At 32.3% G+C, this 71,164-nt stretch overlaps 5 protein-coding genes across 6 annotated transcripts; 3 read left to right on the plus strand and 2 right to left on the minus strand.

Annotated features, from left to right (window-relative positions):
* Positions 1-2,869: 2,869 nt before the first annotated feature.
* On the minus strand, positions 2,870-20,950 carry LOC132742855 (isoaspartyl peptidase/L-asparaginase-like). Its single transcript, XM_060731345.1, has 8 exons — positions 20,844-20,950; positions 12,759-12,984; positions 11,044-11,186; positions 10,579-10,742; positions 5,519-5,637; positions 4,898-5,008; positions 4,228-4,478; positions 2,870-2,961 (listed from the first exon to the last, which is right to left on the minus strand). Exons 1-8 carry the CDS (start codon positions 20,877-20,879, stop codon positions 2,956-2,958), a joined length of 1,056 nt encoding a protein of 351 aa, XP_060587328.1. The 5' UTR covers positions 20,880-20,950; the 3' UTR covers positions 2,870-2,955.
* Positions 20,951-26,450: 5,500 nt separating this feature from the next.
* Positions 26,451-37,832, plus strand: LOC132742856 (asparagine--tRNA ligase, cytoplasmic-like). Its single transcript, XM_060731346.1, has 15 exons — positions 26,451-26,611; positions 28,719-28,798; positions 30,163-30,228; positions 30,797-30,889; positions 31,729-31,815; positions 32,380-32,529; positions 32,935-33,021; positions 33,410-33,553; positions 33,996-34,151; positions 35,054-35,175; positions 35,572-35,707; positions 36,115-36,228; positions 36,507-36,638; positions 37,186-37,317; positions 37,554-37,832. Exons 1-15 carry the CDS (start codon positions 26,602-26,604, stop codon positions 37,683-37,685), a joined length of 1,641 nt encoding a protein of 546 aa, XP_060587329.1. The 5' UTR covers positions 26,451-26,601; the 3' UTR covers positions 37,686-37,832.
* A 2,694-nt stretch (positions 37,833-40,526) lies between these two features.
* On the plus strand, positions 40,527-46,067 carry LOC132742857 (RNA-binding motif protein, X-linked 2-like). The gene is made up of 5 exons (XM_060731347.1): positions 40,527-40,612; positions 41,169-41,327; positions 41,883-42,012; positions 42,616-42,799; positions 43,912-46,067. Exons 1-5 carry the CDS (start codon positions 40,599-40,601, stop codon positions 44,586-44,588), a joined length of 1,164 nt encoding a protein of 387 aa, XP_060587330.1. The 5' UTR covers positions 40,527-40,598; the 3' UTR covers positions 44,589-46,067.
* Positions 46,068-49,117: 3,050 nt separating this feature from the next.
* Positions 49,118-64,080, minus strand: LOC132742858 (integral membrane protein GPR180-like). The gene is made up of 9 exons (XM_060731349.1): positions 63,783-64,080; positions 62,072-62,206; positions 61,054-61,260; positions 60,477-60,657; positions 59,640-59,689; positions 59,181-59,332; positions 56,851-57,042; positions 53,832-53,909; positions 49,118-51,236 (listed from the first exon to the last, which is right to left on the minus strand). Exons 1-9 carry the CDS (start codon positions 63,937-63,939, stop codon positions 51,081-51,083), a joined length of 1,308 nt encoding a protein of 435 aa, XP_060587332.1. The 5' UTR covers positions 63,940-64,080; the 3' UTR covers positions 49,118-51,080.
* A 2,143-nt stretch (positions 64,081-66,223) lies between these two features.
* Positions 66,224-68,462, plus strand: LOC132742859 (melanocortin receptor 4-like). Of its 2 annotated transcripts, none has more exons than XM_060731350.1 (3): positions 66,224-66,278; positions 66,720-66,831; positions 67,216-68,462. In XM_060731350.1, exon 3 carries the CDS (start codon positions 67,234-67,236, stop codon positions 68,296-68,298), a length of 1,065 nt encoding a protein of 354 aa, XP_060587333.1. In that variant the 5' UTR covers positions 66,224-66,278; positions 66,720-66,831; positions 67,216-67,233; the 3' UTR covers positions 68,299-68,462. The 2 variants fall into 2 exon arrangements, with proteins under 2 accessions (XP_060587333.1, XP_060587334.1); XM_060731351.1 differs by having other exon boundaries at positions 66,237-66,278; positions 66,624-66,831.
* Positions 68,463-71,164: the final 2,702 nt, after the last annotated feature.

A 71,164-nucleotide genomic window follows, 5' to 3' on the forward strand; every position in this document is an offset into this window, starting at 1 on the left:
TTTACGCCTGCTTTCAGATCCTCCTAAGAAATATGCAAGTTATTTTTATATATATTTACATCGCTATCTTAGTTTATAAATACAAATTTATTTTAGTTTGGTTGTTTTTGGAAGCTAAAGCTTACTGACACACTTTCAAATCCGTTCCTGGAACCAACAAGTAGCAAGCAATAAATGTAAAGTTTCATGCTTACGGAAACAACGACTAACGGGGTTTGAACATGCTAGTTCGACGCGTCAATATCTTGACATCGCCGCAAATCAAATGGTATTTTAAGAAAAACTGTTGTTTTCATCGGCAGAAACATTTTCATTTTTCATGTTGACCGTAATTAAAGGACTGTAAGGAAAAATAGATACCTTTTGATATAGTCAGTATCAAATAATAATAACACTTTGAAAAATGACAAGCCAGACAAGTCAATTTAGTTGAATAATTTTTTGTTAGGATTTTAAAAAGTCGGTTCACATCTCCATAGGATATTTACAAACTACAATGGACGTACAGAATCCAGACCCTTCGTCTTCGATAATTTGTGTACGGTGCTGGTAATCGACACTACCCAGTCCATGTGTACCATTCCAAGTACAAACTAGCAACCAGGACACCAAAAGACCTTTTGTAATCTATCCGCGGAACGAACTCATGTGAAATAAGACTAAGCTGTTGTGAACATAGTCTGAATCCTGCTTTTTCCTCCGTGGTTTCCAGAGACTTTAGACTTGAAACGTACAAGGCATTCAACACTATGTGTGTAAGTTATAGGAGTGAAAACTTTATCAAAGATGTGTATTTTTCACTATTAATTTATATGCAAATTGGCAATTGCTTGAACGAAACAACTGTATAGATATTTTTCATCTAAGAATTGACCATCATCGTAAAACGCCATAGACGGGACCTTTGTTTAATTTTTCAATCGAGCGACTCAAATAGTAATTTTAGTTGAAACCCCGATAGTGGCTATGTGGTTTTCGGACCAGTGCCGTATCGCCCTTTACGCCCTTAACCCTTTCGCTGCCAGAGGGTTATTGTTTTATTAATCACCTATTTGCCAGAGGGTTTTCTAAGAAATAACTATCTTATTAATTAATATAATTATTATTATTTGTTATTAGTATTATAATAATTATATATGTTTCTAAATCTGTGAGTATAATAATAATTAATGTCGATGGTATGATTTTCTTTATATTTATTATTATTTTTATTATTATTATTATTAATTTATTATTATTACTATTATTATTATAGAAACGGCTAAAGCCGTCCATATGGCAAATACGCCGAAAATAACAGGGACGGCTTAAGCCGTCCTAATGGCAGTGAAAGGGTTAAAGACTTAATAAATTAAAGACTTGACCGGAGCGGTGAGAAGAAAATTGTCTTTTGCAGTTCCATAAAATGTTAACATATTGTCTATCTTACACAGCTTAAAAGCTTCACAAAACGTTTACAGCATTACATACAAAATGAAAATATAAACGATGCTTTCTATTAAAAAGCAGGCAAAATAACATAAGAAGGAGCATACAGTGTTCAAGCCTTTCTTTATTTATTGGTCGATGTCTTTCATGTTTAGTAGATATTTATATTGCGGGTCATTTACATGGATTTTAAGGTCACAGGTGTGAAAACTAGATTATATTACACTTTTGCTTCAAATACACCCTTTATTTATTGACAAATGTATTTCATTTTTTTAAAGACTATACCTTGGTTGGTCCTCTCGTTTTGGTCTGAGTCACTTGTTTCAAGGCTAATGTATTGTGTTTATGTATATTTGATATATAGGCTAGTTGAATATTTTTCAACTTTGACAAATAGCCTCAACGAATTTACGAAATTCCTATTTACATTTTCTTTTCTAACAGGAATAAAAAAGTCATGACTCTGTCAAGTTATACAACTGTGTTCACCATTTAACTTGACTTAGTGAATGAGTAAACCTACTTTTTCTTATTTATTTTTAAGCAAATTGGTTAAGGCCCGAGATAGGTGTTAAATAAACTCAGATTATTGTTTATTTCTCTTTATTTTTTTTTCAGCAATTTAAGACATGGATTGAGTACACAAAAAAAAACAGAAATTCCATAAAGTAAATCAAGTAACATACTGTCTAAAAGTGTTTATTTTTGTACTTTATCATTCGAGTTATTCACAACACACGGCTCATTTCCAGTATACAAAAAAGAAAATGCTGTAAATACAATATGTGTAATCAAATCAAATGTCATGTTTTCCAGATTTCCTTTGAATTAAGTGAACAACTAACATTTCATTATTACATACATGTAAGTGAAATATTTTAACTACATCAATGTGTATTTGTAAAACACAGTTTAAAAAATGTGCATCATATGACCATGCTAACAACAGCTTTGAACATCGATAACACCATTTATTACAAAAAAAATACTACTGAACAAAATTGTGTTTCTTTTTTATTAAAACGTATTGTATTGTGTTGTGTTGTGTTGTGTTGTATTGTATTGTATTGTATCACATATCATATCATATAAATGACGATTTTCAGATAATAAATAATATAGAAATCACAGCATGCTATATCACAGAAAGAAGAAATAATATTACATTTGAATATCGTAAGAAAGAAAAAAATTAAATGATAAATTAATTGGTTGACATGTAAACAGTTTTAATACATTTGATGTATTTATTTACACTTTTTTTACACTTTTCAAAAAAAAAATGAATAAATTCTAACAAAAATGTTAAAAGCCTGGTTTAACCAGAGTTAACTATGCAGTATAATGGAGTGACTTGTGCAAACAAATGAAAAAGGGGAATAATTGAATAAAGCCATGAAGAGTTAGTTACACAATAAAAATCTAGTTACACATAAAATTGTCACAAAATATTGTTTATAACTATTTACTATCTTCTGATTATTCTCAGTACACACCCATCCGTCAATGTTTTACTGTAATTCACTAATCCTGAAATAATAAGAAAGTAATACCTTTAATTTTTAATTAGTCACTATAGATTTAAAGAAATAGAAAATAAGAACTTTTGATTGTTCTTGTAAAAATGTATGTATGTGAAAAAGGCCAATGCTTTATAAGAATGTCGCCTATATTTAACCAATTGTAAGTTTAACCAATTGTAAGTGCTGAGTGGGTAACAGCCAATTTCATTTAATAATACTCCAGTACTCGTAATTGTGCATAAAATAGACGAGTCTGTAAACAGACACATGTATACGGGCATAAAATAGATGAATCTGTAAACAGACAAATGTATACGGGCATAAAATAGACGAGTCTGTAAACAGACACATGTATACGGGCAATCCTTTCTAAAGCATTTGTGTAGGAAATAGTGGCATGCCTTTCATTTTACCATTTATTAAATTTTTAGAGATTTCAGAAAAAGACAAAACCCTTTACATGTTAAATAAGATTTGAATGAAAACAATAAGTCGACATTTTTCTGGATGCACCTCATTAATCGGTTCTAATAACTTTATTGCTAAATTCAAGATGTGTGCTTTGTGTTTTCCTTGAAGATAAACTATGCTCTTCCTTGAGTAAAATATTCTTATCACAGAAATTCGTTGAAATCTTTAAAATTCTTACTGAATATGTCTAATTTGAATAACAGAATGAATAAACTATGTATTGGTTATTGCGTTCCCTATTATAGGCCAAGTAAACTAGGTTTTTTCTTATAATAAAACTGCCAGTTTTTAGCGACACTATATATTCATACTGTGGGCTCCTATAGTGTGTAGAATATTTCAAACACAACATATCTACTTTGTGTGAAGTCAAAACATGTTTATCTTATATTTATAAACATACTGTGTAGCAATCATCAATAGTGTCTATTATCACTATTATATCTTCAATCATTTATCTACTGAAATAATCAAATATTTAAAAGCGACTACAGCCAGGTTAGTCTGAACATTTATGTCTAGATCGTTTATAATAGAAACTTGAATGTTATTTGAAACCACTATCGAATCCGGTCCCTGGAACTAACCAGTACTGATACCATTTGAGGAAACATTGCCGTTACACAAGTAGAGCTCGAACAAAAAATATCTAGGTTGGGGTCGGTTTATTTTTACTTTGTCTTGGCAATGTAAGCTTCAGAATTTCGTGTTTAAATCTTGTATTAGATACAGCAAACGTAAACAGGTAAAAATAATACTGTATAACAATTTTGAATTTGACACTGATAAATTTTTTAACAACCTTTGTTAGAGTTGTCTTATTCCCTTCAACCTTTATAGAGTATGCAACATTATCTCTGGGATTGACACCATTATGTAGCTTCCCATCTTTAGCCCAGGCCCACGCCATTTGTTCAGTTCTAAAAGAGAACACCGGAATACCATCCTTTCCAATGCCTATGATACCGGCCGAGAAATTATTCTTAGCTTTGGCAAGTTTCTTACTCATTGTGCCTAGAGCTTCATCTGCAGCGTCCTTTAGTGTCATGTCCTCTGTTCAAAAGATTTGGTCATTCAAAATGTATGTTTTTATTGCTAGCATTTATATGTCAAATTCTTAGATTTTATTTCACCTCCTATTTCTTAACTTTTGTATTAACTATTTCACTGCAGATATAAAAGAACTTTATTTCGATACCATATTTATAAAAGAAAATCTGTTTCTCTTTTTAACTGTAAGAGTTATGATGTTTTTTTTTTCAAATCTAATAATCAAACGACGTTACACCAAGACACTGCGCTTCCTTACTTAATACATTTTTTATAATTATTCTACGCAGTTGTAATATAAACCTCGCATAGCGGTCCTATACCGTTTACATAGGGCCATATCACCTGCTAAAGTCATTATGACTAGTTATACGCATAATTCAGAAGACTTCGAACAATAAAATTGTAAACAAATGTATTACTGTATTTCATTAATGAGATGATATCATGTGCTAACGCCACTCTCGTTATTGACTCCCCATGACCGGTGCAGGAGATACCAGCAACATTATTGTCAGCATAACCACCTATACCTGTAACCAGACGACAAATTGAGTAAAAATTATTTCAATAGTGTCTAATAGAACAGCTTATTCTATTCTTTTAGGTTCTTATTAAATTGTCAAGGGTTATTTTAGTGTTAATTGGTTCAATAATTTAGTATCCGCCCTTAAATGCCCAGCCCTTGGAGCTCTATCTATGTTTTTGCTTGGTGCCCTACTGGGCACATTCACAGGGGTTTGTGTAAATGAAGTTTTTGGAATGGGGGAGGGGCTGCGTTCTGTGAATGCCACTATGCCTTGTTGATTTTTATTCGCATACTTTAAATGCGTATGAGCATGTCTTGTGTAATTAATTGGAGAATGAATAAAGTTAAAGGTTATCTATTTCAATTATAATTCTAAAATTGAAATTAGTTTTTTAAAATAGATGCAGTTCTAAATAAACACAATAAAACAATAAATAAAGTCATTTGTATATCAGATGAATACTTATCTGTTGCATCCGATTAGTTTGCTTAAGTTCAAGCATTATGAACATACCAACTAACGGGCTATCTCCCACTCTGCCAGGCCTCTTGTTGGTTATTCCACCAGTTGACGTTCCAAATGCAATGTTACCATTATTGTCAATGGCTACGGCCCCAACAGTATCATGGCCCCTTTAAATAGTCATCATTTATTACATTGTCTGAATTAAGGCATATTTGTTTTTGCTTGGTACCAATAGTCCTGACAAATTTCAAAATTAAAATCATGAAGGGACAAAAACTCTGACAAAAATCAATGAACCGAAAAATGTTGATGAGATGCACAACTAGACATGGTAATGATCATTCACCTAAAATTATGATGAAATTACACCGGCAGTTTCTGAAGAGTAGTCCAGACAAACGTCTGTGTAGCTGGCAACACACAAAAAAACACTTTTTTTTATTCAAGGGCAATAACTCAGCCAAAAATCACTCAAGCGAAAAATTTGTGTTTTATGCACAAGGACTTGACCTACCACTTAATCCTGTAAAGTTTCATTGAAATAATGGTATATGAGGAGTAGTCCGGACAAATTTTATTATTTCAAGCTGAAATAACTAAGCTGAAAATCATTCAAGCCGAAAACCCGTGTAATATGCACAAGTGCTTGACCTACCAATCAATCCTGTAAAGTTTCATTGAAATTGCATAAGTGGTATAAGAGAAGTAGTCCGGACAAACTTTAAAAATTAAAAATAATTAAAGGGCCATAACTCTGACAAAATTCATTGAACCATAAAAGCCGATGATATATGCACAACTAGAACTAACTTGGTACAAATCATTCCTGTAAAGTTTGGATGAAATTGCACCAGTAGTTTTTGAGAAGTAGTCCGGACAAGCTTTTGTCTATCTAGCAACACACAGAAAAACCACCTTTTTATTAAAGGGCCATAACTCCGCCAAAAATTATTCAACCGGAAAACCCGTGCAATATGCACAAGGACTTGAGCTGCTACAGATCAATCTTGTAAAGTTTCTTTAAAATTGCATTAGTGGTATAAGAGGTGTAGTCCGGCAAACTTTAAAATAAAAATTATTAAAGGGCCATAACTCGGACAAAAATGATTGAACCAAAAAATGCTAACGATATGCACAACTAGACTTGGTACTGATCATTCCTGTAAAGTTTGAATAAAATTGCACCAGCAGTTTATGAGGAGTAGTCCGGACAAGTTTTGTGACGGACGGACAGACTGACAGACAGACGACGGAGAAGTGATCCCTATATGTGGCCACTACTCCGTAGAGGCGACACAAAAATGGAAACATAAAGGATGATAAGCAAATCAAACTTGAAAACGTTGCAGATATAGTTCGACTGAGTCTAATAATGAACGACAGTGGTAAATACGAGGCTGCCCTAAACATCCTGAACACCATTTAAAAATATTTAAAAAATCATTTGATTTTGAAACATCCTTCATTGTATTTAAAAGGCGATGATAATGGAAACTTCAATGTGATACTTTCATATTATTCAAAGCGGCGTATTGTCATCAATTAAAAGAATGTGTGTGTCCTACAGAAAAAGAATGGCCAGAAAAACAAAACAAAAATAAAATTTTGAGAGGGGATCAAAGAGTAATACGCCTGCATTTCACAGTCAATTGTCAGAAGATAAAACAAAGTATAAACAGTTATAAATGAGAAATACTGATCCAACGTAACGAGAGAAAAAAATGGAGTTGAAATAACATAAAACATAGTGCTGGGACAAAGAATAATCGGAAATCAAATATGCTGTTCTTTCTTTTCTCTTTATTTTGCCATTTCTACGCATATGAGAATACTCTTCTCTATCTGCATTTTTAGCTCGACTTTTCTATGAAAAGGGGAGCTATCCTACTCGCCCCGGCGTCGGCGTCGGCGTTGGCGTCACACCTTGGTTAAGTTTTTCGTACCACCCCACTTTATTTCAGAAGTATTACAAGTATGGCTTTGAAACTTACCATACTTGTTCACCATCATAACCTCCATCTACAGACAAGAGTACATAACTCTGTCAAGGTTTTTGACAGAATTATGGCCCTTTTTTGACTTAGAAAGTGTATTGAGCTTGGTTAAGTTTTTTGTACCACCTCACTTTATTTCAAAACCATTGGAGGTATTGCTTTGAAACTGACCATACTTGTTTACCATCACGACCTTCATCAACAGACAAGAGGACATAACTCTGTCAAGGTTTTTGACAGAATTATGCCCCTTTTTGACTTAGAAAATACATTGAATATGGGTAAAATCCACTTATTGCCTTAACCCTTTGAGATATTGCTTTGAAACTTTTAATGCTATTTCACATCATTACCCCCATCTGTACGCAAGAGAAGGTAACTCTGTCAGGGATTTGTTTTAAAAATTAAGGCCTTTTATCGACTTAGAATCTTGGTTAAGTTTTTTGTACCAGTCAACTTTTTGACTGAACTGGTTGAGATATTAAATTGAAAGTTGGAATACTTGTTTACCATCATGGTCCCAAACATGGGCAGGAGAAGGTAATTCTGTTAAGGATTTTATTTGAATTATGGCCCTTTTTGACTTAGAAACTCAGTTAAAATTTTCATTCTTGTCCACTTGTTGACCTAACCATTTGAGATATTACTTTGGAAGTTGGAGTTCTTATGTGCCATCATGAGACCTATCTGTAAGCAAGAGAAGATAACTCTGTGAAAATGTTTCTTGATTTGTACTTAGAAATTCCTAGTTAAAGTCTTGTGTGCCCTTAACTGTCAAAGTTTTGTTTTATAGGCAAGCACTAAAAAAGTCGAGCGCGCTGTCCTTCTGACAGCTCTTGTTAAATTAGAGAATTTACACTATATTAGAGTATATCTTTTTTAGCTGAATTGTGTCAAAGAAAAAGTCTATTATGATCATTGTGCATTGATGTCATCATCGTCATCTATCCAGCTGGCTTACGGAACGTCGGTGGTTCTACTCAGGTGCCCGTTCGTGCCTGAAATGCCACGACCAGCATGGATCCAGTCCAGCCTGCGCATCTGCGCTGTCTGATCAGGAGCAATGATGTTAGCTATCAGTTTTTAGCTCGACTTTTCTATGAAAAGGGGAGCTATCCTACTCGCCCCGGCGTCGGCGTCGGCGTCGGCGTTGGCGTCGGCGTTGGCGTCACACCTTGGTTAAGTTTTTCGTACCACCCCACTTTATTTCAGAAGTATTACAAGTATGGCTTTGAAACTTACCATACTTGTTCACCATCATAACCTCCATCTACAGACAAGAGTACATAACTCTGTCAAGGTTTTTGACAGAATTATGGCCCTTTTTTGACTTAGAAAGTGTATTGAGCTTGGTTAAGTTTTTTGTACCACCTCACTTTATTTCAAAACCATTGGAGGTATTGCTTTGAAACTGACCATACTTGTTTACCATCACGACCTTCATCAACAGACAAGAGGACATAACTCTGTCAAGGTTTTTGACAGAATTATGCCCCTTTTTGACTTAGAAAATACATTGAATATGGGTAAAATCCACTTATTGCCTTAACCCTTTGAGATATTGCTTTGAAACTTTTAATGCTATTTCACATCATTACCCCCATCTGTACGCAAGAGAAGGTAACTCTGTCAAGGATTTGTTTTAAAAATTAAGGCCTTTTATCGACTTAGAATCTTGGTTAAGTTTTTAGTACCAGTCCACTTTTGACTGAACTGTTTGAGATATTAATTTGAAAGTTGGAATACTTGTTTACAATCATGATTCCCAAACATGTCCAGGAGAAGGTAATTCTGTCAAAGATTTTATTTGAATTATGGCCCTTAACTGTCAATGTTTTGTATTATAGGCAAGCACTAAAAAACTTAAAAAATCTAAAAAAATTCATTCCTATCCACTTGTTCACTTTACCATAAATTATGTCATATAAACATTGCTGTAATATTCAAGGGTATCAAACAACTAGTTATTTTTCTCTTTTTGTACTTGAAATTAAAATCAGTAGTATATGCATATTTCACATTTTATCTCGCCTATTACTGCAAAAACTTTTTTTATTGGCAAGCAATAAAAAAGTCGAGCGCGCTGTCTTACGGACAGCTCTTGTTCTACTTGTAATAGGGTTTATAAGCGGACAGCATGGATCATGATGAGACTGCGCTGATGCGCAGGCTGGTCTGGATCCATGCTGGTCGCAAACATACTATGTTGGTTTTACCATAGCGCTGCTCAATATATAATACAAAAAATAGTAGTGTTTAAAAATCTAATCTGATATGGGTTAATCATTTGCTGACCAAAGGGAGGTAATGCAATATCAATTATTAGCTCGACTTTTCTATGAAAAGGGGAGCTATCCTACTCGCCCCGGCGTCGGCGTCGGCGTTGGCGTCACACCTTGGTTAAGTTTTTCGTACCACCCCACTTTATTTCAGAAGTATTACAAGTATGGCTTTGAAACTTACCATACTTGTTCACCATCAAAAACTTTTTTTATTGGCAAGCAATAAAAAAGTCGAGCGCGCTGTCTTACGGACAGCTCTTGTTAAATACTTGTCTAAGAGCATTTCAAAATTCACTAACAAGGGGCTTTAAAGGCTTCTTTACAAGAATTCATAACTGTATTTCCTGTTTATGCATACGTGATCAGGTTTCATGAACTTTAAAATTCAGATAACTAGTGTTTTTACAATCATGATCTTTTTTATCAACGGGGGAGTTACACTCAGATTTTGACAGCGAGTCAAATGATTAACTTAACAAATCTCAAGCTTACGGCGGTTGTTGACTTTCCATAACCGTTCATGAACAGGTTGAATCAAACCGAACATGCAACATTTTCAATTTTGTCGTTTTGGGCGTTCTTCAGAGATTCCGTTTTTATATAATTATTCAATTCGTTCTCATTCTTTGCAGGACATGCATAATTATATTTGTATTATAAATCAATCTATTCCAGAATTAATTTTTACATAATGCATGCCTTTAATAACCTTATAAATTCTTTAGTACATGGACACTGAAAATGCAATATGTAATAAAATTATCTATCTGATTTTCAACACAAAAAAAGTATCTGAATATTAAAATACATGTATATTAAACAATGAATATACCTGGTGCTAAAATCATTCTGTGCGGCTTTTCCGTAGGAGCCTTTGAACTTTTCCAATTTTCGTTTATTTTCTTCCGTGGTAAGTTCTTCTGTTGAAATACGTGGTATTTTTTCCTCGTCAGCAAACATATTCGCTCCTATTCCCACAAGAAGACAGTGATCTGTCTGTAAAGGGCAAAAAGAGAAGCAAATGTTTTAATAAAGGATGTGATTGTCGAAATAGAATTTTTAAAATTATTTTTGCATCATTAGCAGACGGAAAATGGTATCAGCATAATGTTAATAATTTTATGTCGTTTTAATATTATTTGTATTTTAAATAATGTTGTCATCATATTATTCCCTTTCAAGTATGTAAATTTATCATTTCAAGTCACTAAATACAAAGGAAAATACTATGTACTTCTTACTTCTGACTTTCTCATCTAATTTTCAATATTTGTACTTCTGAATTTATGTTACTCACGTTTTCCATTACTTTTCTTGCTAAGCCTATTGGATTTTTCACATTTTTCACAGCTGCAACAGCCCCTGATTCTAAGGTTCTTCCATCCATGATAACTGCGTCCATCTCAATATCACCTTCCGACGTCAGAGGAGAGCCAGTTCCTTTATAACATTATGATTCGTCAAATTGATTATATAATGTGACTTTTTTTAGCGTGTTTTGCCGTCTGTTTAATTATTTGCACTTATTTCTTTTTTTTAAAATAGCAATTTTGACAGACAATTATAATTGTATTTGCAGTTGTTTCAAAATAACCAGTTTTGTTCCCGAGTTATATTTAATTTGAGCATTTTGTAACACTGAGTTTGCATTCGTATTTATATACAGTGTAACTTCTGAAAACCGAACACCCACGGGACTTGTCAAAAAGTTCGGATTTCAGAGGTTTCCGGAATTCAGAGGTTTATGATAATGTGGACAAGACTTGTTGTTAATTGCATAAACTTACATATTGTCCGATGCTACTTGATTAATTATTACATCAAATGCAATACAATCCCTAAAGACGTTTGATGCATACATCCCAATTAATTGTCATTTAATCCGCTTATGAACACTTCAAATTAACTGACCGTCGTAAATTACTTTACTTAACCGCATCACTTCAAACATACCATTTCACAGTTTGTGATTTTAACGCGTGTCAAATTACACGATCACCGCTAATTAGTAAACAATCGACAGGGAGATTAAATCTTCCTGCAGGGTAAACATTCTCGACTTACAATGTATTTCACACCTTTGAATATTTCCGGTTTTTGGAGGTAAGATTGCATTGATTTGACTCTAATTTTACGACAATATCGTCCGGAATTCAGAATTTAGAAGTTCCTGAATTCAGAAGTATTATATTAATAGAAAAGAGAAGGGAAAAAATCGGTACCGAAAAAAATGTTCGGTTTTTAGAAGTTTCCTGATTTCAGAAGTTCCGGAATTCGGAAGTTACACTGTATATCATATTAGTTATTGTCTAATTTCAAATGCTAATAATTATAAATGTATCAAATGACATATTTTCTATTGATAGAGTTTTTGTTCATTATAAATAATTTTCCTTTGCTAATATTTCCATTAAAAAGATGGAATATATGAGATGGGATTTTTGTCTTTGAGTTTGTGCAAAGGATATTTGATTTTTCTATAAAAAAGATTTAATAAAATAAATATGAAAATATCAAATTAGGTCATTTCTTTACATTGATTCGTGTACAAAAACGAGGATAAAAGGAAGGTCAATATATTAAATTGATTATTTCAATCGCAAATGAATTCTGCATTCATCGATTATTTTACCAGCATTTATTAAAAAGACACGAAGACAAAGCAGAAGTCTGTTTAGAATATTTTCTTTTCTACAAAACAATTGCTGTTACAGCTTGATGATTAGAATAATTGGATATCGGAATGGCAAATCATCAACCACTTCTTTAATATGAAAACTAAAAAATATCAGCTAGCTTTAAGGCTCGAGATCTGTTATATTTGGAAATACTCGTGAAATAGTTGGGACCACAGCGCTATCATCATAGAATGCCAAACATCTGCGACAGGTATCTTGAATTTCCTTTAACATTTTGCGCCAAAGTATTTTGAAAAATAATAAGGAAAATGTTAGGAATTTGATTACTAAGACTTTATCTGTGAATGACTTCATTTAATATTTGCTTACGCACCTGCATCAAAAGTTGGATCATTCTCCAACTCACAAATAGCCGCTTCCACTGCTTCTAGCGCTGACTTATCTTTCAATAGAACTTCGTACCCTTTCATTGCAGCGTTTCTTGTGCCCGCTAATGCCATCTCCGCTTTCTTGCCAGGAAATCTAACTGCTCCACCGTGAACAATTATGGCTGGTTCCATACTTGTTCTGATCTCGTTTCCTTTTTTCTTCTTAGAGAACTTCAAAGACATAATCATTGATTTTACGTTGCAATCAAATATTATCGTTCATTTATGATCATTACATTTCATTCATCGAAGATAATAAAGATACCTATTTTTAAAGATACACTTTAAGAAGACCAATTTATTATTAAAAAATAAACATTCTCTCAAATTACAATACTTTAAACAATTTTTTAACAATTTTTGCATTAAATGATACATTCGTTGGTCCCAGGTGTTAGATTGCTTTGGCATATTCAAGGGCTAATAAATGTCTCTAAATTTCTATATCTTGTATGAATTAAAGCCATAATAATTTCTGTTTATTTTCGCGGTATAGCATTAATATTGTTGGTAATTTTGACAATTTGACACATTTTTTTCAATTGTTGAACACAACATATATTTTAACTCTCTGTAACCTAAGGCAATTTCGGAGAAACATATATTTTGCAATTAATTACAATTTCTTTTATCATAGTTTACCCAATCCATTCACTGAACAAAATTTCAAAACAATAGCTCATTAGCTGATATAAAAAGGTTATATAAAGCATCTCAAAGCACAGACAAATTACGTACATTAGAAATTGGAAAAAAAACATTGATTGTAGTATAATGCTTTCATTGCCATATATGTATAAATTCTTAATATCTTCAGTATCATATTCTTTCTAGATAAATGGTAACAAAACCGAAAAGCTAAAAAATTGTTGTCTCGATTTGATTGAGTAGTCTCCATGACAGATGATATATAATGGAAAGTCCCCTAAGTGGCTAAGGAATATCAAATCACAAACACTATAAATGCAATCGATGTGCTAGTGGGCGTACGCGGTAACTTGCACTTCCAAGTATTATCCATGAACAGGCTCATTGTAATCGTGGCTACAACATTTTGAATCTTGTCGTGTAGGGCTTTCTTTAGGGATTGTGTTTTTCTCATTATTTTGGGGCCAAAAATATAACAGTTCTTAGAAAAAGTACGAGGCAAAATATTACAGCAGCCCTATTTCAACAGCACTTTTTACATGCTGAGTATAATCTTGAAATTCGAGTTCCCTCGAGAGCTTTGAAAAACAATTTAAAAATACTAAAAACAAGATCAACAAGGAAAGGTGGTTTTCAATAAACGCATCCCCTACACGACAAAGCAACACAGGACCGTCAGCAAGGAGCCTAGCAGGACACAAAACAAAAACAAGACAGAGTGACAGGCAACCCATGGATGGGGTGTTAATTTTTAAATAATACATTAATGGAAACAAGAGTAACCAACAAGAAAATTAAAAATTAAAAATCAATTAAGAAGAAAGTGTTGGGTGCAAAATTAAAAGAACTAGGGGCAAGGATACGTACAGCAGACGAGAAAAAACAAGAAGGAACACAATAGCATGGATCAATAAACTAGACATACTCGTACATCAGAGGAACACAGAGGGTCGCATATTCAATTTCATTAAATTTATTGAGTATGCTCATGAGAGACAGATACTACAATTATTTCAAGAAGAATTCTATCAGATTTAACAGTCATTTTTATACGTTTCTAAATGTAAAAGCTCCGTCCTTTAAAATTATACAGATGTCTTGGAAATATGTTCCAATTATAGTCAGTTTTATCAAAGTACCGAGGAAAAATGGACAAAGTTTTTTGCACTGATAAATTTGTTTGTCTAGAGCTACGTATGTTCCCACACCTGATCAAAGATGACGCTATGCTTATCTTGCAATAATATATAATCTTGCGAGTTTGTCTATTTTTTGCTAAGTGCCCTGCTTAGCTGCTCCTTGTCGGCGGTAAATCAATGTCGCTCTTGATCTTTGTTTTCAGTTTTGTACTTTAGTACGATAGACAAAGTGTTGTGTTTATGGTAGGTACTATGTCAGACTGTTATAACAACAATAAATGTGTCGAAGTTTCTAAATCTGACTTGAATTAAAGCGACTGAAGATTTCAATTTGTGTCAGAAGTTTATAAGTTTTATTTGGTAAGTTTGACACTTTTATAACCGGTGTTGCTTTATTGTCAGATCAAAAACTTTTTTGCCGCTCAGGCTACTTCAGATCAAATACATTAAGGAGAATAAATATCATCATTCACCAATACTTGAGATCTTATGTCACACAATGATAAGAGAAGCTTCAAGTTTTGTGTATGTATGTCTTTAAATGAAAAATAATTAAATTACACAGAGTGCCCTGTATTGTTTCAAAGTTCAAATATATCTCATTTGCAATTACCCGGTATTTATGATTAACCAATTATTTTAGTATATTCACTTTTACAATCATCCCATACACATGTGTTTGAAAAGGTTTACATAACAGATCTTATTAATGAAAACTGTATTTATTCAAATATTAAACTAAAATAGACTGTCACATATTAATAATCGTTACCTTTTCACGGTCTTTAAAAGATTTTTAAAAGGCAATGTTTTCATAGGTAAGAATTCGGACCAATATGAACGAGATGAGTTATGAAAAATAAATTGTAATAAATTAATAAGTACATAATCTAATACAGAGTATATGAAAATAATATTAAATTCAATCTCCTCCTATGACCTTGAACTTTAACCAGTGGCCTTGGTCTTATACGCGACACATTGTCTTCTTAAAGTGGTGGTCATGTGTAACAGTTTGTAACAAAATGTTTACAAGTTTTTCAAAAATGCAAACACTCGCGTTCTCGCACGCACGTACTCACATCCACACGTGGAGAAAATTCTCTTACGAAAATAAGATAATAAAACTAAGAGTAATCCCTTTGCTGTGCCCTTGATCTAAGAATTACAGATAAGTCATGCACACGACACATTATTTACCTATGATGAGAGATACACGCTGTTCATTCCCCAGCTTGACCTTGACCTTTTGCTTAGGTGTGTATGTCTTGCAGGCGGCAATTTTTTTTAATTATGGTGGTAATGTGAAATAATTTCTCTTTGTAAATCCCTCATTGTGTACACCGGTCTTACTGACCTGTGTGAAACCACTCTAAGCATGATGGGAACGCACTACTTTTTACATGGCGGCTTGAACACAGAAGTGATAGAACAAAACGCATATGGGGCCAGTTGAAAAAATAAACTTCTTCCATACTCTGTTGGCATAATAACCGTTACATCGTTTTTACTCCAAACATGCACCAAACACTCCTTCTGACAATCCTTTATTGGTTTTACAAACCCAGTTTCGTTCAACACGCGTGATAGTATTTCGTCGATTGTAAGTTTAAATTAAAACCGAAAGTGAAAGTAGTTTTGAATATTTGAATAAATAGTAACACAGTGGAACTATCAATTGCACTTGCAATATTAAACTCTGGAAAACAGTGATCCTTTGAAAGCAATAAACGATTTAAATCACTTGAAAAGATATATTGTGATTTATAAAATAAAATTGTCATTTCTACGTGGACTTCTTTATGTCGGAATCATTTTTACCCTCATTTGGGGTGAGTAATGCGTCGTAAGACAAAATTACGTCGACATTTAGGAGACCGGTGTGTAAACAATGGAAATCCCTAGTACATTCATTTTTTGAATTTACAGACATACGCCCGCATGCACGCTCACAGACGCCTGGGACGGGGATAAAATGTATAATACTCTATGAGCATAAAAGAACAAAGAGAAACATGTTTCTGTGAATATGCACTGGCAAGACAGGAGCGAGTGCTTTTTAAATAGAATACTTTCAGCTTCAAGGGAAGCAATAAATCTGATAAATATCTGGAATCATAAATGTTTCAAGAATAATTTGATGAGAAAATGGGCATTTAAGAATGTAAAATTTGAAATTGACAGGCAATGAAAAGGGCATGAAATGCGTTTTCTACTGTATTTAAAATTTATATGGATTTAGATTGAATTATTTAATCGTCGAGATGACAATTCCACTACAATTGTTGTACACGTCGTATAAACGCCTTAGTAATTTGTTTTAGAACAGCAAGATTAGTATAAAATATTAATAAATGCAGGAAGTTTATTTGCAAAATTACGGTAAAAACCGTTACAATATTTAAATTTAAATATCGAGAAAATCTATCACTACAATGTACAAATATAGCAATTTTATTCAAGCAAACTTTATAGCAACTCAGACAAAAGCTGTTAATATGTGGATTGTACACTTAATAGATTATATTGTGATTAAAATAGTTACAAAATACATAGAACAAAAGAAATCTTATTTATTTCATGTCTAAAATCACTACCAAACCTACTAAAATTAGAAACAGAATATTTTTACGAATATATACGAATATTCATTCGTATATGAAATGTCATAGCCATTCTGTGTGAAATATCTTTCATAGACAATCATGAGGTTATAAAAACAACTTAATTTTACTGTTTTTTTAAATTTTGATATAACTATATCATCAGATATAGCTTTATACACTTTAAACGTTTATAAAAAAAAAACAATCTGATTTTGATATCATATTGCAATGTCAAGGATTTACTTCTTATAACATATTTCAATCAATCCTTACTTGGTTTTAAAATTAAAAAAAAATGGATAAAAACATTTTGCAATGTAAGTTCTAAGAATTACTGTACTTAGGGTTTTAATTTCCTTTTTTATTTTATATGGGCATACTAATGTTCAAAAAAAGATGGTTAATATGGTGACTGATTTCTGCCATTTCGTGTTTTGGTGTCTTCGCCCCGAAAGTCAAAAGGCGAAGCCTATTTGTCGATATTTCTACTTTCGCGTTTCGGGGCGAAGACACCAAAACACGAAACATTCTAGGCGAAATAACGAAACTTTAACACGCGAAGGGACGAAAATTTCATTGTTTAAGTTTTCGTTTCGGCGGGGCGAAATCTTTCGTGTCCGCGCCCTTTGTCGTGTCTTCGTGTCTTCGCCTCGAAATCCGAAGGTCGAAATAACGAAAATACGGCAGATGTTTGTGTTTGTCGTGATTTGGCCCCGAAACGCGAAAGTCGAAATAACGACAACGACATCGTTTCGGGTTTCGCCTTCCGGTAGAGGTGATACTAAACTGCTGATGAATTAGCTGACGATATAGAATATATAGGAAACTTCTGACCAGTAAAATAAAGGATTATCGAAAACTGCTGACCAGTTAAATAAATAAGGGAAAACATTGAAGGTGTCAAAATGTCGTTGCTGTTATTATAGGCGAGGTCGAGAGATACTCGATCAGATGGGTTTTTTTGTTTGTTTTTTTTTTTTTTAATTTTTCAAGATGGCAATATTACAAATGAAAAATGTTAATATTATCAATTTTAATTGATATATTTCTCAATTTCTATTGATAATAATATTTTATTTCAGTATGATAATGGCTTGTTTTCTTTGTGTTATATATTGATTGAAATTCATAATATGGTGAACTTTCATAAAAAGTATCATAATTTGTTTCAAATATGTATAAAACTATGCGTCTTAGTTAAAATATACTGTATACATATATTAATGCATATTTTAACAATTTATAATGATTATTTCGTATTGAGTGCAAATCTGAAATAAAATTGCATGAACAATAACAGGATTTTATCTTTTTCATCAATTGTGATTAGCCGGAAAATTAATTATATTATGGAATTATTGCACATTCTATTATTTTTTCTGTGTTCGCTATTCATTAGAAACTCTTACTGGAAAATAAATGAAAATTGCAAGTAGAACTTCGTCGTAATCTGTAAATTCGCACCTACAAAATACACAATATCGAGATCGGCATGCCCCAAGGTCATATATTAGTTTGAAGAAATTTCACACGTGTCATTCTTCATTTGTCTTTGAGTTGACAAAATAAACAGTCCAAAATATGTTATTAAATGCGGACCAGTAAGATATATAGAGCAAAAAATATTTTGCCCTGAAATTGTTATTCAATCTGCTGACCAGTTAAATATAAAGGGAAAATGCTGACCAGTTAGTTATATAAAGAAAAACCTATTTTGCCGTGAAATTGTTATTCATTTTATAATGTCTGCAAGTTTATTTTATAATGTCTGCAAGTTTGATATATTGTATAAAATCATGTCGACAATCCAATAAAGTAAACAAAGCTGACAAATTATATATTAATTCAAATTGATTTAAGCCGTAAATCTCTTCTTATTTTATATGGTACTCGTTCTGCGCATGCCTACCGGAAGACGAACCCCGAAACAAAGTCATTGTCGTTACTTCGGCTTTCGCGTTTCGGGGTGAAATCACGACAACACGAAAATCTGCAGTATTTTCGTTATTTCGACCTTCGCGTTTCGAGGCGAAGACACGAAGAAACGACAAACAAAGGGCGACGAAAGATTTCGCCCCGCCGACACGAAAACTTAAACAATGGAATTGTCGTCCCTTCGCGTGTTAAAGTTTCGTTATTTCGCCTAGAATGTTTTGTGTTATCGTGTCTTCGCCCCGAAAGGCGAAAGTTGGAATAACGACAAATAGGTATGTTTTCGTGTCTTCGCCTTTCGACTTTCGGGGCAAAGACACGAAAACACGAAATGGCAGAAATCAGCTGGCATAGTATTAAAGACCTGGCATTTCGAAATAAAACAAATGATTTGGGCGAGAGATATTTAAATTATAAGTGTAAATTGTTTTATAAAATTGTTTAACACTAAAAAGGTATTTTCAACCACAACTTCGATGTAAAATCGTAATGTGTTTTCTTTGCATGAACATGTTTGACTGGCTCTTGGTATCAAACGTTTAGAAATATGACTCACACACAGATATATATTTTACACTAATACTATTAAGTTTCATAACTTTATAAAAATTAAAACAGTCATGAAATAAATATCCGAAATTGTTGAAGAAATTTGAAAAAAAATACTGAAATGTTGAATTCTACTCAAGCTGGTGTTAGGGGGGCGTAACGTATGAGCATATTCAATCAAACCGAGTATGCAATATTTTCAATTTTACCGTTTTGGACATTTTTAGGAATTCCTTGTTTCATCTGAATGTAGTAATATAAAGTTACGTAAATAATGTTGCGCATTTGACATGTTTCACTTAAAAATCTCTCTTAACACATAGATAAAAATGATTGATTTATTCTTGCTTTCTACAAAATCAACATACTACATCGACATTCTATATTTGCCATGAAGCAAAATAAAAAAAGCGTAGATGTATATAATATAAGTCATTTGTTATCGTGTGTAATTAAGATTTGAGCCGTGCCATTACAAAACCAACATAATGGGTTTGCGACCAGCATGGATCCAGACCAGCCTGCGCATCCGCGCAGTCTGATCAGGATCCATGTTGTTCGCTTACCAACCCTATTACAAGTAGAATAACTGACAGCAAACAGCATGGATCCTGATCAGACTGCGCGGATGCGCAGGCTGGTCTGGATCCATGCTGGTCGCAAACGCACTATGTTGGTTTTGTCGTGACGCGGCTCAATTGTTTTCTTATTCAGAAATAAAAAAAAACTTGAAGTATATTCATTGACAAAAGAAAATAATACGTTACCATAAATGTTTTTTGTTGTTTCTCTTTCAATTTACAATGTTTACTTTTACTCTACAGACATTACTTTGTATATTCCAATGAAAATAATTTGATGTTTTACAAAAATAAATTGCAAAATTAATTAGTTCAAAGAATGTGTGTATTATTTTATTTTATTTGCCATAATGCTGATTTGCTTTTTGTATTGTAATGTTTTTTATTGCACATAAAATCAAATTAGATAGATTATGGTGCCTGTACTGAATAACAAATTTTGTTTTTGTGATTTTGCAAATTTACCTTTTATAATTATTATACTCTAAATGAACACCGTATCAATGCATTACGCAAAAATGATCAATTTATGAAAATTTAATATATTGCAAAACTAAAGAAATACAAATTCGTACCATATTAAAAGGGAAATATTCAAACATCCGATACATTGTCCGAATTGCAAATTGTGATATTTTTGTGTGTGTCAAACGATAGAGACACTACAAGTGGGATTTTTTTCTCAGTCAAAAATGAAATTGCAAGTACTAACATGTGTTCAACTATATTGAAATAAAAGAACATACTTATGGTGGCTGATTTGTGCCATTCGTGTTTTCGCCCCTCGACCCCGCCATTTGAACTTGCTTATTTTCGACTTTTCGCTTGGCGGGGTTGCGGGACGAAAACACGCTGATTAGCGGGGGCGCGCGGCGAAGTTTTATTTATTAAACTTCGCGCTAATTAGCGTGTTTTCGCTCTGCTCCCCCGCCATTTGAACTTGTTAATTTTCGACTTTTCGCTTGGCGGGGTCGCGGGACGAAGTTTTATTTATTAAAATTTGCCCCGCGCCCTCGCTAATTAGCGTGTCTTCGTCCCGCGACCCCCGCAGTTTTATTTCTTAAATCTCGCTCCGCACCCCCGCGGGACGAAGTTTTATTTATTAAACTTCGCCCCTCGCCCTCGCTTATTAGCAAATTTTCGCTCCGCTCCCTCGCCATTTTGACTTCATTTTCGACTTTTTGATTGGCGGGGTCGCGGGGCGCAAACACGAATGGCACAAATCAGCCACCATACATACTTGAATATTTTAGAAAAATAATTTTGCTTGAATTAAGAAAAAAATAAACGTTTAGTAGGCTTTAATTCTATATAACTAATTTCTTACTCAAACATATAACCTTAATTTTTTCGTGATTAAGGGATGATAATGATAAGATAAATTTGATGATGATGATGACAACGATGATGATGATTGTGAATATTATTATAACAAAAAGTATAGCGAATAATTTGAAGCAATGCACATTTTTATGGTCACAGGAGGCGAGGTCACCTTGTGAAGTCTTTCGAAGAATTATATTTATAGAATATTCTTTTCAAGGAATTGCTTTTGAATTATCTTATTTTTGGAAATCGATAATTTGGCTTTTTACCAGATTTGAGGTTATAAATATGTCAAGGTGAGAATCACATGAAGTAAATAACTTAATGTCTGGCTCATTTCTATGATTCTTGATTGAGAGAGATTTTTATAAATACAGAATATAATAAAGCTATAACTTAAAAAATTGGCTTGTTCATGTTCAGACTCAAACCGAGTCTGCAATTTTAGTGTAATTTTCTTGTAACTGATTTCAAAGAGATCACACATTTTTCCAGATTTTTGTATTTCAGGTTCCATAATAAAAAAAAGAAATACTCTTGGGTGTTATTGGTTTAAGCTTTTCTGAAATGTGTGAATATTAATAAAAAAAACATGTATTTAAATGTTTCCTAAATTTTAAAACATTATAAAACTGCTATTTATCGCAAACATGGCACTAACATAAATAACTTAAAGGAGCTCCATTAAGGTCCAAAAACCTTTTAGATTTGTTGCATAGATCAGTTGAGGCATTTAAAACAAAAAAAAGATATGCAAACTTTAAAGATAATTAACTAAGAAATAAATTAAAAACTGTATAATTATGCTATTTTTAGCCCGATTTATGTGAAAAGCGTTGCAATATTTGACCATTTTCCACATTTATAATTATTTTTTCTAAAATATAGGAGGAAGCGAATGAACACGTTATTGGTCTAGTACTTTATCAAATGAACAAATTATTTCTTGTCACATCATGTTACGAAAAACCTCAGTGGGGTCCCGAAAGCACCTTGTGACAATTTACGGTGTGGATATAATTCAAATACAGGCATGGTATAATGACGTTACAATCTTTTCAAAACCAAACTATTACCCATCATGTTTGACTATGTAATTAGCTATCGTAAATAAATAATTATAACCCTCCACATTTTTTCTCTCCTTTTGCAAAATTTGCAGCGACCTTTAATGTTATCAAATGTTACAACGCCCTTCAGTTCAAAGATACACATACTTAATAACCATAAATATGCTGAAATGAATGACAATTTATTAAACACTAAATGAATTTTGCTGAAATTCTAAACCCATGCCTGGTTATTGCATTTTTAATGAGATTCTAAATTTATGCCTGGTTTTTGCATTTATGCATTAGGTCGTAAGATTTTCCTTGACAGCCTTGTAAAATAAATTAAAAAGAAAAGAAAATTATCTCTACATTTATTTTAAAATCGATCATTAATACACGTGTTACTATATATAGTAACACAATTGCCTATGATTTCAACTGATTATGAGTGTCACGTGACCTATTATGAGTTTGCGGCCCGGGGCCGAGAACTAGTTATCAGCCCGCAGAACATGTGCACGTTCACAAACTGAAACAATGACGTCATATTTTACGTCATCAAACAGTTAACTGTAAAAGTGAAAGTAGGTTGTCAGCACGAATCGCTTTATTTTTATTATGAGAGCTTAAGCGTATTTAGTACAAACACATTTTTGTTACTATTGAAATTTGAAGAAATAATACGACAAATTCATTCCGAAAAAAAAATGAAAATAAAACTTGCTTCTAGATTCTAGATACTGCTTTGAACACACAAACAGTAGACTCTAAACATCTCTGTACAGAACAGTAGAAGAGTACTGTAGACAAGAATTTCAACGAAAGAACTTCACAGTATTTGTTTTTTTTTAAATATGCTACTATTAGATCTACCAAGTGTATTAAAGACATTAATACACGTCAGAGTAGGGCCGGAAGGTGATAATCGGCCCTGAATGAATAATGGCCCTCGGGCTAAAGCCCTCGGGTCCATTATTCATTTTGCGGGCCGATTATCACCTTCCGGCCCTCTCCTGCCGTGTATTAACCTCTTAATCTACGAGCAAATTTAATATTTTTGTGTCCATTGTGCAGTAGATAAAAGTTTGTATTATTTTTCATCACACCACCTTATATTAACGATCATGATTTTATTATTGACTCAATCACAATGCATGTAGACATGAAGTAAATAACAAGATGTAAACAAATTGGACGATTTTTATATTATAATTATGTGTTATTTTACACTGTTCTTTCCATATTTAGCCTTGAAAAGTAAAACTTACACAAAACAAACTTTATTAATTAATCAAAATTATTGTAGCCAATACTTTTCTAAGACGATCATTGTTTGCTTAAAATATGCAACGTTTTTGTATACCGTATCACATAAACAGATTGGTCATTAACTACCAAACTTCATTATATTGTGAAAGTTCTATATTAGGTTTAAGATTTTTGTGAGCCTCATCACCTATGCTTTGGTTGCAAAGAGGGCATATTCTACTCCCTTTTCAAATTAAAAAAAAAATGATCATACATTTTATGGATTTACTGCTTGTGCTATTTTTTCAATTCCAAATTACTTTTCAAAATAGTTATTACAGTCCGATGTGCTTTCAACATCATCTATTTTTTTTATTACTGTCATACTTTCTGACTTTATACGATTTGATTTACATTTCATTTTCATTTATTTCATTTAATGCTATTTTTACACTCTTTTTCAAAATTTAAAATAGTCTTCTATCCAATTAACCAAAATATGAAGCGTGTGACATACTAGTAAACAAAACTATACCGATGTTGCCCGACTATAGGACTATAGGAAGCTATCAGTCACCACAGGGAAAATAACATATTCGCGTTGTTCTTCTGTTTAGTTTGCATCGCAACAGCAGGTGTCAAGTGCTGTGTGGCAGTCGTGAAATATTACCCAGTACTTCACTTCAGTGTTGTTATATTTTTGGTTCTTCGGGATCATTGAGTCCAGCACGAATACCGCTCAATCCGGTTTTAGCACATTTTCATTATCCTTCATGTACAACAGTCTCAATCAAACAGAGTCTGCAATTTTCATCTAATTTTTCTGTTTTAATGCTACCAAGGGATCACTTATTTCCATATGTTTGTAATGTATTTACTTATCATATGTTACGGATATAATATGGAAATCATAAAATGTTATGGAATAATACTTCACAGTGCCTAGATTTTCAGCGGAAAATTAAAACTAAAATAGAGAAAGACATAATCAGAAAGAAACAGATAATGTTGCGGGCTCATTTTGATTGAGCTTGTTCATGGACGGCAGCGGTAATTACATCCTACCGTCCACGCCACCTATCACCGCCTAGCAGAATATTTGCAAGTTTTTAGATCCTGTGATACTGCACTACTATCTATTAGACCGATCAAAACTAGACATCATATTGACCATAGCTTTAAAGATTAGCAATTCTGATGTACTGACATTTGATTAAAGTAGAGTTAAATGAAATACCTTATTAAAAAAATATTTATTTATTTACCAAGTTGCATGCTAGGGATGTGGACGGTCATTTTTGGCCACTGCCGTAACGAAAAGTCTCGATATAGCCTAGCCTACAACATTTTCAATTGTTTACAGTTATTTTGAGACATATTCTGAGCTTGTGTATGCATGCATTTTTTTTTTCCAACTGCAGGGCATCTTATATTAACAAAAACAACACTCATCAAATTGCTCTGCATGTTCTACAAAGGACCGTGAATCGCATATTTCAAGTTTATTGTCACTATATTCTTACAAAGACGCACAAGGCGGGATGTGCCTTTTGGAAACCTCAGTCCTAAGTTCATATAAAACCTTAAAGTGCATTAATTAATTTACTTCGAAAAAATCAACCAATTTTGAAAATTATCTCTGAACATTATGTACTAGATGGTGAACTATCAATAAAGGTCATAAATCAAGATCATTGCCATACCGACCTTTGAAGACATCCGGTACGGTGATTAATGGTGTATAATAAATATAACTTTTAAGATATTAAAAAAAAAACTCATTAAAACTTTGGTATGAAAATGTAAATAGTTCATTAGAGTTTATACGCAGACAACTTTTGAATTTACTTCGAAGATTGTTTTCTCCTGTCACTACGTGCGTTAATGTACGTTAAAATACGGGTATATTTATTGCTTAATATGCAATAATACGAAATCACGTTGTCACTTGTTTATCATTTCGTCTTAAGCATGTTAAAATTTATTAATATGTGATCATTATCACGTGAACACTTTAAACAGCCATAAACAATGTGCCTTATCTTAACGAGCACCTGCACGCAACTGTTATAGTGAAGGTGCCCTCATCGGGGGTTTGATAGACTAATATTGCCCCTAAAGAATGGATTGAGAAGAATGTACAAAATGTATCACAATAGAATATTCAATATAAAAAGCCTTATATAAGTTATGAAAACCAAGTCAGGCAATTTTTATGTTCAAAGTTGTTTTAAAGTTTAACAGATTTAAAACATAAATAAATACATGTTGCATGTATCAATGTTTATTCTGATTTAACTAATCATAATTAAGATACTTCAAATAACGTGTCTGACATAAAATCATGAAAGGTTATCGCTGCCGGGGTTTCACACAAGTGACATATTATTTCGGTTTATAATCGGAGTCATACAAACGGATCCTGCACCATTTTTAACTTTGTTTCCCGACTTTTGTCGGGTTTTTTTTTTTGCCAAAACTGTGATGTTTGGACAAGTTTCTTTTCAAGTCTTTAATTCTTGGAAAGGAAGTGATATGTTTTAACAAGTATATACAGGTCATGCATTTCGCCGTCAACACTTATCATTGCATCATCTTTCGGCAAAACACAAAGTAGTTTGACGCGTACCTATTTTCGTCCAGTACTTTATAGTTCGTAATTCTGTTTTAAACACTCCATATCACAATATCCTTCGGAAAGAACGAGATGTCTTCAGGTAAACTTTTATCTTAGATTTATTTCATTCAAGTTTTTGTTTGCTTTTTTCTTTTTAAAGTTTAGATTTTCAAACTTAATTTAAACACAATATAAGAAATATTGCAAATGTCATTGATTTAATTCAAGTATGGTTGGCGGGTTTGTCATATGCCTGTTAAAGAGGTAATTGTAAAAGAAATGATAAATGAATGAAATGAAAAGAAATGATTTTTAATACTTTCAAAGAATGAATCATGTGGGTCACGTTTTGATAAAGAGTTATATTTCAAAATGCTAGATGTTCTTAGTACTCTTTTAGTTGTACATATGTAATGACAGTAATAATCGTTATATTCTATTTAGGTTTAAAAGTATATTTTAAAATTAACAAATTAGATAAAATTACTAATTTGCCTTATATAATTAAAAACGCTATTTTGAATTTGACGTAACATTTGACCTAACGTTACGTCATTTCCCTCGTTTTGTCTGAATATATTTGTATGTATTATAAATGCCGCTGAAGAAGGCCGAATGGCCGAATGCTGCAGAAAATTCAAAATAGCGTTTTTAACAAATTAATAATATAAGTAGACACGAATTATTTTGATAAAGTTGTCACTTACAATAAGTTCATCGTTAATTGAACCTAAAATGCTATCTTTATTGATTTTTCTATACTTCTTTATTTTTTATTAATTCTTTTTTGTTGTGTTTTTATTTCATTTTATTTTATTTTATTCATTTTATTTACTTATTTTATTTATTTATTTATTTATTTATTTCCTATTTTTATATTAATTAATTGTATTAGTTAATTAATTAATTAATAATTAATTGACTCTTTGGTAATGCAAAAGAGTTACATTTTGCAAAACAGTAACAGCACACCAAAAAAAAATATATATATATAAAAAAATAAATAAAACAGATAAATTAATAAATAAATAAATATAAAATAAAATTAAATTAAATTAAATTAAATTAAATTAATGAAATTAAATTTATTTATTTATTTATTTATTTATTTATTTATTTATTTATTTATTTATTTTATTTTATATTTATTTAACTATTTTATTTATTTATTTATTTATTTATTTATTTATTTATTTTTGGTGAGCTGTTACTGTTTGCAAAAAGTAACTCTTTGGCATTACCTGAACCATCTGTTGTTGTTGTTTTGTTTTTTTTCATTCTGGCAACAAGTACAATTAAAGTGAGATTCTATTTTGTATTGATATCAAAAATTCCTTTTTGTTTACATTTTATACCTTAATTACAAAATAAAATCTCATTTTCTATCAACTTAATCCATTATTACTTACATTATAAAACATGTATTTGCCCTTTCTACACTCATTTCTGAGACATACCTTGCCTTTAAATCTAAACCTGCAATTTTTTTTTATTGTTGTTATTATTAAATTGCTCTCAACGATATTTTTGTCTTGAATGTGAATGTTTTAAATACTTTTTGCAGACAAGTTTTTTGTTTATGTACTCCTTGTTAAAAAGTACTAAACATACGGTACGTGGTAAGAAATAGAAGTTTCTGGAATTTGTCTATTTGGTGTGCTATTGGATGTGCTTTAAAATAACTCGGCATGTAGAGGCTTATAAAAAAAACGCATGTAAATATAAGTACCGTTTGTTTTAACTTTATTCTTCATTTTGTTCGCGGTAATGAAGCTTATACATTGATTTTATGATGACAATGTAATAATTTGTATCAATGTAATGGCATCTATAATGCGTTATGAATCGAATTTTAGACTTCAGTAAAATGAATAATGTTATAATGTCTTCTTGATTAACAATGATTTCAAAACTTTAATATTTGTTCACTTTGAAATAAAATACAGGACCATATTAATTACCATTTTGTCACAATTGTCTCTTAGCTGTGAATGGATAAACTAATACAAAATATCTTACACTATCGCATGAAATTATGACCTTATTTGTGGTAACGATTAAATTGTAGGTTAGGGAAACATACTTTTTGTAATGGCTGTCCAACGTTTATGATAATTTCGGTTTGTAATATTTATATTTTTGTATAGAATGATTGTAATTCAATGTGTAACTATTAATTTATGGCAATTAATTTAATTTCTTTATAGAAATCTACACGTCTGAGAGTGTTGGGTCCGATGAGGGCGGTGATGGCAGCGCCGTTAAACCGTATAAAACTGTGCTACAGGTACGTATTGCATCTTAATAATGTAAAAGTCGCCTCATACACTCAGAGGCACTTATAACCCGACACTGACATTTTTCGGTATCGGACTTTGTTGAAATTTGGACCATACCAAATCCAATATGTCATAACTTACTTCTAAGAATTTTATATTAGGTTACACGCAGATTTAATGCGATTCAGAGACTGTTCATTTTGTTCCGATTTTTACTGTCTTTCTGTGTTTGTTTTTTTTCATTTTACAGTAGTCTATTTGTTTTGTTATTTTATTTATTTTTTCCTGTCAATGGATTGTTAATTAAATTCTAAGTAGTAAGAATGATGTGTTGAAATTTGCATAGTCCAAATTTGAAGAAAATCCTTCGAGAAATGACGCTACTATTTTATATATCTTTATCTTAAAGCATTCCTCGTTCGTTATGTATTTAAACGAATAAGATTACTTTTTTTTACTTTAAATCAAGCAGATAAATACTGTCAGGGCAACATTTTTCAAACTTCAAGGGAATTCTGTTCAAGCATTAATTTCTGATTAAGGCTTTTTAGTCTTTAATTTCTAGTAAATATACAAGTCATACAAAGTCATTTTACACTTTGTTTTTAAAATATCGGGAATGAAAATGTGCTCAGACTCCCAGAAGTTTGTTTCTTTGAAGTTTTGATAAATAAAAACTAAATCAGATTGCTTTCGGAAAGTTTAAGTTTTGGATATCCCGTTTTTACATGGATATTTTTTTAGGAAGTCGGTAAGCTTCAAAATGATTCATTGAATTATTTTTAAATAAAGTTTCCGTACGGATAAAATGATGAATTGTACTGTAAAAACATTTTCTGGTGACTGTTATTGAAATTAAATCGGGAGTAACTGTCAGCCACCCTGTTTAGCCATTAAATGAGCTTTTAGGTTTATGGCGCAATCATTCACAGTTACAGATACGCAGATACTCTGTAATGCGCAAATATTATGCTATCCGAATGTTTTTCTGTGTGTAGAAAATAATTACATGTAGAACGAGCTACAACTTTCACATTTTAGACCTTTTAATGTTGAATATTTTTATTTTTATTTTCTTATATTTTTATTTAGTAAACAACATGTTAATGGATTTTGTCCAAAATTTATGTAACATTTTAACTTGAAAACGATGGAGAAAACCCCTAAATTTGTACAGTACAATTATATTATTATTAATTACAATTTCACATTACTTCATATAAATAAGTCATGCAACCTAGACTAGATAAAGATTGTTGTGTTGTTGTGTGTATATAATGGACATTAAAATAACACTATTGTTATCTGCAATTTGTTGAGATAAAAAATATGAGATGAAACATGATTTTAAGATGGGATTAAAACTTTACAGGCTATGAGACATGCAGGACAAGAACCCTTTCCAACCATCTACGTGGACGGGAAAGAAGGAGCAGCTGTAAGTATTCTAGTCAAAAGAACTAAAGAAAACTTGTTTTTCGTTTTCTTAATTTCAAAGACAAGTTCATGAAGGTTGTGTAGTTTTCTTTTTTTTCACTTTCATGCAAGATAATTTCTATGACAAAAATAGAAACAGATTTGGTATCATATAATGCTCTTTTACAATGTGTTTTCTAATGAGCTTTGTACTCGTGTAAGTGTGACGAGTATAAAACATATCAGACTGATTAATTCCTCAATGTTGAATAAGATAAAATTTTAGTGTGATGTTTCAACGATTCTTTTAACTGTCTAATTTCATTGTTACACTGTGCAGTAAATGTACATTTAAGTAACAGTGTATACAAATTCTAAACAATTGTGAATGAATAACTAGTTTGTTTGATTTCCAAGTACTGTTATTTCAATTAAATATAGGAGAACGATGCAATGTTTTATCTATAGAAATATGAGCATCAATATTATAAACAAAGTGAATGTTCCTTATGAAAGCTAAAACGTTTTACTTATAATACAAATAGTATTCTTGAAATGAATTTACTGAAAGAATCATGTTCTATGACTAGAAATATGAAGAAGCCACCAAGTCACAAATAAAGAAGTGGCAAAAGGTCTGGCTGAGAGAGAGCAACAAACAAGTTGACAGCCAGGAAAAAGATGTAAGTTTTTTTTCCATCTTTAATTCACTTTACTTCTTATTAAGCTTCAGGCTTTTTATATATTTCCATTGTAACGAAATATTGTATTTAGCTCATATGAAAGAATCGTATTGCGACTCCTTTGGACCAGCGGTATTTAGCTAAATACTTACCATTTTGATTTCTGCCATTTCGGTTTCAGACTTAGAATCGATATTTACATTTAGAAACATTTTATTACAGTTAATACATCGAATTCATATCCAAATGAATTATACTGGTGCTGTTTCTCATTTGAAATTGCAAGTTGATAGTTGTTAAATGCTTAACGAAAAGACATTTAGACGGTTAAATTATCAAATGCAAATGTACAATATATTTCCCTTTTTGCACATTTCGGGATAGTTTCAAAGATTCATCTTTTAAAATAATTCTATATGTTTTTGACAAGATAAAAGATTCGTGTAAATTATAAATCTTTCAGAGACACTCGTCTTAATTTTGTGATTTAATGGATGTGTGTCATATGTTATATTTTAGAAGATATTTTTTTTTGTTATTTTTGTTAGACCTTACAATATCTCCGTGTTTTCACACGTAATTAATCAGTAAATACGCAGGTCAAGCCTTCTATATAACAACACATTTGCATGTGCATAGAACATGTGCAAAAGATCTTGTAAACTAGTCGATATTTACTTATAAATAAATAAAAAGTTGGGATTTTTAATGCCGATATACTAATTTTAAAATGTGTTACGATTCATTTGAAATACTGCAATCCTATTGGTAAAAAATATTTCAAACACCAAGCTTGATCATAAATGCAAACTAAGTTGAATTACTGAAACATTTTATAGGCTGATGTACAGCGAAGGGAAAAGAATTTAGAAGAAGCAAGGAAGATAACTATTACTAACGATACAAGTCTGCCAGTCCCCAAGCAGGTAAAGTATACGATTTTAATGTGATATCGAAACAATCTCTATTAAAATTATGTGTGCACTGTTGTTCCTAGTTGGCGATTGAATTTTAGTGGCTTCGCTAACTTGTATAGTGATCTTTCTTTTGACAACTGTTTGGCGAATGAATCCCAGTGGCTTTCGTTTCTTATTATTTATTTATGGTTGTTCACAAGTTCAAGCGTCATTGTTCAGGTCGTATAGACATTTTGCAGCTTATTCTTGCTGTTAACAAAACTGCCGTGACATTCTTTATTTTAAAGGCAATCTAACAGTTGCCTCACTGCTGAGCAGCATTGCAAACCATCCTCATATAAAAGAAAACAATGCATTCAGCCGGATTAAGTAACGAGTAAATTGATTTGAAGTCAATCATCTCATCTACTCAGTTTTGCTGCCGACGGTCCATTCAGAACATTTTCATTAAAATAAGTTATTTTAATAATACAGTTTATGTCTAAATAAAGAATATCAAAATACCTATGAATGTATTTATATATAAATGTGAGTATGCATATAAACGAACTAAATAGTATGATTCTTATATAGATTAAAATACGTGATGCTGTAAACACCCGGGATATCCGTGTGAAGATCTATGGTTGGGTTCACCGTCTTAGAAGACAGGGCAAGACACTTATGTTTGTCGTTATCAGAGATGGCACGGGCTTTCTTCAATGCATTTTGACAGATCTCCTGGTACTGATTAAATATTATAAATAATTATCCTTTTCAATTCTTATAGTTCAGTAGTGGCATATGTTTGAAAATCCATAAATATTGAAATAAATATTACATCAATTTTCTCGTAAAGCACATTTCTTTAAATAATTATCTGATACTCGACATAAAAGAACATAATTGTTGATGGGTAAACCATCAAATCATCAAGATATAACGATATGCATAACCCTGTGGGATATTTTAGTCTCTTTCTCTTCTTTAAATAAAAATATTATTCAAAGGTGGTTATTTATAGATAAGCAATTTAAGATTAACAATAACAATTGCAAAATGCTTAATAGAATTATATTGAAGTCATTAATAATTTACCGCGCCTGTATGATAATCTTAAATCAGTGAATGTGTCTGTTCTTTATTCAGTGCCAAACTTACGATGCCGTCACCTTAGCTACAGAGGCTGCCATTTGTGTATATGGTGTCATTAAAAAGTTACCAGAAGGAAAAAAGGTAATCTCAAACAGTAGATGATGTATGCATTCATCATAATTTTAATTGTATCTATAGAAACCTGAAAGTAAAATAAATATAAATATAAAACAGAAACACAAATACTACAGAGCGTTTGATACAACTTTGAAAATAATGTCCGGCGCTTTTCATACAATCAAACCAGATGCGCAAATGCCAGCACACAAGCCTGTTCTGTTAGTAGATTAATTTCAAGGTGACCATTAAAAGAATGAGGATAATTCTTAAACAAATTTTGCTTTTATCGAAACGCTATTTGCATGCAAAATATTCTCCATAATTGTGTAAAGATGACAAATTTTACATTAAACTATTTTGGCAATTGGAGTTTGTTGAACGCTGTTTATTTTCTGACAATTGTATAAAGGCCGAAGGAGACCACGAGATGACTGTGGACTATTGGGAGTTGATCGGAGCCTCTCCAGCAGGTGGCGCAGACAATTTACTAAATGAGGAGGCACATGTTGATGTACAGCTAGACAATAGACATATCATGATCAGAGGAGAAAACGTGAGTACATACCTTCTTTAATACACTGCTCGGTCATGTAGAAAGAAATAAATTGAAAATATGCATATTCGTATCCACCATCTTGATTATTTTGTACTTGTGTAATAAAAAAACAAATCCTAGAGCATTGCAAGGTTCAAATTCACGATCCTTTGATCGAGTCACTGACAGGAGCATTTTATCCGTTAGAAATATCTGTCAAAATGTTTTGTTGAATCTTTGGAAAAAAACCGTTTCTTCGTATATTTAGCCTGTCATTGATATGTAAGTGCAGTATAGACATTTAAAAAACTAAACAAAAACCTACACTTTTATCATTTTTATTTTCGTTTCCAATTTTTACACCATTCACAATTATACATTTTGAACAAAACATGAGTATCATTATGGTTTAATATATTTATTTTAGGCATTCTTTTTTCATTTTTATTTCCCTTTTTAGACATCTAAAGTTTTAAAAATGAGATCTACAGTGATGCATTGTTTCCGGGAACATTACTTCAGTCGTGGATATTTCGAGGTTACAGCCCCAACACTTGTTCAGACTCAGGTAGAAGGAGGTTCCACGTTATTCAAGCTCGATTTCTTCGGCGAGCAGGTACGTATGACTATCGCCGTCTATTTTATGGTGGACCTTTGAACAATGTTAACGCTTCATGGAGTGTAATTATATTATTGGTAATAAAAAAAATGACAGGTTATATTGCTCTTTATAAGCGGTTGTTTGCATAAATACAAACCGAGGAAAATTGAATATCTTGCATCGTGAATAAAGATTATATAAACGTCATGATTATACAATGTAAAATGACGTTACAAACGTGAAGTATGATAACCATTATTATTTCGAGTTAAACGTCAGTGAACTAAATTGCTTTAGTGTCGAGGAGTAGTATCATATGGCAAACTTCCAGTATTCCTCACTTGAATACTGTTGAATCCCCCTTAGGATATGTGGCCTGCTTTTTAAATTTGTCTTTTGACGTCTTATCTGTTATATGCAGGCTTCATAACCTCTGATCCCCTTTCGAAATTCCATTTTATTTAGTTCCGCCCATTGTTTCCTCGTTTAGGGCACACGCATTTTTTTTATTTGGGGACCATATGCCGCTTTTCATGGAATGGCACTTACGTGTCACATTGAAGGTTCCATGATAACCGCCATATGAATACATCTGCGGATGTTTCAAAATTCAAAATTGTACCAGTTCAAAGTAAATGTTGAATTCTGCTTAAGCCGGTGCTAAGGGGCGTGGACGGTAGTTTGCATTTAACAGTACCGTCCATGAACAGGCTCAATCAAACCGAGCCTGCAACATTTTCAATTATGCCGTGTTGGGCCTTCTTTAGGGATTATTATTTTCTCTATTTTGTCTTGTAGCAACACTGTTAATGTTAGCCGAGATGACGATAAGAGGCAGTCATTTGGTATTTAATCACCGTGTATATCCCAGCAAATTCTTATTCATTCCCATTCTTTTGTGCACTTCTGTGTTACAGGCGTATTTGACCCAGTCCTCACAGTTGTACCTTGAGACAGCTATCCCAGCAATGGGAGACGTTTTCTGTATTGCGAGTTCATTCAGAGCTGAACAATCCAGGACCAGACGACATTTGGCTGAGTATGTTATTGTATAGATACTTGTTTAAGGGGAGGAAATATTTTCACTGATGGAGACTTTATTGTACATGTATAATAAAGTCTCCATCAGTGAAAGTATAGATACTTTTTAAAGGGAGAAAATATAGGAGGGGCTTAAGTGTAATACTTTCACTGATGACGCCTCTACTGTACATATATTAGGAATATCAAAAGGAACCCAACTAACATAATAGTGTTATAGGCGACTGTCTCTCAACAAAGGAAATAGAGTTTCTAGTTATTTTTTTGGATCACGACCATATTTTCTCACATAACCCTAGCTTTTGTTAGTTCAAGGAAGTAGAAAGTCCGGCCAGCCTTCCTCACAATTGAGCTGAAATAAATAAAATTGAAACTAAACTATAATTTGTTTCAGATATACACATATTGAAGCCGAGTGTTCGTTCATATCTTTTGATGATCTGTTAGACAGACTGGAAGATTTAATCTGCGATGTTGTGGACAGGATATTAAAATCTCCGTTGGGACACATAGTGTATGAACTCAACCCGGTAATTTAAAGCTATTTGCTCTTTTTGGCAATTTTGTTTGTCGTACAATTTCTGTTGTGAATTTTATAACTATAGGGTACTGGTTGATTTATTTCATTTGGTTCGATGCCGTTGAAAATGCAGATAATGCAGATATCTCATAGAATATGTCGAAGTAGTGGGTAATAAATATTGGCCGTACAGTCAAATTCCTCTGAATCACCTCTGAATGCAGAAGTCTATACATGTACTAAACTTGAGTTTCAAAAACGTGTTAATTGCTTACTACTCGTATATATATTAAAAATGACGACTTCGACAAAGAATTTTGTATTGTATTGTATTGTATTGCCAGTACAATTCAAAACAAAGGTTTGCTCAACTATCATCAGAACTCATTAGCAACGCTATTGTGTTTAAAATTTCAGGATTTCAAACCTCCGAAAAGGCCGTTCAGAAGAATGGAATACACTGACGCCCTGAAATATTTGAAAGAAAACAACATAACAAAAGATAATGGATCTTTCTATGAATTCGGTGACGTAAGTGTCCGTACACTAGTACATGTTTGAACAATATTCTAAAATAGTGCTCATGGGTTCAAAGGTTAGAGGTCTTATGCTGTTCTCTTGAAATGCATTAATTTTTCTTTAAATGTGGATGCTATGCATTGCTGGTTAACTGAAACTAAGTTTATGGTTTTGGAATAATTACCCGGTATTCGTGGACAAGGGTCCGATGGAAGATGAAGTTTTTCTGTTATAATTTGGCTGAATAAAGACGATTAAAAACTGATACCTTTTACATGTATATATTTAAGGACATACCTGAAGCACCAGAAAGAAAGATGACTGATGCGATTAACGAGCCAATATTTCTGTGCAAGTTTCCTGCAGAAATAAAATCATTCTACATGCCTAGATGCAAGGAAGACAGACGACTTACTGAGTCGGTAAGGTTTAAGATGAATATATTGTTTCTACAATTTCATTCCTGTACAAGTGTTACAAAATCAGGTAGAATGTTAATGTTTCAAAATAAGGAAGAATTATTTTGATTTTATAATTAATTTGGATTGACGTGATCTGTAACATTGACTTTCACCTTCCTTCATTTGTGAGATTTATAGACGCGGCGAAAATATTAATTATGACGGTTTAACACTTGTGCTGATGCAACCAATGGAAACGAAAGCAATAAGTCTTTACCAGCAGTGTATAGCAAGGCCAGACTGCACATCTGTGCAGTCAACCATTCTCTAACTGTTGGCAGGCCATTTTTTCTTCTTTGCTATGGAAGGAATCCATATAGAACTTTATTCCTAGACCAACGTGTGAAAAAAAACAAATCTTTACATAAGCCAGATGGGTAACTTAGAAAGGTGTTTAATGAACAAGTTGTTTCTCGAATTAAGGAGCTTGATATCGTAAAATCTAGCTGCTCGCCAATATTGAATATTTTATTGCTTGAAATTCTTTCAAAGAGCTAGACATTTTCAGGTTGACCTGTTGCTTCCAAATGTTGGCGAGATTGTGGGAGGTTCAATGAGGGTGTGGCAGTACGACGAATTGAAGGAAGGTTTTGAACGGGAAGGAATAGACCCGACAAACTATTACTGGTACACAGACCAGGTTAGATTGACTTTTTTCCCTTTTAATCTTAAATTTCATTTAATATCAGTTTTTATTCAAACATTTAATTATTTACTTATATAATTATTTTGTCATAATTTATTACTACCGCTGTAAAAAAAGCAAATACATGTAAAAAGAAACAAGCTTATATAACTATTTAGTCAGGATGTCAGGATATACTAGTATAATCATCGTTATTACATTAATTACATTTCTTTCTTTTTTTATAAAAGAGAAAATATGGAACATGTCCACACGGTGGTTATGGTCTCGGTTTGGAACGGTTTTTATGCTGGATTCTGCATAGACACCACATTCGTGAAGTGTGCCTTTACCCAAGATTCGTCGACCGCTGTAGACCTTGAGATAATCAGTGTGAAATGAACAGAAATACATAACTAAAGAGTGCCTAAAAACATATTCTAGACTTATATTGCGTTTTATATGTTTAATGGTGTTTTCATTGTTTTGTTGTTTGTCGTTGATTTGCTGTTGTATTGTGCGTTTTTGGATTTTTTTGTCTTATGTGCCATTTGGCTTTGTGTGTTGTACAATAAATGCGTATATTATGGTTCTAATATAATATGATGTCATATTTATTGTAAGTTAATAAAATCTGAATTATACTATTTTTTGAAAAGTGTTTGTTCTTAATGTTTTATAAGTCTGATAGAATATTTGACAACATATTTATTCAACTAATTCTTTCTAAACTGTCACCAACATAGTGATTTTGAAAATAAAAAAAAAACGCTCTGTATATGAATAACAATGTTGTCTTTTTCTTTACTGTAATTTAACATATTTTATACCATACATGTGTTTTCTTTATACAAATTGTTTTAACATATTTCATGTTCACTTGATGTTTTATAGCGAAAATTGTTTTGAACAAATTAAACTGATTCTACAATGTTCATGTAATTTTGTTGTTATCCATCCAAATTGCTGCCGGTGGATTTCTCCCTTTTCCAGAGATTTTTTCTTAAATCATATAGGTCTTAATTTGTGTCATAGAATCAATTTACAGCTAACATTTTGTGTAGGTTTATTTTTTTATTTATATGAAATAAACATAATGATCGTTATAAAAATTTTGTTTTGTTTATTTTTGTCAGTCTACATCAATACTATTTTAGTCATCAAGATTGTAAACTGTGCAATTTGATATAAATAAGGGACGTAACAGAACAGCACATGGATTATGACCCACCATGCCGTTATTAATATAGTAAGTCATGTCAGTTTTAATTAAAGATTTACACAGCAGTTCAATATTTGGCTCTGGATAGAACAGTCTTGGTGAAAAGGGTACCATAACACAAAAGACATAAGTGATACTGCCATTGCAATATCCCCTTCAAACTTTAGTGGTATTTGATAAACATATGATACCGATACATACATGTACAAGCTTGCAGGCACATCTGTACGCACACCATACCATACCATTCCACACCATACTATACTGTACCATGCTATACATTATTATTATTATTATTATTATTATTATTATTATTATTATTATTATTATTATTATTATAATTACAACTACTACTACGACTACTACTTATTATGCCGGCTCGCCACGGCGAGCCGGTATTACGTTAGGATTTTACTGAGAAACAACCTAAAACGCCGAATCCATCCAAAAATTTAATCGAAGCTTGGCTTCCAGCTTTCTACAAAATTAATTTATCTGTCAGGGCTGGAATCCAAAATTATTTAGCCAATCTACTTATTATTATTATTAAAATGTGTATGGGTGTAAGTTCTATGAATGAAGACCTCAGAAAATGTTTATGTGCAAATTAAAGCGTCTCATCTTGATCAAACTTAAGTCCGATCAGGTTAATATTCACCTTTACATTAACGCCGAGACCTCATAATTATAATTACTAAAGTAACGTGACATTGTCTGTAAAGTTTGTTTTAATGCATTGAAAATTAGTATTGAAAATGTATTGTAATGTATTGCAATGTATTATCACACTATGTATGATTATGATTATGTACTATGTACAAGTCAAAATAAAATAATGTTCTGTTCTGTTCCTCATCAGATGACATGACTAGCGCTTCATGGTGCGATCGAAAATTATTCAAAGACATTGCTAGTTTAAGTGGGCTTTAATGATCAAGATATTTAGTCGCCTTTATATTGGCGTTTCTGCTTCACCTTATGTTATTGTTTAAGCTTCATACAATCATGTATTTTAGACTATAGACACAGCGCATACTTTATTTATTCTTAATTTATTTACTTGTAATTTATTAATTAATTTATTTATATTCTTACCTCCGTGGCCGAATGGTTAAGGTCGCCTACTTCAAATAACTTGACCCTCATCACTGTGAACAATGACTGAAGGGTAAGGTTAACCATTATTTACGCCTGCGGATGTTTTTAAATTCAAAATTTCACCATTTTTATATTTGAAGTTGAATTCTTTTTAAGCTGGTGCTAGGGGGCGGGGACGGTAGATTGCACTCGACAGTAACGTCCATGCACATGCTCGATCAAACCGAGCCTGCAACATTTTCAATGTTGCAGTTTCTTTAGGTATTCCTATTTTCTCTATTTTAATATTATATCATGTTAGGAAGCTACCAAACTAGCTTACAGAAGGTTGGCGGTTCTATTCAGGTGTCCGCTCGTGCCTGAAATAAAGCATAAGGGGCACTTGAGGTCGTCCTCTGTAATGTCATCGTATGAAATTTACAGTGTTTTGTGACTAATTTAAATCAAACAACCAACTATAGCAAATAAATCATACACATTTTGATAGCATACTTGAAAGTTTAAATGAAAAGTGACGTTACAAAAAATGGTAACATTTAGGGACCAAGAAACACTTTTTTGAGGTTACCATGTCTGAGAATGCAAAATGTAAAATACATATTAGATTAAATAGACAAAGGATTATTTTTGATTTTCAATCGGCCTTATATATACATTGATCTCTTCGAGTATGATCATAAAATCAATGTGACATTTAATTGCCCATCATTTATGAGAACTGGCTTATTGTTGCTTATATAAATTTGGCAAAAAAAATTTAAAACAAGATTTTTATTTTGTTTTTATAAATATAATCTAGATATCAATTTAGATAATATGAAATTAAATTATGAGGATATGCTCTTTCTAGTGAGAGAGAACCTTTCCGCGGAAAATTACCCTTTCAGATAACATACCGGTTATTGTTTTATACCTGACCCATTTTGCAAGCGCCCAATAACTAGGAACACCCGAAATCGAATCGTTTTGATAAATCATGAATCCTTTGACGTAATGACAAGATTATAACATAAGCTGAGCTTATTTTAACTTTATGTTATTCATTTATCTTATTCTGTATTTGTTTATTATTTTACATCAAAATTTGAAGGATTTGACGTTATCTTGATTCGTCCCAAAACGGCTCGACCCACACTCCACTTTCACTTTACTTCAGTGACATTGTCATGCCTAAATAGCTATCGTAAACATATATCTTATAGTTTAAATCTAATATTAGCAATTTAAACCCACATGTCTTACTCTAGTTTTGTTAATGATCATTATGATGAAGTTTAGAAGACCCCAAAATATAAACAATATTTATATGCTTGCTTAATGGGGACTGTTGCTTCCACACCCCTGCTGTTTTACATATTTATTTATTTTAACTTAATCAAACCTGAGAATGGCACATTCTATAAATTACTGATACAAATGCAAAATGCCATGTTTTCTGCAGCCCTTTGAATGGCCATGTACCTAATAGTTATTTCTTTGATCAGTTTAGAATTTGTTTATGAGTATGACCTTCAATGATAAATGATTGTTTCTTTCATGTTTACAGAAATGTTAAGAATTTACAGAAATTGAACCAGAGAGAGTTGGAGCTTGGTCTTACAAATAAGAAGTCATGGCATGACCAGTATAAAGATAGTGCATGGATATTTGTTGGTGGTTTACCGTATGATCTCACAGAAGGTGATATTGTCTGTGTTTTCTCACAGTAAGTAGATTTACCGTAATTATTTCCCTTTTGGTATTTAGTTTATTAGTTCATTTGAGTAGGAAGCCACCGGTATATAAGCTTATAGACACACTTCCAAATCTGTTCCTGGAACCAACCAGTACTGAGCAATGATTGTAAAGTTGCTTGCTCTGCAAGGAACCAACGACTTGCCCCTTACAGAGTTTGAACCAATGTAAATAGCAATCATTTGATTACTAGTCTGATGCGTTAACTACTCGGCCATGCTGCTACTCAATTTCCCTTTTAAGTTAGAGAGATATATTGATTAGATGCAGATGAATTTATGTGGCTTTTGTTTGTTACTGATGAATGTATACAGATTTTTGGCATGTATTGAAATCAAACTGATTTTGAAGTAATAAGTAAGCTACCCAAATATTCCATTACATGTATATTAAATGTGAAAACGAAATTATTTAACATATAATTTGATGTTGTCAAAGATTGTATGATGCCAAAATACTCCCAATATATTTATATGTACATTGTAAAATATTTATATTGACCTTTATGCTGTTATATTTTACACAGGTATGGAGAGTTGGTAAATATAAATCTTGTGCGAGATAAAAAGTCAGGCAAATCTAAAGGGTTTTGTTTCATGTGTTATGAAGATCAAAGAAGTACCATATTAGCTGTGGACAATTTTAATGGAATCAAGGTTTGTGATGATTTTTACGTAATTATGTATTTTTTCTTTTATGCCTTGAAATGGGAATTGCAGTATGGTAACCATAAAAAAAATGGGAAAATTCAAGTTACTTATCAAAATACTCTTTTCTTTAAAATGATAATACACATGTCACGCCGATGTGATAGGCATACTGTGATACATGTATATATTTTTCTAAGTAAGAGAATGATTATTTATTGCAATGTTAGATTAACAAAGATCTTCTTTGCATTCACATTGTCAAAACTTTGTATCACACACGGTTGCCAAGCAACACTATATAGAGTATACTGTGAGTAGCAGCCAAGCTATGAACAGCAGGCTCTTTTACATCTCCCGTTCAATGGCTGCAGTGCATATATTTGACTGTATGACTTATGCTTTCAATTTTTACTCTTCAGTCATATTCCAGTGATGGTTGTGTGTAATAGTTTTGTTCTATGTTCCTATCTCTGAAATTTTGATGATAACTGGGAAAATGTTTTGCTTGTAAAATTAGAACCTCTAAAAGAAAGTGACAAAAAATTAAGAAAACATGTACGACCCTTCAAATTTGTTATATCATTTAATGAATTTTCAAAATTGCTTCAGTTGTTGGGTAGAACACTGCGTGTGGACCATGTCGAGGAATATCGGAAGCCAAAAGAACATGGTGATGAAGATGAAGTCACTATGAAATTGCGAACAGAGGGTATTGCTCCGCAGGTACCTCAGTCACCAGAGCATGTCTCAAGTGAAGAGGAACCACTTCAGGTCAAGGTCAAAGCAAAAAAAGGTAACCAATTTTTGTTGTTGTTTTTTTGTATCTGAAGATTTAGTTTTTAATGGGATACTTCGGTAAATTGCTTGGTAACCAGAAACGTTTGTGCTTGCAGTATTTTCTAAATTTGTTAAGCATTGTCTAATTGCGTATTTTTAGCATCTCCATGGTTATAGTCCTTTAGTTCAAATCACGTTCACCTTAATGAATTCATATGAAAAAATCATTTCAAAGACTTTAAATAGTTTCTTAGCTAGGTTATAGATGGTTGATAGTTCTATGTCTCTTTGTCTGTGAGTAAATTACAGGGACAAATTATGCCAACTATGGATTGTTGAAAAATAACAAATTTAATGTGTACCCTACGGTAAATTAATTTAGTGTGTAATGTTTAAAGCTGCCTTCAGCTTTTCTAATGGTTAAATATGTTAATTTTAGAGAAATCATTTCATGTAATTCTCAAATCAAAATAATTAAGGTGGAAAGTGAAATTTGCTGCCAATTGAATACATAAACAATAAGGAAACCTTTCGGTACCCTTAATATACCAGTCTGCTCTATATATGTAAATAAGTAAAGCAGATATCCTCTATTTTCAAAAACAAACATCACTGTCATTTTAAAAATAGCTTCAGAGATGCTTTGAAGATGGCTTAACAGTTTTATGATGCACTTTTCCAAGATAAACATATTGAAATACTTAGTTTTAAACAATAAAGGATTGTTTTGCCATCACAAAAGTAAAAGCTGAATGCCACTTTAAAGTCACAGAATACTCTGTATGTCTTACAGCAACTCATCAACATTACAGAAGGCCTTCAGGTGCCCTGTCCCCTTGTGCATTTTTTATATGAGCTGGTACCTTAGTAAAGCGACCAAGCTTAATATAACATACATGTATTAACTGCATAGCTTCCCTACATGAAAGAATCCAAAATTGTAGACAGGATTTGAATCAAATTTGAATTTGATAGGAAATTGTTTCAATGAGAAATAGTCCAGATATTGATAGAAAGTATACATCATTTAAAATTGTTTGAAAACATATACATGTATTACATAAAAACTATATTTTGTCTTTTGTAGTCCATGTGATGATTGAAATAGCTTTCATGTTTTATTATCAGAAAAGAAGATTAAAAAAGAAAAGAAAAGTAAAAAGAAGAAGAAAGCAGCAAAGAAAAGCTCAAGTTCTGAAAGTGATTCAGACTCTGAAACAGACTATAAATCAAAGAGAGTCAAAAAAGAACATTATGATTCTGAAACAGACTATAAAAAGTTTAATGTAAAAGTAAAAAAAGAAAAATATGACCCAGGGTATGAAAGAGTAGAGAGAATGAATGTCAGGCAAAAGCGAAGTCATTCCCCTGATGACAGGAATGACAGACGGAAATCTGCTAAATATAATAGTGATGAAAGTGAAAGATCTGGTGCACAGAGAGAAAGACATAGAGAATATGATGGTGAACGGAATCGGGAAACAAACTATAGGGATGAAACGAGGGATCGGGAACGTAACTACAGAGACGAATCAGATAACAGTAGACATCGGACGAGAGATTATGATGATGAGGACAGAGGTCGTGTTAGATATAGAGAGACAGATGAAAGATATTATGATAAAAGATCGGATAAAGACAGGAGAGATAGGGGAAGTGACAGATATGATAGGGGAAGTGATAAATATGATAGGGGAAGCGACAGATATGATAGTGGAAATGACAGGTATAGCAGACAAGATGATAGAAAACATTACGATAGAGATTATTCTGATAGAGGTAGAAACAGAGATTCTAGAAGATAGTGGGAACAGTTTTGTTTTAAGTAATAATGTTTTAACAACCGAAGAATCTGTAAAATTAATATGCCATACAGTGATGATTCTTAAAGAAAATGGTTTGCTCCAAGCTTTAATAACTTTTTATTTCACCTTAGAAGCTGGAACAAAAGAACCAGGATCTTTAAGTATTAGTAAGAATTAAATGTACATTAGAGATATTTTTGTATGACAGGCGTTTTACTAAATGACTTATTCTGACTGGTCATTAGACCTTGGTTCAGAAATGGTCCGATTTTGAAATTGTTAGCCCTTTGTTTAAATGTTTTTTGTTTTTTTTTAATGCGTTTATTTAAGGTCGCCGCCGGAAAGCCCATATGGGCGACCGTACACTCAAGTCGGGCCATCCTAGAGCGTCCCGACGAGATTTTTTCGTCGATTTTTTTCCAGCTTTATTGGTGGAGGAAGACCCCAGGTGCCCCTCCGGGCATTATTTCAGGCACGAGCGGGCACCTGGGTAGAACCACCGACCTTCCGTAAGCCAGCTGGATGGCTTCCTCACATGAAAGATTTTGACCCGAGTGAGGATCGAACCTACCTGTTTAAATGATCATGTTACTTGGTTTAAATAATCAGATTTTAAAGGGTTACAACAAACTTGGGCTTAAATGATCAGATTTTCAAGATCCTGTAACACAAATTTTTAATGGTTTTATTATATAAATATGATGCTCAAGTTAAGATTTGTCAATATTGTAAGTTCAAATAAGCATTATTTATAAAGATATTACCCAATTTAACATTTCATGTAAATAAAGGGAGGTAATTAGAACTTTATTTTCTATAAATTCTAAGTAAAATTTTCCAATAAGAAATGAATGCATGTTATTTATCTATTAAATATAATGTGCACAAATATTTGCAGTACAAATTTTACATATTCTTTGATATTTAAAAATTGTTTTATTTGCATAATTATATTGATATATAATTTTTTTGCAAGTGTGGTATACACACAGTGACAATATCAATCACAAAACATACAGGATCTTTTATCAAATGGTTAGACCTTGGTTTAAATAGTATAATTTTGAATTAGATGACCAGATTTTAAAGGTTAGACCTTGGTTTTAAACAATGATCTGATTGTAAATGGTTAGAACTTGGTTTAAATGATAAGATTTTGTATTAATTTACTTAGAACTTTGCTGAAATGGTATGATTTGGAATCTTTAGACTTTGGCAAAAATGATCTTGTCTGATTTATAAACAATGCCTTCACTGTTGGGATTATAATATATAAGTGGAAATTTTAAAAGTTCTAAAAAAAGATGTTTGTAGACAAGTGAACTTACCTTGTTGTGTTTAAGAGGGTTGCTTACAGTCAAAATCTGCTTTTCTTGATCTTCAAAGTAGTTTTGAAACAAGTAATTACTAGACTTTCAGTATATTGTAAATATTGGCAATTGTGTAATTACTCCCAGCTGTTGTTTTTTTTAATTCAATTTTGGAAAATGTTTTCAATTAAATGATTAAAATTAATTGTTGTCAAGTCTTGTATTTTTTAAATTACCTGCATTGTGTGTTATTTTGCACACACACAAAAAAAATTGAAATGAGATACAATTTCCAATAAATTTGATAAATTTTATAAACATAGGCTCTATTTGAATTGGACAAAAATTCAGGTATCTGGTTAAGGTCAAGGTAAAACTTTAAAGGTCAAATAACAAAATAAAACATTTATTTGCGAGTATAATTTCTATGTACATGGATGGATTTTAATATAATCAACACAAATGTTCTCCATGTTGAGTTGAGGTGTCTCACACAAAATGAAGGTCAATTTCACAAGAGGTCAAAGGTCAAATAACTTTATCAAAAACTTTTTGTCCGCACTGTATCTTGCTTATGCTTTGAAGTATTACGCTAAGTGGTCAAAGGATTTTTGTCGAACCTGCTTGTGCGGAGCTCAACATAATTGTCAAAATGGCTGTTCAGTGTTTGAGTGCATCCAAACTTATCAATGCCATAACTTCTTCTTGCATGGAGGAATTTCATATCACACAAATTGACTTTTTTAGGCACAAATGTTCATCCTGAGACTTTGTCTCCTACACATGAACCAGGTCACCGGGTCAGAGGTCACCTAAGATGATTCAATGTCAAGATTTTGCCTTGGGGTATAAAGAGGATGTGTTGCGCATATCTCACCTATGTAAACATATTTTTCCTTGATCTGTAGCTTATAGGTTCAGGTTTGAATTAAGACCAAAGGGCTCGACATTCTTGTTTTGTCAAAGTTGCCCTTAACAGACAAGCCTTAACTTCACATGCTGTGCTCTTGATACTTGCCATATAATAACCTGCCTTTCACTATTTAACTAGGGCCTCTTCAATAATTTATTGTCCATTTAAGAGTTGTAATCTTTGTTACCAAAAAAGACTTGTTGATAAATATAAAACAGACAAACAATTCTAAAAAATATAATTTTACTTTTGATAACTTTCCATCACCTTATTACCATAAAATGAGCAGTGTCATGACAAAACCAACATAATGGGTTTGCAACCAGCATGGATCCAGACCAGCCTGCGCATCCGGGCAGTCTGATCAGAATCCATGCTGTTCGCTTACAAACCCTATTACAAGTAGAGAAACTGATAGCAAACAGCATGGATCCTGATCAGACTGCGCGGATGTGCAGACTGGTCTGGATCCATGCTGGTCGCAATCCCATTATGTTGGTTTTGTCGTGACACGGCTCAAATGATCATGCCATACTAATACAAAATAACATTTCTGCAAGTAAATTTAAAACAAGTCTATATTTAAAGATTCTATGATAAAATATGATAATTATCAAGACAATAATGAAAGAAAAAAAAAATTGCATAATCTTCATACTAAACAAGTATATCATCTTCATTATTCTGCACTTTATTGTTGCTAAACTTACAAGGGAAGATATGAGGGAGTTTAGGCAGAATATGTACAGATTTATTACTGCAACACTGTATTTGTATGTAATGCAAAACAAAATCAGGAAAAAAAAATCCCTTTAAAAGCCATGTAAAAAAATGCATTGTATAGAACTGGTTGCTATTTACAATAGTGCAACTAAATGTGTGAAAATAGAAAGGGTAAAACACACTTTTATTCATTGCCTGGACCCATATTTGGTATATAATAAATTAACTGGTGAATAGCCTGGGTAACCAAGGATGACTATATGTGCTGTAAAACTGCACACAAATTTTCCAAGTGTTTTTGGTTGTTTAATTAATTGAACACGGTTTAAAGGAAATTCACCATTCCTTACTATGTTACTTTGACTAGAGCATGTTTGATACTAAAGTTGAACATACCGGTATTTAATCCTACAGATCATGGTATTTGTATCAGTGAGTGTAAGATTGAACAAGAGCCGTCAGTAGAACAGACAGACTATTCACAGTGCTTGATAGTAAAAACAAGAGCCTGGATAATGTAGAATTGTATAAGCTCAAAACGGGCCATAATTTTGTCAAAATCCACATTAGAGTTATGGGCCTTAGACAGTGACTTTCTTTTATGCTCTTAAGTGTATAAAGTGTCAACCTATTCCTTTCATAAGTTTTGGAAATACAAACTTGATACAAGCACTTAACCTAAGTGTGACACCAACACCTGGGTGATACAATAGCTCTCCCTATTCTTCATATAGTCAAGCTAAAACTATTTCACCCAATGTACAATAATTATAATATTGTCATGAGTCAAAGTCACATAAATGTCATATCTAGTGTTCATTAATTAAATAAAATTTACTATCTCACTGCCTTTTAAAGAGATTTAATGTAGTTAGGAAGTATTGTGATAATTCACTGTCCAATTATCAAATACATGTATAATCCACAGTAACAGTTACAACAACACATGCAATGAATTAGTTTATACGAACCTGGCATGTCATGTCATGTGTGGTTACCATAACAACAAAATCAGAAAAATACTGATCAATATCTAGTGTCATTTATTATACAGTCTGTATATTGCACAATTCTATATCATTTCTACAACAAAACTTCCACATTTTCTCTAAAAATATACATGTACACTCTTAACTATGATTATCTTAAAGTGCATAAACATATATACCCTTCACAAATTAAATACACATGATCAATCAAAATGAAAAATTTATGAATACTCTTCAGAAAGAAGGTATTTCTTCTATGGCACATTATGCCTCAGAAACATTTTTTTTTCTTCATTCTTTAAAAGGCTTTCTTCAGAAAGGGCAAAAATAACTTAACACATATGAAAAAATGGGTTTAAAGCAGCATGCCTCCAGATTAATGCTTATTTTCACTGTAATTAAAAGTATAATATTGTATAGTAACAAAAACGAAACAAATTTAACATTATCAAAGGCACTTGCAACCCACGTTATTGACAAAAATAGGTCAAAATATGCGAAAATTGTCCATATTGCATTAGCAACACAGTAGAATTTTAGTTACACATAATGAAACATTAACCATTATGGCATTAATCACTCATAACAGGTAAATTTTTACTTGAATCCTTTATCTTTCTTCATTTCCTTTAATCTTTGTACATTTTTCTCAAGTTTCATTTAATTGAAATATTTTGGCTTATCTGGAGGCATACTGCTTTAAAGCATGTTAAATGTTTCTCTTAACCCATGTTAAAATGTTATAGAACACATTTTTGCCCTTTTTATAGAAGGAAAAATTATTCATTTCTAAGGCATAATGGGCCTTTAATAAACAGTAACCTATTTTAAGTGGCTTAAGTAAATGTTTTGAATCTTTTACACAATGTGAGAATGAGCAGCAGATTTACCAGGATTCAATAACAAGTCTGTGCCAAATAACTTAAATTAAATGTATCAAAGAATTTGGATAAAAATAGACAAAAATATCGTTTTAACTACTAAACTTTAATAAAGAATTAACCCATCTCCCAAATATATAATGAATTTGTTTACAAAAATAACAGCACCATTTCATAAAACAAGAAAAACAAATTCTATTTAATAGAATTAAGATATTTACCTAACTCATCAATAAATAAGATTGAAACAAAATCAAAAAAATTGGATTAATTTGTTTGGGTTTTTTTACTTTTAAACTGTACAAGTACATTGTTTTGTTGATAATTTATATTTACTCACACCAACACTGTAAAGGTCATATGGTGACTTTCCAGCTTTATTGGTAGAAGGAGACATCAGGTGCCCCCTCTGTGCATTATTTCAGGCAAGGGAGCAGCACCAGAGTAGAACCACCGACGTTACGTAAACTAGCTGGATAGCTTCTTCATATGAAAATCCCAAACCCCTGACGGTATATGAACCCACAGCAATGAAGGACATGTGACTTATAGTTGATGACTTTAAACCACTTGTTTTAGAGTAAAGGATTCATGCATATAAGAATGTGTAAAACAGATTTGGTCCCACCTACTCTACATTCCATTTTGATATACCATATAACTCTGTTTTCCAGTTCTATTGTATATTACTGGTACACATATATCTTGAATAAGATTCTTTAAAAAAAAACACAGATTATTATTTTCAAAGAATAATATTTTAAGAACGTTTGAAAATTTGTTCTAAGGTGCAGAAACAACCGGGTCGGACGAGCTATAGGTCAACTGTTCTTTAAATATTGAATATTTAAAAAATTATTACAAATAGAAGTCACAAGATTTGCCATTTACAATACATATAATTTCTTTTAATTTTACATTTTTGGAATGAGTAATATCGAAGAAATTGACGATACAGATTTTATTGTCAAAACTGCTGAAAAGACAGAGAATTTTGTGAAAGAACAAGTCCATATTGTCCTGAAACGAGTGAAAAGTCTGTCTAAGAACATAGGGCATCTAGCACAGAGCCTGAATTCAGTCTATTCCGAGTAAAAGTCGGCTTAGAAAGTGAATTCCAGATTGCAGCAAACTTTTAAATGCAATGCACTGCTGGTGTAAGGACACCTTAAAGAAAATGCTTGCTGACGGACTGGGCGACTATTGAGCCGCAAATTAACAATGATGGCTATGACATTACTCCAAGAACCAGTGGTCAACAGGATATGTGCGCTAACGATGATGACAATGGGCAGAAATCATACTCTGCAAAGAAGTTAGCTACCCTACCCCCTTTATAAGACAGCTGTCAATTTCAACCAATGTTAAGAGTGCCAATCAATATTCAGTACAACCTCTGAAAAGTCACACTCTTGAGTGCTAGATTTATTGTGAAGTCTTATTTTGTGAAGAACTGAAACTATAATTGTAAAGAGGTTTTAGCTCTACAGACGGCCACTCTGAAAAGGCTGTACTATATTCACAACAGAACTAATTTTAAATTAATACAATTATCAGAATATTTCATGCACAGTGGTCCATCATTCAACCATACTTTCACCTAATCAAACATCCAATCAGATTCAGCTCAGCTTGTATCAATTAAATATCAATTAAGACTATGTAATAAAGCACTATCAGGAGTATATTTTTAGACTAAGTGTTCTGTCCATTCTGAGAGGTAAAGTTCCGGACAACGCCGACACTTCCCAGTATAAACTACGAGATAGAAACAGTTTATATAACAACACTACAGCTACCGACTGGCACAACACTACACACATGGTGATTATCTGAAAAATAAAACAAAATATTCATGTTGTTAAAGGTTCCAATAAATTAAAATTTGTTTTAATGAAACCTTTTAACCATAAACCTGCTGATTGTAAACAATAAGTGCAGACCAAGATCAGCTGGCACATCATTGCCATCAAATCATTTCATAATTTGATCACAATTATGCCATTTGATCACATCCATGTCATTTCATAATTTGTAAGGGTGTAACGGTTTACCGGTATATTGTAATATGAAAAAATAAATTTCGTACCACGGTACGATTTTTTGAGAACCGGTATTTTATAAAATCATAATTTTCAATTAATTGCCTTCTTATTTTGTACAATTTTCACATAAAATCTTTAATTGGGGAATTTTATTGGCATTAACGTAAGATAGAAGAATCCGACAACTAGTACACTAAAAAGTCAATAAGCGGCCGCATAATTTACATAAGCGGCCCAGATGTGAAAGGTCACACACGACTTGTTTTGTTTATCAAATTGTGTAACACTTAACTTTCTATTTATTCCTTACATTTTTATTAAGTTTCTACTAAAAATATATACATATAATAATAATATATAATGTTACTCCATCTTTATATCAAAAGATTTACACGACAATACGTATTGCAATATATTGCAATACGGTTTTTGCCGTATTGTTACACCCCTAATAATTTGATCACAACTGTGCCATTTCATCACATCCTTTCATTTCATAATTTGATTACAATTGTGCCAATTGATCACATCCTATCATTTCATAATTTGATTACAATTGTGCCAATTGATCACATCCTATCATTTCATAATTTGTTTACAATTGTGCCAATTGATCACATCCTATCATTTCATAATTTGTTTACAATTGTGCCAATTGATCACATCCTATCATTTCATAATTTGTTTACAATTGTGCCAATTGATCACATCCTATCATATCATAATTTGTTTACAATTGTGCCAATTGATCACATCCTATCATTTCATAATTTGATCACAATTGTGCCATTTGATCACATCCTATCATTTCATAATTTGATCACAATTGTGCCATTTGATCACATCCTATCATTTCATAATTTGATCACAATTGTGCCAATTGATCACATCCTATCATTTCATAATTTGATCACAATTATGCCAATTGATCACATCCTATCATTTCATAATTTGATCACAATTATGCCATTTGATCACATCTGTGTCATTTCATAATTTGATCACAATTGTGCCATTTCATCACATCTGTGCTATCTGATCATGATCTGCAGACATTTTCACAAAAAATCTTACGACAATTTTTTGTCGTAAGAGAAATCTTACGATAAATCTCCTTTTCACAAAAAATCTTAAGAAAATCTTAAGTGCAAAATCTGTCGTAACTTTACGATAGGTCTTCCCCGTTCGTAAGTGTAATTTTTTCTCTCTTAAGGGTAAAATATCATGTATCTCTTACCTAAAATGAATAAAAACAAACAAAAAGTTGCAGGACAAATAAACATTAAGCAAACAGTATGCTATAAATAACACAAATTGAGGTATAATTATTTTTCAACATAAACATTTGTGACGTCATGACTTGATGACGTCACGATGGAGAGGGTTATGAATAGTTTAAATGTGAACTATACTGTAGTATTATTGAAAACTTATAATTTGTACAATTGGTGAGTTCGATTTCATTGCCAGCATGTACTAGTGGTACCTTTTTAATTATTAATAACATAGTAGACCTTCTTTCTGAATCTTTTATATATACTATATAATTATCTTCAATCAAGATATAAATTATATCAGTTTGAATCATTTTTTTGTTCTTATTGAAAAAAGATATTTCAAGCTCTTGATAACTTGATTTTAAAACCGGAATCAAATATATAGAGCATGCACATCACTATCAAATGAACGTTGCTAGGGATGTTTTTGTCGTAAGATTTATCGTAAGTGAATTTTTTATCTTAAGATAAAATTTTAACTTACGAGTGGCTTTGTGAAAATGACTTAAGATTTAACTTACGATTATCGTAAGTTAAAAACTTAAGATAAATCGTAAGATTTTTTGTGAAAATGTCTGCTGCACTGTTCGCTATACTGTCAATCATAACATATCTTGAAATTTTTCTTACATATGATATAAGGTTTTCTACAGATTGAATGGACAAGTCCATTTAAGTGGGACAAGGATTATATAAAATGGTTCTGTTACACTGAGAACATGACATCATGTGATAAATTACATATTTAGAGAATTTCCCAGATATATAAAAGACAATATGAGAACCAAAAATAAAATAATTTATCTAATGTCACTTTAAGTCAAAATATCTTGTTAAATTTGATTGTCTTATGTTATACAATGTAATATAAATGTGAGTAGAAGTCAACTCCAGTAGAAGTTGTAATAAGAAAATGTCTATGATGCAAATTTAAAGTACATAACAGTTTCCTTTGAAAGATACATTACTACTACACCGAGTGCTTTTTATATATTCTAGATTTCAACATGTTGTTTAGAATACATGCTCATAAGGGTCCGTAATCCTGTAATATATTCTGTAATATAATATAGTTATATAGAAGTTATCAGATCTGGAGAATTACCTTATATCTAAGATATTCTGTAAATAACAAGGAGACAACAACTATCACAGGATAACATAGAAACCACAGCATACAACTCTGAAAATAAAATAATACAAAAATAATCAACCATGATAATAAGCAGTGGCAACATACAGCAGATTTCATTTTATATATGTAGTTTTGGAATTGTAATTCTTTTTTCAATCCAAAACTGAAGAAAATCTGTAAAATAGTGAAAAAGTGATTCCCTTGTATAATACAAAATCTGTAGTTAAAATATATTTCTTGCATACTCCATCCACCTCCACTTTAGAATAGCAGGGGGGTTAGAATTTTCAAATCCCTGGTAAAGGCCCGGTTACATTTTTTAAGACAGACAAATCGTAAAATTTCTACAACAAATGTTCATGCACTGCTAATTGGATTTATCTTTGTCATGTTGGTGCCAAAACCAAAGCCCTGCATCAACGGAGCAGAGACATAAGAAGGTAAAAACTAGGCTTATTTTCCCTGCAAATCTTCTATGGATGGTAGGTTAAGTCTTACTGCTGCATTAAATATGCATGAAATTTTCATCATCTTCATCAATGTACAATGAAATAACGGAACTTCAAATATATAGAGAAAAAAACTCTGGTGCCGAAATTATGATAGGCATGACTTACTGAATGAATAAGTAAGAAACAGTTGAAAAAAAAAAAAAAAAATTATAAATGAAAGTAATATTACCACAATCATATTTCAAAACAGACAACTATTTACACTGTTTCTTTGTTGTTTTCCTATTCATCAACCACTTTAAATTTGTAATACAAAAGGTGTTAAAATGCATTTTGCCCCATCTCATTGGATTCAAAACAACCCCCACTATATTATAAACAAATAAACATGTAAGTTGTAGACAAATGAACCAAAGAATCAACACAGTTGACATAGGCTGATTTTATACATGTAGCAAACAAGGTAGGTGTGCACTAAAATGTAACACTATATCAGTATATTTCTCTCGCACATAATACCAACAACAACAAGACATGATTTTAGTAGTCGATATTTCTTATTTTTAAGTAAATTTCACTTAAAGATCCTGTATGTTTTGTAATTGAGGTTGTATACCACTCTTACATGAAATTATGTGCATATAATTATGCTAATTAAATTTTTTTCAAACATCAAAGAATTTGTAAAATATGAACTGCAAATATTTGTACATATTAAATGTAATCATTAAAATATATCCATTCATTTCTTATTGGAAAATTTGTCTTAGAATTTATAGAATTTTTTTTAATTACCTCCCTTTATTTACATGAAATATTAAATTTGGTAATATCTTTATACATAATGCTTTTTGGAACTTACAATATTGATAAATCTTAATTTGAACATCATATTTTGTATATAAAACCATAACAAGAATGTGTTACAGGATCTTTAAATTTGTGTTGAAACATTTATACAAGATAATGTTGTCTCCTTAGTGCAATAACTGGTTAACACCTATTTAATTAAGTACTTAACTCATTACTACACAAAGGAGACAATGTCCCTCTTTCTATAACAAGAGCTGTCTGTAGGACAGCACGCTCGACTATTCTTAGTGCTTGATAGTAAAAGAGCCTTGATAATGTTTATTTTTTTTAAGTTCACAAAAGGGCAAATTTTTTTTTATAAATTCATGTTATAGGCCTTACAGAGAGTCTAATTATACAGTATTGGCTTGACTATTCGGAAGGTAATGTCACAAGGGTGTTTTATTGAGTATAATAATACTAATTACCTATCAGATTACATAAATTTGACAGACAAGGTACAAAGGCTTGTTATTAAGATGTTTTATCAAGTAAATCACTGCTTTATTATTATGAATGCATAAAAATTGTCCCAAAAAAAGGCACAAACCCTTCAGTAGTTATTGAGATAACAGCTTACAAACAAAACTTTAAAATGAATTTCTAAGTTGAAAAAGGGGAGAAAAATCAGCCTAAATGCAAGATAGAATTATGGATCTTTGTCAGTGACCTACAATTATGACCCTAAATGCATATGTGAAGTTTTAAATAAATATCTGTAATAGTTATTGAGATATGTAAAACTTGCATGTAAACATTAACCAAGATACTTAGTAGAAAAGGGGATATGAATCAGCCTTAATGCAAGATAGAGTTATGGAACTTGGTCAGTGACATACAATTATGACCCTCCAATTATGACCCTAAGTGCATGTGTAAAGTTTCAAGTAAATATCTTTGAAGACCTTTAACCTCAACCAAAATTTCTAAGTTTCAAAGGGGCAAATAATTCTGCAAATATTGCAGGCAGAGTTATGCAATTTTGCAAACTGATGTACATTGTTACTATAAAAAAGTATTTTACATTTCAATTGAATATCTCAAGCAATAATTGAGATATTTGACTTTACAAAAAAACTTTAACCAAAATTTCTAAGTTCCAAAGGGGCATAATTCTGTCAATATTGTAGGCAGTGTTATCCAACTTGTCAATCTGATGTACCTTGTTACTATAAATAAGTATTGTAAGTTTCAATTGAATATCTCAAGCAATAATTGAGATATTTGACTTTACAAAAAACTTTAACCAAAATTTCTAAGTTAAAAAGGGGCATAATTCTGTCAATATTGTAGGCAGAGTTATCCAACTTGTCAATCTGATGTACCTTGTTACTATAAATAAGTATTGTAAGTTTCAATTGAATATCTCAAGTAATAATTGAGATATTTGACTTTACAAAAAACTTTAACCAAAATTTCTAAGTTAAAAAGGGGCATAATTCTGTCAATATTGTAGGCAGAGTTATCCAACTTGTCAATCTGATGTACCTTGTTACTATAAATAAGTATTGTAAGTTTCAATTGAATATCTCAAGTAATAATTGAGATATTTGACTTTACAAAAAACTTTAACCAACGCAGACGCGGACGCCGACGCCGGGGCGACTACAATAGCTCTCATATTCTTCGAATAGTCGAGCTAAAAAATAGTACACAACAAAAAGACAAAACAAAAACATACTAACCTTTGTAAATGATATATAGAACTCTCTTTTCATAATACTTTTTTCCACTGATACAGTAACCCACAGGTTCCAACCAAACAGTCCAGCGAGAACCATACGCAGCACTAGTAAAGCAAACCCTGCGTATGTTCTGTGAGCGTGATATAACCTGTGAGTCTGGTCTTGATACTGTTCCCATAGAAACAAAACTCCCTGAAACATCAATTATACTTCATATCATATCAGATATATATATAGAGGGTTGTCGACTAACCCACCCAAGCCCTCAAAATGCTATTATTTTTATTTTTTCAAAATCTTTTTACTTTTGGTGTCCGATTACAATCCCCAAAAAAAAAAGTATTCATTCCCAATCTTGATTTGTACAGGATTCATTATAGTCTGTGTAGGAGGCTATAAGCTTATAGACACACTTTCGAATCTGTTCCTAGAACCAACCAGTACTGAGCAATGAGTGTAAATATTCTTGCTCAAGGAAACAACAACTTGCCTCTGACTGGTATGTTGTGATATGAAAATTATCATATTTCACTTGTGGCTACCACTATTCAGATATTATCTCTTTTCATTTAACTTGATGAAAATAAATCCTGTATTTACAGAAAAACAAGAGGGCCATGATGGCCCTGAGGTCGCTCACCTGTATATAGGCCCCCGAAGCGGGGCCAGTTTAACCTCCAGGGCTTTTATTTGAACAAACTTGGAATTAAGACACCCATTAAAAGATGTTTCATGATGTTAAGTTTTTGCTATACACATATAAGGAAAAACAATGACCCCCTCCCTCCCCCTCCCCCCCCCCCCCCCCCCCCGGCAGAGTTAATTTTAAACCCAAGGGCTTTATTTGAACAAACTTGGTAGACACCCATAAGAAGATGTTTCATGTTAAACATCTAAGCTCTAGCTCATTGGGTTTTTTAAAAGAAGATTTTTTAAGTTTTTACTATACACATATAATTATAGTTAAAAACAATGACACCCCTGGACACTTATTAGAAGATGTATCATGCTTAATATCAAAACTCTAGCTATTTGGATTTTTTCAAAGAAGATTTTTTAAGTTTTTGCTATACACATATAAGGAAATCAATGACCCCCAGGGCGGGGCCAATTTTGACCCCAGGGCTTTAATTTGAACAAACTTTGCAGACACTCACTAGAAGATGTTTCATGCTTAATATCTAAACTTTAGCTATTTGGGATTTTTTCAAAGAAGGTTTTTTAAGTTTTTGCTATACACATATAAGGAAAATCAATGACCCCCGGGGCAAAGCCAATTTTGACCCCAGGGCTTTTATTTGAACAAACTTAGTAGACACCCATTAGAACATATTTCAAGCTAAATATCTTAGCTCTAGCTCTTTGAGTTCTTTAAAAGAAGATTTTGTTCAGTTTTTACTATATGCATATAGGGAAAATCAATGACCCCCTGGGGCAGGGCCAATTTTGACCCCAGGGCTTTTATTTGAACAAACTTGGTAGACACTCATTAGAAGATGTTTCATGCCAAACATCTAAGCTCTAGCTCTTTGGGTTTTTTAAAAGAAGATTTTTTAATTTTTTACTATACACATATAATTAAAAACAATGACACCCCTGGGGCGGGGCCAGTTTTGACCCCAGGGCTTTTATTTGAACAAAATTGGTAGACACTCACTAGAAGATGTTTCATGCTAAATATCTAAACTCTAGCTCTTTGGGTTCTTTAAAAGAAGATATTTAAAGTTTTTACTATATGCATAAAGGGAAAATCAATGACACCCTGGGGCAGGGCCAATTTTGACCCCAGGGCTTTTATTTGAACAAACTTGGTAGACACTCATTAGAAGATGTTTCATGCTAAATATCTTAGCTCTAGCTCTTTGGGTTCTTTAAAAGAAGATTTTTTAAGTTTTTACTATATGCATATAGGAAAAATCAATGACCCCCTGGGGCGGGACCAATTTTGACCCCAGGGCTTTTATTTGAACAAACTTGGTAGACACTCACTAGAAGATGTTTCATGCCAAATATCTAAGCTCTACCTCTTTGGGTTGTTTAAAAGAAGATATTTAAAGTTTTTTCTTTCGGTTGCCATGGCAACCAGAGTTCTGCATGGAATTAAATTCTTTGAACAATTTTTAAAGGTGACCACCAAAGGAACATTCCTGTGAAGTTTGGATGAAATTGGCTTAGTGGTTTATGAGGAGATGTCATTTGAAGCAAAAGTTTACGGACGGACGGCGGACGGACGCCAGAAGAAAAGCGATCACAAAAGCTCACCCTGTCACTTTGTGACAGGTGAGCTAAAAACTTGAATATCCTCTATATATGTTTCTAGTGAATCGTACCTGTACTACAGCGAGAACACCTACAACTTTTGCGGCAGGTCTTTTACTGATCATCTGTAGATGAGTATTTCTGTACGTTGTACCGAGGGTCCAGCCCAGACTTAAACTTAACAACATATACAACATGGCAAATTGAGACAGCACATCAAAAACTGAAACATGAAAACACACATGAAATAAGTAAATCTAAATAATGGCTCCATTTCAAAGGTGTTTTTACTATTAAGAGAATTTTTGATGCATAGATATATTACCAAAACACTGAAAACAGAAAAGCATTTTTTGCTTCATCTAAAAATTAATCTAAATTTTTCCTCATTCTTCCAGTGAAATTTAATATCCAATAATGTCAGCAATACAATTATATTCCAAAACTTCATTGCGAAGATATCAAATAAACATCAACTGGGAAGTATATAATAACTATATCATGATATATAACCAATATTTTAAACTTACATTCTGACAGCATTTCAAACATTGGTGAACCAATTCCATCTCTGGAATATCTGAAACACAAAATTTGACCACTAAGTTATATAACAAAATAATCTTGATTTTTTTTCCCATGAAAAAATATTATCCACTAAATTTACACATTTCATTTATTCTATTCCTCTTTTGAATTCACCAATTAAATTAATTAATATATTAACAGATCGCTTGATTCTTTTTAAAAGAAATTTTCAGTCATATCCTAATGAAAATTTTATTCAGCCCTGTAATAAAAAATTGTTTGTTTCCCTTCCTGCTCTATATGCCTACACAGAAGAATTTCTATTGTCCAAAATTTTAAATAGCCAAACAAAATCAAAGTTGTCCCCTAACCCACTGTAATGTATTGTGCCATTTTTCCAATGGGCTCACTCACTGACTTTACAAAAGGATAACCAGTCAGTTTACAGTCAGTATGATGTTTTTGCATTAAACATATTAATAGTTTATACGCTGGAAACATGCAAAGTTCTGTAAAAAAACAAAACAAGAGCACTGCATGCAGTATTAATGCTCGTCTGTAAAAATAACAAAATTTGACAAATAAAAAATAAAACATGAAATAAGAGGCATAACACCAAAGATATAGCTAAAACTTTCAGAATTATGCCCCTTGTCAATGTAAGCAGGTATTCCAAGTTTCGTAAAGATGCCTTTAAAATTGCTTAAGTAATTGGCTACATTAAGTTTTTGCATGACGACAACAATGACGAAGATGCCACAGCTATCATAACAGCTCAACTTTTTCTTCTGAGCAGACAAGGTTAAAATGACAATAAACAATCTTCAAGCAATACTCACTTTCTTAAATGCATCATCATAATAAAAGCACCGACCGCCTGTAAACATGTACTAGCTGTGAGTAACTGTATGACAAGCTGCATAGGTCCGCCACTACTGAACGGTTCAACTAAACGAGGGACACATATACAACCCAAAACAAAATATGCCAAGGCCAGTAACTGGTAAAATCTCAACAAGCCTGGAACCAAACAAAAATAATCATAATTAATTAACATTTTATTCTTCTAGAAAATAAGTATGACATTGAGAAAAAAAAATCAGTACTTAACTGAAATTTTCCCTAAAATTAATGAATGGTTTAGTCCAGACTGAATGATGGTGAAGTCCATTTAATATATTCAACAGCGCACAGGCCACTAAATATAAAGCTTTGTATAGATGATGATAAATTCAACATTTTGAATGCTTTAAAATGATTATAATGTAATTTTCATAAAGATGTATTTTACATAGATATAAAATGCTGGTGCACAAAGCTGATATAAATACTTTGTACAAATGTTTAAGGATTGGCTTCCAACAACAATAATACCACTGATAGGTAAGTAAAGTTAAGTGAAGTAAAGAAAAATACCTGTTTCTTCATCACTAAAATGTTCAACTGGATTTCCTAGAGCATCTGGGTTAAGTAGTTGTATGTCATAATCAATGAAGTTCTGTGCCAGGACCTCCGACATGTCATAACTTGCGCAGGTATGAGCATCAGCAAACACGACATGCCAAATTCTAGGTTCGTGATGGTGTGCTACTGTTCTGTTTCCAACAGGCCCTGTTATGTCATCTAAAATTAAAAGCATGTAGAACTGTCAAATTATTTTTTTCTCTCTTTTTTTTCATTACTTTGAAAACTTTTAGTTTCACACAAAAACAAAATAGTCAATAGTGACAAAATTTATAATCATGTAACTTGTACCAGTATGAACAACTACATGTTATAAATTAACAGTTGCAAGACCGCCCCTTGCATTTCTCTAAATACATTAACTGTTTTAGGTGACCACATGTTTGAAATGACCAGTGACAGACCTTAAGCCATCCCATGAGCATAGTTGAGCAACCACAATGTGAGAAGGAGAAAACATTAAATATTCAACAAACTGAAAGTTATTAGTTTTTTTAAAATAGTTTAAATTCATTCCTGGATTAGGAAACAATCTGTATAAAAAAATCATTTTTGAACTACCCCCCAAGTGGTCTCTGATACAGGTTTGAATGTACATATACCTTAAAATTAAAGAATGTTTGTCAACAGTGTTAATAAGCATTCCTTGGAAACAATGCTTAGATAACAAGACAAACTTTATTTAAACAACCATGACCTGAGATAATAAAACTTTTCTCTGTGTTCTGTCTCAAACTCTGTCTCCGACTCAGGATTTTCATTGGTCACTGTACACTCTGTGAAAGTTTCTGACCAATCAAATACCTGAGATCTGAGCTTGTCAGAGCTAAGAGATTATTTTTTATAACCTCAGACCCAGTTTCATCTGCAACAGGGAAAATATAATGCATACATAATCAAACATCCCCTGCTGTATCTGGACTTGATCAGATCATGAATTAATAGGGAATTTCATTAATTATATACGTACATGAAGCTCTAGCAAGTTCTAGTTTAGCTGTACAGTCTGTTTGGTCTGTAATTTGTTTCCAATCTTGACTAAGAAATAAATAAAGTTTTCCAGATGACATAGAGGCATTCAAGGAATACTGGATTACAGCTTCACCTGGAAAAATACAGTTAAAAAAAATATTCATAATCATATACATGTATTAATACATTTGTAGTAAACATTTGCTAAAATGCAGCAGTTTCAAGTTGTGATTACAAATAGAAGTGAATATTTCAGGGTCTTTCTGAATGGTATATATGGAAATATGAATGGAACAAATTGTAAGTTATGCTGTTGAAGTTATTGTCATCCCACCCCTACAAAAACGGATATGAGTCAATCTATGTGACTTCTGACATTATTCCGTTGTTGTTAGGATTATGCACCTGCTTTATCATCTATCTGTTTTTCATAGCATGATACAAAAGAATATATGCACAACGCACAAAACAGCTGATTTATTTTTTATAGCTGCAAAAAATAGCTTTTGTAGGCACTAAAACAGACTTAAATTCATGAAATCAGAAATGTGCTTAAAACTTTGCAACAGAATGTTTTTGGTCTTCAGAAATGTAGCACATTCAAGGTAAATATTCTTATTGTTATCATTTTTATTTTTGTTTATAATTGTCCTGAAAATATAAACCTGGAAGTATACTTTCAATTGGTTAATCATTTTACAATAAGAGCTTTGTTGTTATATGAATTTTGGCCTACTTTCACTTTGAACAGTTGAACAGACTTGAGTGAAAACAAACATGGCTGACAAAGCAGAATCACCTTTAAAGTACATCAAGCTCGCTTTGAGGCTTTGCCTTTTTCATATTAGTACATAGCCCATGTAGAACATAAAAAAGTTTGTTTCAAGCACCTGTAACCTGACTAACCATATGTTCAAAGTTGTAATTAACAGATTAACTGATAAGCCTGTCAAGCCTTTAATAAATCAAGTTATGTTCTGTCCCTATATTGTGGAACAATTTTGATTTCAAGATTATTGTGATAGATAACTAAAACAAGAGCTGTCCGTAAGACAGCGCGCTCGACTTTTTTATTGCTTGCCAATAAAAAAAGTTTTTGCAGTAAAAGGCAATACAAGAACCAAGATTCTAAGTCGATAAAAGGCCTTAATTTTTAAAACAAATCCTTGACAGAGTTACCTTCTCTTGCGTACAGATGGGGGTAATGATGTGAAATAGCATTAAAAGTTTCAAAGCAATATCTCAAAGGGTTAAGGCAATAAGTGGATTTTACCCATATTCAATGTATTTTCTAAGTCAAAAAGGGGCATAATTCTGTCAAAAACCTTGACAGAGTTATGTCCTCTTGTCTGTTGATGAAGGTCGTGATGGTAAACAAGTATGGTCAGTTTCAAAGCAATACCTCCAATGGTTTTGAAATAAAGTGAGGTGGTACAAAAAACTTAACCAAGCTCAATACACTTTCTAAGTCAAAAAAGGGCCATAATTCTGTCAAAAACCTTGACAGAGTTATGTACTCTTGTCTGTAGATGGAGGTTATGATGGTGAACAAGTATGGTAAGTTTCAAAGCCATACTTGTAATACTTCTGAAATAAAGTGGGGTGGTACGAAAAACTTAACCAAGGTGTGACGCCAACGCCGACGCCGACGCCGGGGCGAGTAGGATAGCTCCCCTTTTCATAGAAAAGTCGAGCTAAAAATGTCTCACCATGAAAACAGAAGGACGACAAGTATTGTCCTTTTTCTTGCCGGGCTGTCAAACTTGTCACGACTCCCCTTATAGTTTTACATGTAACTGACCCAAAAAGAGTAATTACAATGAAAGAAAATGTAAATATGTTGTTTTTATGAAATCGTGGTGACATATTTTCAATAAAGTTAGTGTAAAAATGCTTAAAACCACTGAAATCTCATCTTTCTGTCTGTTCGCGAAAATGTGTGACAGTTAAGGTGCCGAAAAGTTCGGCGGACGTGTAATGTCGTAAATATTCGAAACGAAAGACGTCTTTAATCTTTTACTCTGAGATATGCACGTTACAGTGGAAAACATTTTGTTCGTCTTATTTTCAGACTTCAAGTTAAAACATTTTCTCATTACTTTGCACGACTTAACGACATTAGGTGTAAGACAACTAAATTTATTTGGCGCGTAATTTAAATAGCAGACTTAATCTATAAAAGTATAAGTTTAATAGTTCTAAATGAAATTTTATTTTATGAAAGTAACATTTATTTATTCAAGTATGAAATTAATTTTGAGACCTTTATTAAGTGTGCTTACTAGCCCTTGTTTTAGCTCGTTATTTAATCTGTGCACTGTATTTAATTTTTTGAAGCTAAATTTGAGTGTTTTATCTTGAACATTTCGCAGTTCTTAGTCCTAGTTAAGTATTACGTATGTTGTTTATGCTTAGTGATGGTTTGTCCGCCCTTTAAGGCACAAAAAAGCAGCTTCGGACCCCGGGCAGGTGCTGATAATTTACCTCCATGCAATTTCCAAAGAGTTTATAATTATTAGCCAATTATATGAATTTTGAGCCAAAAACAGTGCACTATGCGGCGGACAATGGCTACCTAAATGAACAATAACATGTAACGATATGAAAAGGAGGTAGCCCGGAAAAGGTTGATGCCAAATAAAGGCCTAACTTTCAAACAACCAATCTGTGCTATGACACTTTCCTCCTTGCTCCTGCCTACTTTGTAGGACCACTCATTTCGTCTTTAGACAGATAATCGGCAGCTGACCCACAGGTACAACTTCTGGTCTTTGTTTATTTCGACATCGGAATTTAAGTTCTTCAAATCTTCTGCCGATGTCCTGTGCCTTCTGAACGACGTGCATGTACCGAGGGGAAGTGTGGAAAGTCATTGTTATGCATTTCCATTATATAAATAAAAACGGGGTGTGTTATATACCGCGTAAGCACGTCTGAGGAGAATACCATTTGCTACAGAAGGTCGTTCCAATAAGGACGGACCTTTGATACTGTACGTATAACTTTTTGTCCAGTATTATTATGTACATGAACATTATACATATGCTTTAGATTATGATGTTAGTTCAGTGATCAATCCTCATTATGAGGATGTTTTCATAAAGCAGCTAGTCATCAACCTAGATACTAAAGAAAACATTCAACTTGTAAACGCCAAGCGGTATTCTGTCCACCATTACGCAAGTAAGCTAGGAGATCCTACAATAGGATTAAGTGGAAGATCAGGAAACTTTTAGACGCGAATGTGAATGTGAATGCTGTCAAGAATACACGATGAAGGCTCGTCCATATAGAATCTGTGCTGCAAGATATGCCACATGAACTTAAATGTTAACAGGTGCCTGCACTTGCTTCTTTTCTACCGCAAGCGCTGAACGGTTAATAGTATGAGAAGGCTAACGACCTTTTGCACTCAACAATTGCCACTGATCACCTCTATGGCTTAGAAAGTCACTTGTTGAATCTCACAATATGCACGAGCAATTTATATCTGTAATAACTACACCAAATCAGAAGCTAGAAAGCTGAAACATAAAACCAGACCGAGTGTGTCATGAAATTTCCTTACATGTGAATGAGCTTATTAAAAATATCAAAATGACCTACAAACCTTCTTACCTCGAGAGAATACGTACGTGCGGCATTATAAATATTCATGACTCAGTAGCCATTTTGTCAAGTTTGCAATAATTTCGCCCGCTTGAACCAAGTGTGCAACCATTTCACGCCATGCCCCTTAAATTGTTGTACTATTCCTTTTATATGGTTCTTTGATTATTGGATACTTTACAAGAATTAATTGAGTGATCTGAATAAAAAATACGCACGTGTACTTGCCAATGAAAATCATACAATGTTTTATTATGGATATACAAATAATTTCTAGAATTTGTACATTTCTTTCTAGCTATTTAGTGAAGAGCTTTTGAAACTTAATTAAGGGTCCAAAATTTGATTTAGCTGATTAGCCATTCAAATTTATAGAGTGTTATATTTGATAACACAACATTAACTACTGTGCAATTATTGTTATCTCTTAACTAACGGAAGAAGCATGCCATGTTTGAGATATGGACGGCAAGTAGTTGGCGTTAAGTACATCCTGAAGCAATTATATTACTATTAATTTTATCTATTATTATCATTATTCATTATTCTTGTGTAGGAGTTGTGGACAACAGGAGCATTTCTTGAACAACTTTAAGGTTTGTTTTCACTTTTAAAGTTCATGTGTTAAAAAAAATCTTGTACGTTTGTTAACGCGTTTATAACGAATAAATACATGTACGTTGTAAATTTGCAGACGTTTTAAGTGAAATGTTAAATAGATTGATTTCCTGATGGTAAACAGTAAGACTAATTTTGCTCCATATTACGAAAAAAGCTGCCACATTCATTTTGGTGTGGTCGTCGGTATTATCGTCGGTTTTGATTGTGTTAACATTTCTCGTTAACTTCAATACTCAGTCTGACAAAATAATTATATTGAAACTTTACACGTGGGAGAACCTTGATAAGTTCTACCTGACAACTGTTACATCCATTTTCAGGTTAGGGTCACTGGGGCCTGTAAGGACAAAACATCAATCTTGCTATCAAAATGCGGACAGCATTTTTTCTAAATGCTATGAATGTTTTTTTTCCAGAATGAAAGATGAAAAATCCATATGAGATATTAAGCGTGGTATGTGTTAAATAAGTGGTACCATTCATTCTGGTAATATAGCAAACTGGATAACATAAAATAATATTTACAAGGTATTCGTAAATTACTATAGGTAAAAAATTACATTTATTTTCAAACAATTAACAAACTACAAGTGTGTGTTTTTTTCTATGAACAATTGACTTTTTTGTTAAGTGAAAAAAATATAACAATTTTCAAAATTAACACAAATTAAAATATCAAATTGGATTATATTTTATATAAAATGACTCATTTCGTTTATTTTGCTTGAATAAAATCTCAGAAAAAAAAACGTTTCAATATACGTAATTGAGTGAAAAAGAAGACAAGATATATATATGTATGTAGCTGATTCGGAAGACATTTTGTTTTGGTTTATCCGTTTACGAAACAACTTTATATAGACATTAATTATATAGCCACAGTACAATGTTTTACTTTTTCATGATTTACAGGATTTGAGCAAAGTGAAAATGGATGCCATTACACCTAACCAGGCAAGTCTTCCAGACAATTACACTGTACTTGCTAACAATACAGACTATACAACTGACATATATGACTGGTACGACTACAACGGGTCTTACTATTACGACTACCAAGAGGGTGACGGTCATACCAGCCCTACAGATATGATTTCTGTCATTTTATGTGTACTTGGTATACTTGCAAACAGCTTCGCTATTATTGCTATAATAAAGGCGTGTAGAAGACTAACAACACATCTAAAACTAGTAATAAGTTTATGCTGTTCAGATGCACTCATTCTTGTTTCAAATTTTACCAAAATAACAGTCAACCTCACAAAACATGGTACCGAATACGACGACAAACAAATTTGTTTCAATTTAGCAATGAGATTAACAATCGATCTAGCACTTCTTGCGACACTTTTCAATTTACTTGGAATTGCAATAGACCAATACCTAGCGATTTTAAAACCACTGTTTTACAAGAAAGAGATGACAAGGGTGAGAGGATTGATTGGCATTGCTGCCATCTGGGTTATAAGTGTATTAGCAATTGTTCTGGAAATAGTATCTGGCCTTGAAGATAAGAAGGAAACGGAATCGCTTTGCTCTGCAATTGCATTCGATGATATGAATGCAGAATTTGCTATTTATGTTTTTATTTTTGTTTGTCTCCTTGTCATTATCTTGATATACGCCAGAGTATACATTTGCGTCATCAGGCGTCGATTACCTCATAGGGGACGTCATCAACAAACCGGATCCAGAAGTGTTAAAACTCTCGTCACAACATCACTATTTGTGTTAACATTCGTGCTATTCTGGACTCCAATCGGCATATTTAACGTTTATACGTATTTTCAAAGTCAGACCGATATCATGAACAATTTTGGTAGTTATGCACAAACTGGAGAAATTTTATATGTTATTCTATTACTCAACACTATTTCAGATCCAATTATCTATGCTCTTCGTCTGCAAAAAGTAAGCAGACAATGTTTCTTGATTTCTGCTGAAGTGCGTCGTCTATCAACTATAACGGACCGATCATCTGTTAACCCATTTTGAACGCATACAACTATCCGTTATATTTTATTTCATAATGGAAAGAACTATCCTGTACGTTTAAGTTACCTTAAAATGACAAGAACTATCCTTTACATTTTATTTTAGAATGGCCAATGAGTTTCCCAGATTTCATTTTGTAATATTAAATAACCAATGAAAACTTTTTTCAAAGTCAGTAATTTTTTACAGGAGGTCAAACTGAAAACAGGCCGGAGAAAAGTTTTCTTTAAAGTATATTTATATCTTGTCGTCCAAAACCATGGGTATACAATCACGTATACAATACCTGTTACCTTGACAAATAGGTCGCGAATGTCCCTTACACTATAGTTATATCTTGTTTTTAGCTCGACTATTCAAAGCATAGTAGGGTGAGCTATTGTACTTACATCGTCGTCGGCGTTGCCATCATATTTGTTTGGTTAAGTTTTTACGTGCAAGTTGGTATCTCTAAAACTAAGGAAGGGAAGCCTAACATGTGATTATCCAACATGATGGGCACCGGTCCCACAACTCTGAGTTACCTTTTCATATCAAGGATTGGATGCTGGAATGTTAATGGTCTGACAAATAAGCTTACAGATAAGGAATTAATTAGAAGTATTGAAGGTTATGACATTCTCTGCTTACAACAGACAAAATGTGATAAAGAAAAGGGTATTTGCATTGATGATTATGTGACTCATGCTGTTTATAGACCAACAGAGAAAAATTATCCTGTGTCTGGAGGAATGTTATTTTTACTTAATCCTGGTATAATCGCAGGCATTTCAATATCTGAAAATACATGTAGTGAAATTCAATGGTTGAAACTATGTAAACATTATTTTTCATTGGAAAATGATCTTTATATTTGCTTTACTTATATGGCACCAGAACACTCTTCATATGTATTAAGACATAACTTAGACATTTTATCCATTATTGAAAAAGATATAAGCCATTACAGTAATTTAGGAGATATTATGCTTTTTGGGGATACAAATGCCAGAACAGGAGTTGAAAATGATTTGTTAGATGCTAAGTGTACACATTTGCCTGCCCTATTTTGAAGGGGAATACTGGGTCATTTCTGAAAAGAAAAAGCCAAGATAGTGTTTGTAATAGTAGAGGTAAGGAATTCATTGATTTATGCATATCTGCAAACTTAGTTATTTTAAATGGGCGGACTTTTGGAGATTTAGGTGGAAAGCCCACATGTTTTCAGTATAATGGAAATAGTGTAGTTGATTATTGTGTTGCTAGTGATGAGCTATTTGATAAAGTTTTGTATTTTCAAGTAGAGAACCATATTCCATTTTTAAGTGATCATGCTAAATTGAATGTAAAACTGTATGCAAAATTCAAAACTGTTAACATTGAAAGTACACTTTTAGATATGCCTACATCCTGGAAATGGACAGATACGTCTAGTTTAGATTTTAAAATAGCTCTTTCCTCTATTGAAATTAAACAGAAAATTGAGAGTTTTGACAGTGATCCTTTGCACAATGTTGATCAAATGGTAACTAATCTTAATGACATTTTGTATACTGCCTGTAACAAATCAATGAAGAAAAAGTTAAAAGTTAAGAAAACTAGACCGGTCCAGTCAAAAAAGAAATGGTTTGATAGTGACCTTAGTATGATGCGTAAAGAATTACTACGCAGAAGTTCACTGTATTCTAGAAACCCGTATGACAATATTTTAAAAGGATCATTCTATAAGTATAGAAAAATTTATAAACGTTGTTGTAAGCAAAAGATGAATACTTTTAAAAAGGGTATTATTTCTAGATTAGATAGTATGTTAGGTAATAATCCATCTGAATATTGGGAATTAGTTAAGGATCTTAAGGAGGAAGGCCTAGCAAATGATCCTGCTAATAAGATATCGGCAGACGGGTGGATAAATCATTTTACAAATCTTTTTTGTGTAAAGAAGGAGTTTGAACATATTGACAAGAAATATGCTGATTTACTACAAATTGTTGAAAAATGAAAACCTTCAATGAGCTAGACTTTGCAATTTCTGAAAAAGAAATATCCAAAGCCATTTCTTCATTGAAAAACAAAAAATCTGCTGGTCTTGACTCCATTACTAATGAAATGATTAAAGCTAGCCAAAGTTTTCTTTTGTCAAGTTTTAAAATATTGTTTAATTGTATACTTTCAAGCGGTGTTTATCCATCTTCATGGAAAGTTGGTTATATCAAAGCAATTCATAAAGGTGGTGATACTAATGACCCCAACTGCTATAGGGGTATATCTGTTATGCCATGTCTATCAAAGGTATTTAATTGTATAATGAATAATAGATTACAAAAATTTATAGATAATTGTATTATTAATGAAGCACAGATTGGGTTTCAACCCAATTCCAGAACATCTGATCACATGTTTGTAGTGAAAACATTGATAGATAAATTTTTCAGCAAGGGAGCTAAATAATATACATGTTTTGTTGATTTTGCAAAGGCATTTGATAATGTTATTCACTACCTTCTTTTGTATAAACTATGTAATACTGGTATATCTGGACCTTTTTTCAATGTTGTTAAAAACATGTATTGCTCAAATGTGATGTGCATAAAAGTTGGTAATAAGTTAACAGAAACATTCTCTCCCCAGATGGGGGTGCGTCAAGGGGACAATCTTAGCCCAAATCTTTTGAAGATGTTTATTAATGATTTACCAGCCGTATTTGATATTATTGATGACCAAGTGTGTCTAAATGATGTAAAAATTAGTTGTTTGTTGTATGCAGATGATTTGTTATTGTTGTCAACTACACCAAAAGGTTTACAGAATTGTTTGAATAAGTTATCAACATTTTGTGACAATAATGGTCTTATAGTGAATCTTAAAAAGACAAGTATTTTGACCT

Source organism: Ruditapes philippinarum, unplaced genomic scaffold, assembly GCF_026571515.1.
Source record: "Ruditapes philippinarum isolate M1 unplaced genomic scaffold, ASM2657151v2 ctg1334_1_1_1_1, whole genome shotgun sequence".
In the NCBI taxonomy this organism is placed as follows: Eukaryota; Metazoa; Mollusca; class Bivalvia; order Venerida; family Veneridae; genus Ruditapes; species Ruditapes philippinarum.

Excerpts from the sequence above, each read along its gene's own strand:
- LOC132742855 (XM_060731345.1), bottom strand. The coding sequence starts at position 20,879 with ATGTATCGGATGTTTGAATATTTCCCTTTTAATATG. Across the intron at positions 12,985-20,843 it reads AATATTTCCCTTTTAATATG|TTCTCTAAGAAGAAAAAAGG; the intron begins GTACGAATTTGT and ends ATGTCTTTGAAG. Across the intron at positions 5,009-5,518 it reads GGGAGATAGCCCGTTAGTTG|GTATAGGTGGTTATGCTGAC; the intron begins GTATGTTCATAA and ends GTCTGGTTACAG.
- LOC132742856 (XM_060731346.1), top strand. Across the intron at positions 32,530-32,934 it reads GCATTTTGACAGATCTCCTG|TGCCAAACTTACGATGCCGT; the intron begins GTACTGATTAAA and ends TTCTTTATTCAG. Across the intron at positions 34,152-35,053 it reads TCGATTTCTTCGGCGAGCAG|GCGTATTTGACCCAGTCCTC; the intron begins GTACGTATGACT and ends TCTGTGTTACAG.
- LOC132742857 (XM_060731347.1), top strand. Across the intron at positions 42,013-42,615 it reads ACAATTTTAATGGAATCAAG|TTGTTGGGTAGAACACTGCG; the intron begins GTTTGTGATGAT and ends AAATTGCTTCAG. Across the intron at positions 42,800-43,911 it reads CAAGGTCAAAGCAAAAAAAG|AAAAGAAGATTAAAAAAGAA; the intron begins GTAACCAATTTT and ends TTTTATTATCAG.
- LOC132742858 (XM_060731349.1), bottom strand. The coding sequence starts at position 63,939 with ATGTCACCACGATTTCATAAAAACAACATATTTACATTTTCTTTCATT. Across the intron at positions 60,658-61,053 it reads TTTTAGTGATGAAGAAACAG|GCTTGTTGAGATTTTACCAG; the intron begins GTATTTTTCTTT and ends GTTTGGTTCCAG. Across the intron at positions 57,043-59,180 it reads GTGTTCTCGCTGTAGTACAG|GGAGTTTTGTTTCTATGGGA; the intron begins GTACGATTCACT and ends TTGATGTTTCAG.
- LOC132742859 (XM_060731350.1), top strand. The coding sequence starts at position 67,234 with ATGGATGCCATTACACCTAACCAGGCAAGTCTTCCAGACAATTACACT.